Raw genomic sequence first — 72,089 nt, forward strand, 5'->3', positions numbered from 1 at the left:
CAGAGGGGAGGCATGATTGCCTGTCATTATACATGGGATGCTCCCCCTCATGAAATCCTTTCTCCATGCTGCTGTAATGTTCTCTCTAATCAGCAGCCTGACCCTCTCCTCTTTCTTATCTGGAATATCTCTACCTTGGAACATTAAACTGCCAGTCCTACCGCTCCGTCAACCATGTTTCCATGATTGCAATAATATCATGATTACAAGTGCTGATAAAGTGGCTGCTCTAAATTACAATTGCTCCAAGCACATCTGACAAATCCTTGCATTAGTCCTTGCATTAAAGTAAATGCAGTTGCGCCATCGAGCCCTCCCATGTCCCTTAACCTGCCTCTGGCTTCTCTCTTTCTGACTTGGTTGATTTATGCCCTTTCATTCAGGTCGATCTCTCCCCTTCCCCATGCTGCACAACAATTGTGTTTCCCACCCCTTGCCAAATTGGTTTAAACCTTGCTGAATAATATGCACAAATCTCTCTGCAAGGATATTGGTTCCACCTCCAGCCTGATGTAACTCATCCTTCTCATGCAGGTCCCATCTGCCCCAGAAATTGTGCCAATGATCCAAGTACTTGAACCTTTTCCCTGCACCAGATCCTCAGCCACAAGTTCATCTGTCCTGTCATTCTATTTTTATCCTCACTAAAACATGGCACACTAATTCAGAGATCACTGGAGTCCTGGTGTTGCCTTGTTATCCCCAGCAGATTCTTCCTTTTTCCACTCTGATCGGACTCCACTGTGCCCTGTGTAAGTGGAAATTGCAGGTGCAGTCCTGAGATGCGATTGATCTCATCGCTCTATAATCCCACGTCTAATTTATTCCTGGTGCTGGGGGGGGGTATGGATTGTTGTGGATGAGCCAGGGAACAAATGATCGTGGCTCTGAGTTGCCCCAGTGAAAATCAATGGGTCACAGAGCTGGGTAGGAAGGAACAGCAGACACCGGCTTATACCGAAGATAGACACAAAATGCTGGCGTAACTCAGCAGGTCAGGCAGCATCTCTGGAGAAAAGGACTTTTCGGGTTGGAAGAAGAATTCCGAATTGAAAGAACACCTATTCCTTTTCTCCAGAGATGCTGCCCGAACTGCTGGTACTTATCGTCAGGGGGTTCCAGACCTTTAACTTGGCTTTTGTTGCCTCCACTGATACTACCGTGAAGTCTCAAACGATACCACTGGGATTCTTCTACTCTACGGCAATGCTAATGATCACACTGATAGCTGATAGTTACTGATAGCTTTTGGATCTACCACAGACTAACCTTTACATGTTACAATAATCTGAAAATGGGCTTGTTTCATTAACACAAGAAATAGCGGGCGATAAAGTGGGAAAATATTCATAGGTTTAATACAGTAACAGGGGCAGAATGTGACCAAATGCCTTCTTAATAAATGAAAGGAGTTTGACCTGGTGCATTAATCTGTTGGCCAGGAAAATTATCTGGATTGTATTTAGCTGTTTGGTCGTGATGGTCACTAATGATGTTTACACACAATGGTCAGCAGGTTGTGGTATGCCCACTAATTACAATCAATTCATTGTGTGCATAGATGAGGAATAACCACCAACATTTTCTGAAAAAGTTACCATGTACCAGGATCTGGCAGTTCCTGAAACTAACCAAATCATTCAAAAAATGAATAAAGCACCATAAAATAAGGGTATAATAGAGTAATCCTTCAGTTTGTCACGCGTTTTAATTTCTTTCCTTGCTCAGCTTCCAAAAATCCAAACCAAGTTAATTTGAAAATCAGTAGTTCATTTTCGGTTGGATTTGCCTGACACTGAATAAATAGTTGGCGTTAAATACAGGGTATGTTTTGTTCTCTGTGGCTTAATTAAAAGTTGAGCAACACTGGAAACTGACCTTTTGTAAGAAAGGCATAAATCAGACTGAGCTTTAGAATACTGGAAGCCTTGGATCGCATTAGTTGAGGCCAACAATTTATACATGGACCAAACAATCAGGGCCAAGTTCTTGACTAATCTTCATCAGATTCACAACTGACCTTTTGGTAAGGAAGGCATAAATCAGACAGCTTTAGAATAGATCACAGTATTTCAAAAATGATGGGGAGATGGAAAGAACAAGGGGAGGTTTAAATTGGAGTGGGCAATTCACCGGTTGGTCTCCATCTTGGTCCTGTCAACTGCGATGTTAAATTTACATTTTCATTCTGCTGATTCTTAATAATTTAACGTTGGTTTTATGTGAGTATGGCTGCAGTCTGTAGCGGGTAGAAAGCTGAATGCCTGGAGAAGGACAACTCAAAGTACAGATGTACCCTCTGTAGGTCCAAGAGGCCAACTCCTGCTACTTCATGCCCTACATGAACTGTGTGGTCTTCCATACTAGGCATTCTCCAACTCACCACTTTCCCACTATCACTGTGGTCGAACCAGCTCGGCAGCCCAAGCAATGTGCTGGCCCTTCTGGAACTGCAAATGATCTACAAGATGGACATCTTGGTGGAGCACACGCCCTCTCACATCATTGACAAGACCAAGACCAAAGACCATTGAAAGTGGCAGCAGACATAAATCTGATGTTAAAGAAAGCATATGGGATTCTGGCACTTATTTGCCTGAGCATAGAATATAAGAGCAGGGAAGTTATGGCACAGCTTTGTACCATATTGGATGTGAGTTCACATCGAAATATTGTATGCAGTTTGGGTTGCTACACTTAATAAGTGAAAATAATTTGATTGCTCTGGAGAAGGTGCAGAGGAGAATCATCGGGATTTTGCTTCAGATAGAATGTCTCAGTTAGGTGAAGGTGGGCTTGTTTTTCTTGGAGCAGCGAAAGCTGAGAGGTGACCTGAAAGTGTTGTGATATTGCTGGGACTACTTTGTGTATCCAAGAACTACTTTGTATGGCTGTGTATATAAGTGATTGGGGTGATTAGGCGGTCACTCTGGATCCAGGCGGCCTTGGAATAAACAGCCTGGAGTTAAGCTCCGCCATGATAACATCTTAAACATGTGTACTCGTGGTCCTTCCAGAGTCACAACAAAGGTACAACAGGTACCGGACCACGAAGTACAACAGAAAGAACTGTACAAAATCATGAGGTGCATAGATAAGACAGAGAGAGCTCGATAGAGCTCTTAAGGATAGCGGAGGTATCAGGGGGTATGGGGAGAAGGCAGGAACAGGGTACTGATTGAGAATGATCAGCCATGATCACGTTGAATGGCAGTGCTGGCTCGAAGGGCCGAATGGCCTACACCTGCACCTATTGCCTATTGTCTATTGTCTATAAACCTTTCCTCAAAGCATAGGTGTCTGTGACAAGAAGGCATATGGTTAATTTACACTATTTGTCATTTCTCCACCCATGTTCCTAATTGATATGTCCTGATGCATCCTTTGACAATCTCTTCACAGTCCACAACTCTAACAATTTCTGCTATGAGTACCAACTTACTAATCAGACCACCCAGGCTTGCATGTATCACAAACAATGGGGATCCCAGTGCCGATCCTTGTGGAATACCACTGCTCACACACCTCCAGTCAGAAAAACATTCATCCACCACTACTCTCTGTCCACTGTGACCAAGCAAATTTTATACCCAGCTTACCGACTTACTCTGGATCTCATGTGATTTGTTCTTCTGGACCAGCCATCATGAGGGACTTAGTCAAATGATTTACTTAGTCCATGTAGACAGTAGCCACTGCCCTGCCCTCATCAAGAGTCTTGGATTCTAACCTGGATACCAAAATGCATCAACTCATAGGGAAGTCCTGATTTAGGACATCATCTCCCTGGGTCCCACTCATTTAGGTCAGTAGCTTTGTTTAAGAAAGATGGAAGATATTTTCCAATAAATATCCTAACTTCTGTAGATATTTCAAATTTGGGGCAGCGTCTTCACCTTCTGAAGTTGCCATGAGGTAGTTTGTTGAACGCAGTAGTCAGGCTACTGCGGTGCGATGGGGGACATTGACTTTTATTATCTTAACTTGTCTCCCAAGCATGACTGTGAAATATTGTCCACTACCCCATTTTTCTCACTACTGGAATTGTTTAGTTTAGTTTAGTTTTCGAGACACAGCAAGGAAACAGGCAATTCAGGCCCACCAATTCCCACTGACCCATTCACACTAGTTCTATGTTATCCCACGTTCTCAACCACTCCCTACATACAGTGACAGATTAGCCTACGAATCCACACGATTTGGAGTTATAGATTTTTTTAGAGATGCAGCGCGGAAAACAGGCCCATCGGCCCACCGGGTCCGCGCCGCCCAGCGATCCCCGCACATTAACGCTATCCTACACACACTTGGGACAATTTTTACATTTACCCATTCAATTAACCGACACACCTGTACGTCTTTGGAGTGTGGGAGGAAACCGAAGATCTCGGAGAAAACCCACGCAGGTCACGGGGAGAACGTACAAACTCCGGGAAACGAGCACCCAGATTAAACCCATGCGGTCACAGGGAGCACATGCAAGCTCCACATAGACATCACCCGAGGTCAGGATCAAATTTGGGTCTCTAGTGTTGTGTGGCAGCATCTCTACCAGCTATGCCACTGTGCTGCCCATTCTTGGGTTCCCTGTGTAACTGTACTACAGAGGATGCCCCATTTGGTTTTGCCAATAAATATGTACTTGGCAGAGGTCAGCGATTCATCTTGAAGTAATGCTAGTCCATATTTTAGATTTAGATTTAGAGATACAGCGCAGAAACAGGCCCTTCGGCCCACCGGGTCTGCGCCGCCCAGCAATCCTCGCACATTAACACTATCCTACACCCACCAGGGACAATTTTTACATTTGCCCAGCCAATTAACCTACAAACCTGTACGTCTTTGGAGTGTGGGAGGAAACCGAAGATCTCGGAGAAAAACCCACGCAGTTCACGGGGAGAACGTACAAACTCCGTACAGTACAGCACCCGTAGTCAGGATCGAACCTGAGTCTCCGGCGCTGCTTTCGCTGTAAGGCAGCAACTCTACCGCTGCGCTACCGTGCCGCCATATATGGCCAGACCATTCAATGGCAACTCAGCTTACCAGTCAAATGCCTTTCGAGCTCATCACGGGGCACATTCCTCCAAAGGGAAGCCAACCCCAAGTTGAGGAGTGAGGTCCTGCAGAATGCAGGGCCTTTCTAAACGAAAGTGGCCATCTCCCACCTAAACGTCAAGATGGTTAATGTTGGCTAACAAAATGGTCAAATAATCATTGGTTCAAATGTTGCTGTGTTTTATCATAAACAATGATAGTTTCTCGTCCAAACTTTCTTTGCTGTTTACTCTGTTGTTGAAATCCATCCTGTCATTAGTTCATTTTATCTTGACATATTCCTCAGCTTATGGTTTCTGTTCAAGTAATTCCCAATGACCCTTATGAAATTGTTGCTTTGGGACCAAAATAATATTCCCATTGAATTCTTGCAGACGGGAACTGTCCTGGAATGGTGACAAGGGCAGAAACGTGTCAGCAAATGAATTTCTTCTTGACCTTCCCAAACTAGCATTGGATGAGGCCAAGTTGGTTAAGCTTTGTATTATCTGCTGCACAAGAAATTCATTGCAATTGCACAACATTCATTGCATCCAACTCTTGTTTCATTTACAAGAGATTCTTTCTTTTTGAAATGCTGTTTGTTCAAAATTTTCAAAATAAAATCGGAGACGTTAAGAACAAAGACTGTGTTTCTGGTCAATTCAACCCACATTCCGAACATGGAGTTATTTAATTATCAAAAGAGTTCCATTAAATAATGGTACTGAAACAAATAATTGGTTTGATGTGGTTAGAATCATAGAGTTGTACAGCATAGAAATGGCCCCTTTTAGCCCGGCTTGCCCATGCCAACGGTGATACCTATCTACGCTAATCACATTAGCTTGCACTGTCGATACCTTTACCTCTATACCTCGATACCTTTCTTGCGCAAGTGCCTGTCCAAATGCCTCTTACAAGATGTCATTGCAGATGCCTGAGCCACCTCCTCAGGTACCTCATCACAGATACCCACCATCCTCATATTCTCTTTAAATTTCTTTCCTCCCAGCTTAAACCTGCTATCTAGTTCTAGACCCCATACCCTGGAAAAAAAAGTACTTTAGATTTAGAGATACAGAGATACAGCGCAGAAACAGGCCCTTCGGCCCACCGGGTCTGCGCCGCCCAGCGATCCCCGTACTATCCTATACCCTATTAACACTATCCTACACCCACTACGGACAATTTTTACATTTGCCCAGCCAATGAACCTACGTACCTGTACGTCTTTGGAGTGTGGGATGAAACCGAAGATCTCGGAGAAAACCCACGCAGGTCACGGGGAGAACGTACAAACTCCGAACAAACGGCGCCCGTTAGTCAGGATCGAACCTGAGTCTCTGGTGCTGCATTCGCTGGAAGGCAGCAACTCTACCGCTGCGCCACCGTGCCGCCTATACTCTCACAGTATTTCCTACCAATGCCCCTCCTATTTTTATAAGGTCACCCCTTAGCTTCCTACGTTCCAGTGAGCATAGCCTTTCCAATCTCTCCTTATAAATGAAGCCCTTCATTTTATGCCAACAGCCTGGTGAATCTGTTCTCCATTCTCTCAATTGCTATCGCATCCTCCATGTAGTGTGGTGACCACACTTATACTCCTTGAACCAGTGTGTCCGTAGAATTATGGAAGCTGGTGGCACAATAGGGATATTGCAGCCAGCAGGACTCATACCCTGAAGATGTTGGAGAATTTCTCCAACAAGAAACTTCCTTCCAGCTCATCCTAACTATGATGCCCAAATCTGAACCCTGCATTAATTCTAATTCCTCATTAAATTTGATGAACCCCTAGTGCTCCAGTGCCTTAGGTTCAAAATTCTTGTGTTTCTATATGACTCCTTCCATTGCTCATGATATCCTATTCCAACGAACTCTACACCAACCTCTCTACGCTTCATGGTACACCTCTGCCAAGTTAGCCTTCCTTTATCTTATTGCTCCATTACCTGGAGCTTCCACAATTCCTTTAGGCTTGTCGCTTTATGCCCTTTATGCCCACTTTAAGTCTGGTCAGGCTTTTGATCATCCTTGCTATTCTAACTCGACATCTGGGTTTTTTTTTGTGTGTTGCAACATAGTGTGTTGCAACTCTATCAAGTGCTTTGCTAAGATTGCAACATATAAATCAGACTATTTTTATATTATGATTGATTAAGATTAACTTCGTTTTTATGTAATATACAGGAATTTGGATAAACGTTCTTGCGAGAAGAGATTATTTTCTTTCCTCTTTGGCTACTTTAGGATGTAAAATGAATGGTTTGTTGATGCTTTCTGGCCACAAGAGGTTTGGCCCCCTTGCACTTTATCACACTCTGCCAAAATCCTGATACTTTGCAAACATTTTGTGACATGTTTTGCTTTTGATAACTTTCAGCTGCAAATGATTACCATGTTGTGCTGTGTGTAGATCTTTGTACCAAAGCAAATGGTGGAAGTTTTTTGATGGCATCGAGTGACCATCCTTTACTCCCAGAGTTAGAGCAAAGAACAGGTCCTTCAGTCCACTGCATTTATATCAGCCAACATGCCGATCTATACTAATCCTATATGCCTACATTAATTCTCTATCCCTCTACACCCTCGTCATTCTAGGATCTCACTTGCTGCTTCTTAAATGTTGTTACTATTCCTGCCCCCATCGCCTCATTCCAGTTTGTGTCTTTGTTTGAACAATGTACCCCTTAGATCCCCTTTAACCCGGCTCCCTCTCGCCTGAAACCAATGCTATCTAGTTTTAGACATTCCAGTCATTAGAAATAAACTGATAGAAATAGGCCAGCTATCCACCCTACCTACTGTATGCCTGTCATCATTTCATACACTTCATCATGTCAACTCTCAGCTTCCTCCGCTCCAGGGAGAACCAACCCAGCCTAAATCATAGTTATACTGCACAGACACCAGCTCTTTGGCCCGGCTTGTCCATGCTGTCCAAGTTACCCATCTGTTACACTTCAAAAGCGTGCAGGTTTATAGGTTAATTGTGTCGGTAAAATTGTCCCTAGTGTGTGTGGGATGGTGTTAATGTGAGGGGGTCGCTGGTCGGCACGGACTCGGTGGGTCAAAGGGCCTGTTTCTGCGCTGTATCTCTAAACTAAACTAAATTAAAAGTCCTAGGGGCCAAATACAGGCAAATGGGACTAGCCAGAGAGCCAACTTGGTCACCATGGACAAAATGGGTCGAAGGGCTTGCTTCCGTGCTGCACAGTTCTATAACTCCGTGTCTCAATTACATAGATGACTACTTCTTACTTTCAGGGGACCTATTCTCTCACGAGTTTTACTACTGCTACATTGATAGAATCGCTTAAGATTCTGCTTTACCTTATCTTGCTAAACAATTTCACATCCACCTTTTATGCTTCTAACTTCCCTCTGAAGTGAACAATCCTTGTGCTCTTCAAAGGATTCTCTTGACGCCAGCTGTCTATGCTTAACTAATGCCTCCTTCTTGTTCCTTGTCAGTGCCTCATAATCACTACATGAACTTCTGTTCCCTATCCAATGTCTCCTAATAACTCAAGCCTCCAATCCAGTCAACATCCTTGTTACTGGATTGCACCCTCTCAAATTTATTGCACCCTCTCAAAATCAATCACATCGTTCCTGTACTTAGAAAGCAAGAAATGGTAATAGACTCATGGAAATGTGTTGCAATGCAGAATGAAGTACCAATGCTAGTCAACATGTGTAAAGTTGGAGTTTCAGACTTCAAACTGTACATCAGATGCTTTGCTTTCAGCTGCACGACTCGAACTCCTTACACACATGCACACACGCACCCACGCACATGCACACACGCATACATGCACACGCATATGAACACGCACACACAACACACACATACACGCAGAACATTCAGAAACATGCACATGAATACACAGACACAAATGCAAACACACAAACATACACACACCTGCACTCAGAGCAAACATACACAGAAACATGCACTAGCGAATACATGGCGACGCACATACACACATGTGAACACAGGCACAAATACCCAGAAATGTACATGAGAGAGCAATATTATTTCAAGTTAACATCAATACATTTAATGCAGGTGTATGGAACACATTTTTAATGCAGGGAGCGATGGGTGCCTGAAACATGCTGTCAGGGGTGGTGGTGGAGGCATTTACAACAGTGGTATTTGAGACTTTTAGATAGGCACATGGATCTGCAGAGAATAGAGGGAAATGGATCACTTGTGGGCAGAGGGGATTACTTTAATTTGGCATCATGTTTGGCACGGTCATCATGGGCCAAATGGCCTGATGTTGTGCTGCACTGTTCCATGTTCTAGAGTCCCTTCAGCCCAACTTGCCCTATCCTTGGCCTCGACCTAAGCTGGCAGATGCCCCAAGTCACGTCAATGGACAGGTTATTCCGAGATACCGTGTTTCAACACAAGCCTCAACTCTGTGACCTCCCTCCTTAATCTCTAGCAGCCTCTGTGCAAGGAATTACGATCAAAACTGATTGTTTTCAGTGAGCTGTGATTGAACTGCTTGGCATAGTTTCTCTGCCCCAATTATTTTTATGCAGAGGAATGCACCAAAATCATCTTGTGAGATGGAACGGGTGGGCATTGCAGGACACCTTTGGAATTCTTACCTACATCTCTCGTCACCTTCCAGTGAGGAACCTCTGTACATTATTCATGTAGAAAACAAGACAGCCAGATAGATGTAGAGTGCAAATCTTCATTTTACTCACACTGTACACACAATATTTATTGCCCAACCCCATTTCACTTCCCATTTAAGAGGCATCGATATTACGGCTCCATCTACAGTCACATATTACGCCGGGTAGGTTTTTTATAACAAGTTTCTGAATTCATGTTCAAGATTACTCATGTGATTAAAAAAAATTGATTGAATTCATTACTTGATTTAAAATTTCACAGCTTTAGTGGAGAAATTTGAACTCTCACTCCTCCAGGAGCCTGTTTACCAGCTCAATCTCCACACTCTAATCCACACAAACAGCAAAGCTTCTCCCCTTGTTATAGGGCACGGGTAAATTGAAAGTGTCAGGTGATCATTTATTCATGGGGTGGGCATTGGTGGTGAGGCCAGCTTTAACTACTCGTCTCTAATTGCCCTTTCGAGAAGCTGACGATGAATTGTTTTCTCGAACTGTTGGTGGTCTTTTGCTAAAGGTGCTTTTTCACCTGAATTGATTGAACTGATTGATTGAAAGATAGAGCATGGAAACTGACCCTTTGACCCACCGAGCACACACACACACCAAGCACCGCTCTCCCGTTCACACCAGTTCTTTGCTATCTTACTCTCCCACCCACTCTCTGCACGTTAGGAGCGATTTACAGAGGCCTATTAACTTGCTAACCTGAATGTCTTTGGGATATGGGAAGAAACCGGAGCACCCGGAAGAAACCCACACAGTCACAGGCAAAACGTGCAAACTCCACACAGACGGGACCTGAGGTCAGGATTGAACCCGAGTCTCTGGCACTGTGAGGCAGCATCTCTACCAGCAGCACGACCATGTTGTCCTAACCGTGCTGGTCTCGTAACAGTAAAGTTGCAAGAGGGGAGACAGCAGATGCTATTGCTCTCAGATAGCTGCTGCCCTTCTCATTCTTGGTGGTAAGGTTTGTCAGTTTGTGAAGTGCACTTGAAGTAGCATTGGGCAGTTAACGGTGATGGTACAAAATGTGGATTACTGGGAGCGATTAAGTTCGTTTACTGTAGAGACACAGCGTGGAAACAGGCCCTTCAGCTGACAGAGTCCACACAGACCAGCAAACACCCCCCCCCCTCCCTACTCTACTTCTATCCTACACACTGGAGACAATTTACAGAAATCAATTAACCTACAATCCCACACGTCTTTGGTGTGTGGGAGAGAACCCAGAGCACCCGGAGAAAGCACACACCGTCACAGAGAGAACATACAAATTCCGTACAGACAGCACTCGTAGTCAGGATCAAACCCGGGTCTCTGGTGCTGTAAGGCAGCAGCTCTACCTCTGTGCCACTACTGTGAAGTAGAGTGTATTGGTTGAAATCCTACTCAAATAGCTTGTTTTGCTCTGGTTGATGACAAACTGTTGGAGTTTCACCCATCCTGGTAAGTGGAGCGAATAAAACCACTGGCCAAGATGCCTTTAATTGGTGGACATTGGCATCTACGCTTGCCAGAGACACTGGAGTTAAATCTCACCTTAGGCTATGAAGTCTAACCCCACCAAAGATACTGGTGTTTGCCCCCATCAGAGACACTACTGACTCCCACCACCAAAGTCACTGGAGATTCACCCTACCTGAGACACTTGTGTCCACCCCCACATAAGACACTTGAGTCTAACCCCACTAACACTGGTCCTTCATTGGACACATGGACGTTCACCTCCACTGGAGGCAGTGAAGTCTCCCACCACCAAGGACACTGGTGAGTCCCCCAACCAGTTGGGCAACATGGTGGTGCAACAGTAGAGTTGTTGCCGTACAACGCCAGGGACCTAGGTTCGATCCTGACTACGAGTGCTGTCTGTATGGAGTTTGTACGTCCTCCCCGTGACCTCGTGGGTTTTCTCCAGGTGCTCCGGTTTCCTCCCACATGCAAAGACGTACAGATTTTGTAGGTTAATTGGCTTCGGTAAGAAGTGTAAATTGTCCCTAGTCTGTGTAGGTTAGCGATAGTGTACGGACGATGCTGATCGGCGGGGACCCGATGAGCCGAAGGGCCTGTTTCCGCGCTGTATCTCTAAACTAAACCAAACCAAACAGAGACACTTGAGTCTACCCCACCAGAGTGGACATTCAGCCCACCTGAGACACTTGAGTCTCCATCCACCAGGGGCTCTGGGCAAGGTGCCTGATTCCCTTGCAATGTTACCCATTAAGAGGGAACCTGCTGCTGTGGGTGGGGGGGGGGGGGGGGGAGGGGGGGTGGGGGGGGGGAGAAGAATCATTAAATCCCTCTGGTTCTATTTCTTGGGAAGTAACTTCAAATTCTTTTTTTTTTTCTCTCGTGCAGAATAACTTCAAGAGCGAAGTGCAGATAAAGTTTTGACGGGGAATTGAAACTTGGCAGTGATGCTGGTTGAACTCAGACTCTCATTTGAAAGGCTTTATATCTGCCAGATCCTTTCATGCAAGCAGCCCAAGCCTTCCCTGCTCAGTGCTCCAAGTCTTCGGAAACTATATTTTAGATACTCCATTGGATTCATTTCCTCAGAAAACTTTCTGCCTTCAGACAGTATTCAAGGTAGGTTCTAGCAAGTACCAATTGTTCAATCTTCAACTCTTTTGTGTTTAAACCTCTGTGTTGAAAGACTAATCAGTAAACCCAGGGTTAACTCTTTACTTGGTGCCAAATTTGGAGACAGTTAGTTTTATTGATGAAGTACTTTTGATTCAGGGTTTTGCTCACAATTTTGTATTAAGGAATCGTTGGCATTTTGTAGAGAGAATGTACCCTTAAAATCAAGCTGAAATAAAATTTAAAAATAAAATCTTTATAGTCTGTAATAATGCAAATGCATCTGTTCCTTATTCGGAAGTAACTGATTGGACATTATTTTCCTTTATAGTATTCCTATTACAATGTAGGGGCAGGAATGGTTGGTGTCTTTTGTACAGTCTGCTTCCACAGGCAACAGAGCTTTGAGCAATTGCGATTATTCATTAACGTGCTTTCAACACAAATAGGCTGTTTGAATGTGAAAGTTAGTGGTGCCTGATCCTGACCGATTATTTACATATTCTGTTACTGACCATTGATTGGTATTGTGTTAGACAGCATAGTCCTTTCAGTTCAACTTGACCATGCTGACAAAGTTGCCCACTTGAGCTAGTCCCATTTGACTTAATTTGGACTGTATGCCTCTAAACCTTTCTTATCCATGTACTTGTCCACATTATGTTTGAACATTGTAATTGTACCCATTTCTGCCACACCCTTGGGCAGCTTGTTTCTCAAGCCCGACACATTCTGTGTGCAAAATGTTACCTCTCAGGTCCCTCTTGAAGACTCCCTCTCTCATCTTAAGCTACATCCTCTAGTATAAGGGAAATCAAGAAACTGCCGATGCTAGACCCTTGAGCAAAAAACAAGGATGCTAGACCCTTGAGCAAAAAAACAGGCAGCATCTGCGGAAAAAAATGGACAGATGACCTTTTGTGTCAGAACCCTTCTTCACCAGACTGACCTAAAATGTGTCCACTCGCTCCACAAATGCTGCCTGGCTCAATGGGTTCCTCCAGCACATTGTTTTTTTTCCCCTCTAGAAACATAGAAAATAGGTGCAGGAGTAGGCCATTCGGCCCTTCGAGCCTGCACCGCCATTCAATATGATCATGGCTGATCATCCAACTCAGTATCCCGTACCTGCCTTCTCTCCATACCCCCTGATCCCTTTAGCCACAAGGGCCACATCTAACTCCCTCTTAAATATAGCCAATGAACTAGTTATAGACTTCCCTCTCATGTGAAAAAGATGTGAACTTAACTAATTCTCTCATGATTTTATCTACCTTAATAAGGCCACCCCTCAACCTCCTAAGGTATGGGGGAAAAAATCCCAACCTATCAAGTCCCTTATAACTCACACCCTCCTGTCTCAGTGGCATGTGCATCTTTCCTGCACCATTTCCAGCCTAATGACATTCTTCCTGTGGCTGATCTGGGGTCCATCTATGTCTAGCAAAGAGTCACAAGCTGAGTTGCACACTGAACTGCACTCAATACTCCAAGGGTGGTCTGGACAATAGCTTGTACAGTTGTATCATACGTCCAATCTCTTGTACCTCAATGCCCTGGGCGATAAAGAAAGGCATGGCGAACACCATCTTCACCACCCTATTTACATGTGTGGCCACTTTGAGAGACTTTTTATTATCAATCACTCTGTGCTACAATACTTTCCAAAGCCTTATTGTTTGGTTTGCAAGTCCCACCATGTTCTTACTTCTCACAATTCAACACTTTGCGCTTGTTCGAGATGAATTCCATCTGCAATTCCTTGGATCAACTTCCCAGAAGATCTCGATTCAGCAGAGATCTTAGATAACCATCTTCGCTGTTCACTATTCAAACAATGTTGGTGTCATGCAAACTTACCATCTGTGCCATCTATATTCATATTGAAATCGTTAAAAGAGATGACAGACAATAGTGGACCCAGAACAGATCCCTGTGGCACATCGCTGGACACAGGCATCCAATCTGAATAACAACCTTCCACCACCATCCTCTGATTCCGAACACTGAGCTTGCTTTATTTCCAACTGGCGAGCTCACCCTGTATCCCATAGATCTACCCCTCCAGCACATGCATGTCTTAGTCAAAGGCCTTGCTGTTTTGAGCAGGAGGGAACAGTCCTACTTTGAATTGAACTGTGTTCCGAATGGGAGGCAGCAGAGTTAAGAGAAGAGGCAATAAGGTTAGTTCATCTTGTCCCTCTGGGCAAAGTCTGGTGCCAGATCCTTGGACCGATTGAAAGATCCAGAAGAGGCCCAGTCTGTAAATACCATGTGGTTTCCGTGTAGGCCAGGAATTTGTCTGGCCATCCATCTATGTAGCAGACCATCTAGTGGTGGCTGGAAAGGGACCAGCACTTCACCTGCCATGACTTATTTGTGTGTTCCTCTCACCTGATAACTGGGTGAGCTATTAACAAAACCTTGTTATAGTCATCTTTATGCATTCCTAGGATTAAAAGAACTGCCTCTGCCCATGTCACGTACTGAACTTTAATAACCTTGTCCAATGGCATTGCCTTCCAAGTGGGAATTACTGGGAAAAGATCTACTACATAGGATGGAGTACATAGAAATGAGCATATCCCAGTGGACAACCCATTAACAGGCATGGCAAGTGCAAGCAGGGTTTTCCAACACTCCTTGAAGAGTGATCTCTGTGGATGGGAGCTGTTTATGGGGTATCATATCATATCATATATATACAGCCGGAAACAGGCCTTTTCGGCCCACCAAGTCCGTGCTGCCCAGCGATCCCCGCACATTAACACTATCCTACACCCACTAGGGACAATTTTTACATTTACCCAGCCAATTAACCTACATACCTGTACGTCTTTGGAGTGTGGGAGGAAACCGAAGATCTCGGAGAAAACCCACGCAGGTCACGGGGAGAACGTACAAACTCCTTACAGTGCAGCACCCGTAGTCAGGATCGAACCTGAGTCTCCGGCGCTGCATTCGCTGTAAAGCAGCAACTCTACCGCTGCGCCACCGTGCCGTGCTGGAACACTGGTGATGTGAGTGAGTCACTCATGGTTCATGTCTTCTCTATTTTCTCATATTTATCCACAAACAGTTTGCAAGCATCTTAGTTTCTTGAGGATGGTACCACTTTAAATGCAAATTGTTTTGTTAGAATTATGTTCACACACTAATCTCAATCTTTGAGGATTTATAGTTAATCATCTAAATGCTTTGGCAAATTATCTCCAATACCTATCTTCATATCCCTCTCCAGAAGGAATCCAAGATGTTGGAAGTCCCAATAGACAATAGACAATAGGTGCAGGAGGAGGCCATTCAGCCCTTCGAGCCAGCACCGCCATTCAATGTGATCATGGCTGATCATCCTCAATCAGTACCCCGTTCCTGCCTTCTCCCCATACCCCCTGACTCCGCTATCCTTAAGAGCTCTATCTAGCTCTCTCTTGAATGCATTCAGAGAATTGGCCTCCACTGCCTTCTGAGGTAGAGAATTCCACAGATTCACAACTCTCTGACTGAAAAGGTTTTTCCTCATCTCAGTTCTAAATGGCCTACCTCTTATTCTTAAACTGTGGCCCCTTGTTCTGGACTCCCCCAACATTCGGAACATGTTTCCTGCCTCTAACGTGTCCAACCCCTTAATAATCTTATACGTTTCGATAAGATCTCCGCTCATCCTTCTAAATTCCAGTGTATACAAGCCTAGTCACTCCAGTCTTTCAACATATGACAGTCCCGCCATCCCAGGAATTAACCTAGTAAACCTACGCTGCACGACCTCAATAGCAATAGACAATATTGAAATGAAATGAAGTAGTGCTCATGTTTACATTGTCCACATTCATCCCAATTACAACATATCTGGGACACATTTCTGGCAGAATATACAGGGTAAGATGACATGTTTGTTTTAGACTCCAAAATGATTTTGCTCCACTGTCATAACTATTTTATTTTTACAGTGCTGTCAGATATGAAAATGCCACATCGCATACATCACCTGGGATTGGTTCTGCTGTTGTTCCTGATGGGCGCGTCAGCTCAAGACACTTGCCCAGCCTCCCCAATCCATGGGAGTCCCGGGCACCCTGGATTACCTGGACTTCCTGGGAAAAATGGTTTGGATGGGCTACAAGGGGTGAAAGGAACTTCAGGTAAATCACTGATGTCCAGGTTTCTAGATCTCCTTTAATGATAATACTGCCGAATCTAATTCACCATTCCACCAGGAATGTGTGATCTCAGAAAATTGTCTGAACTCAGAGTCATTGAGTGATACAGAGTGGAAACAGACCCTTCAGCCCAACTTGCCCACACCAGCCAACATGTCCCAGCTACACTAGTCCCACCTGCCTTCGATTGGTCCATATCCCTCCAAACCTGTCCTATCCATGTTCTTGTCTAACTGTTTCTTAAATGTTGGGATAGTCCCTGCCTCAACTATCTCCTCTGGCAGCTTGTCCCATACACCCACCACCCCTTGTGTGGAAAAAGGTACCCCTCAGATTCTATTGAATCTATTCCCCTTCATCTTAAACCTATGTCCTCTTGTCCTCAGTTCAACTACTCTGGCCAAGAGATTCTATGCATCTACACAATCTATTCCTCTCTTGATTTTATATACCTCTATAAGATCACAACTCATCCTCCTGCACTGCAAGTAATAGAATCCCTGCCTACTCAACTTCCCCCTATAGCTCAAACCCTCTAATCCTGCAAAATCCTCATAAATCTTCTCTGTACCCATTCCAGCATGACAACACCTTTCCTCTAACATGGTGCCCAGAACAGAACACAATACTCTTGTTAAGATCTGATTTTTAAAAAAACGAGGAATGCAATTTCCACTCCCATACAGTGGAATTCTCAGCATCAAAAGCCAGTGAAGGCCAATTCTCTGGATGCTTTCAAGAGAGAGTTAGATAGAGCTCTTAAAGATAGCGGAGTCAAGGGATATGGGGAGAAGGCAGGAGCAGGGTACTGATTGAGGATGATCAGCCATGATCACATGATTTGGCGCAAGGGGCCCAATGGCCTACTCCTGCACCTTTTGTCTATTGTCTATTGTCTATTGTCTATAATTTGATTAAGACAGTTCATGATTTTGTCCTCCTTTTTAACAGGTCCTTCTGGATCGTTTGCATTGGGTGGCGGTAATGGAGAGAAGGGTGAGCAAGGCATCGAAGGTTTCACCGGAAAGGTTGGACCTGATGGTGAAAGAGGAGAAAAGGGAGAAAGGGGTGCACTGGGGGAGAAAGGTGTACAAGGAGAAGTTGGAGACCACACAAGCTCCCTGAAGTCTGCCTTCTCCATGGCACGAAGCACGGACATCAAGCCAAGACCACGCCTCACAATAGTTTTTGGAAAGGAGATCAGCAATGACCTACGTCATTTCCATGTTAGGTCTGGAAAATTCCAATGTAATATAACAGGCCTCTATTACTTCACCTACCATGCAACTTCCAAGGGGCCACTTTGTGTAGACATTATGAAGAACGGACAAAAAATAGTCGGTTTCTGTGATGAGGTTGTCTCCTTTTTCCAAGTCAGTTCAGGGGGAGTAGTCCTCAAAGTGGATCAAGGTGATGAAGTCTATCTCCGGGCTACCATTTCCAACTCAATGCGAGGCACGGAAGGAGCTGACAGTGTGTTCAGTGGGTTCCTCATATTTCCCGATTAAAAGGTTTACTGGCTGTTTGATCAGAGTTATATCAGTGGAAAACAAATAAAACATTTTACCTAATAAAAAGCAAAGATTTTGAAACAACAGCAGTAAACGATTAATGCCTGTGCCAGAGATTTCTCTGCTTAATACAAATGAGGATATTTGACATGTTTAAGACGGAAAAGTTGGTTTTCTTTGGTGACAAGATTTCAGACACTGATGTGATAGGATTGCTGTCCAATCCTATTGCTCTGTTTAAAGACCTCAATAATTTCACTGCAGCAATTGTCCTTTATTTGATCACTTAAGCTTACATCAGTTTTGATTTTTGTTATAAATCTGATTGATCTTGTTTTGAATTGGAGATTCGATGTCAATCATACCCAAATTTTGTTTGTATGGGCCTGTGAAATGGAGTCAGAATATTAAAGTTGCAGATCTCCGTTTTCCTTGACTCTCATTGCAATAATTCCATGTGAACATTGAGTAAAAATCATCATTTCCACTGTGTAAATTAGTAACCTTGACCTCATATTCAGTATCCAACATCTATCTGTGTAAACAAGCAATTTATACCATTTGCTACAGAGGCAGAAGTTACAATGTAAGCAAGGGCTTCTGAATGTATACATTAAAAATTGAATAAATCTAATCATTTCATTCAATGTTGAATTGTAAAGAAAGTAAATGGTTCAAATAAAATGCCACCTATACATTCCATGTAGTGCTGTTGGCTATGTGCAGTTTCTTTGTAGGCAAAAAGGTGTCAGTTTGCATATCAATTCATAACGAGAGGATTTCAGTATAGCAGTAAAGAGGTTCTTCTGCAGTTGTATAGGGCCCTGGTAAGACCACATCTGGAGTATTGTGTACAGTTTTGGTCTCCTAATTTGAGGAAGGACATCCTTGTAATTGAGCCAGTGCAGCGTAGGATCACGAGATCGATCCCTGGGATGGCGGGACTGTCATATGAGGATAGATTGAAAAGACTAGGCTTGTATTCACTGGAGTTTGGAAGGATGAGAGGGGATCTTATAGAGACATATAAAATTATAAAAGGACTGGACAAGCTAGATGCAGGAAAAATGGTCCCAATGTCGGGCGAGTACAGAACCAAGGGCCACAGTCTTAGAATAAAGGGGAGGCCATTTAAAACTAAGGTGAGAAGGAACTTTTTCACTGGATGAATTGAAGAGAGAGTTAGATAGAGCTTTGGGGGCTAGTGGAATCAAGGGATATGGGGAGAAGTTGGGCACAGGTTACTGATTGTGGATGATCAGCCATGATCACAATGAATGGCGGTGCTGGCTCGAAGGGCCAAAGGGCCTCCTCCTGCACCTATTTTCTATGTTTCTAATTAAAAATTAAGCTACATTTATCAACAATTTTGTTTCCATCACTAAACCCTTCTCTTCCTTTTTGATATTGTAACCAATCAACTTCTAATTTTAAAATAAACGAATTACTGCAAAGTATAAACTCAACACATATTAAAAATAATATTAAAATAATATAAACTAAAACAATTGCCAAACCAAGTCTTTGAGATAGAAGATTCCAAATTTTGTCCAAATCGTCAAAAGCAATCTCCCAATTTCGTTCCTTGCTGTTGGAGGTTACGGGGGATTGCGCTTCTACCAGCTATTAATATTGTTTAAGGGCCTAACTTAATTAATACATTTTATTTCTTAAACTTAAGCAATATTTTGTAACAAAACTGATAATCTAGATTTAACTTCTCTAGAGGTGCCAGTACATTGTATTGGTGCATACAGTACCATCACAAAAGAAGCACTGGGTAGTTTAGAGATACAGCATAGAAATAGGCCCTTCGGCCCACCGCGTCTGCACCAACCAGCGATCCCGCACATTAACACTGCCCGACACACACTATTTACACTTATACCAAGTTAGCGGTATGATGAAGTCGGCGGGGGCTTCAATGTCGGGAGCCCCGACTGCCCTAACGTGACAACTTCAACTGCCTGACCGCGGGAGATGACGGCAGGGAAGAGAAAGGCATTCTGGCCTTCCATTACAGTGAGGGGGTGACTGGAGGAGACTCACTGTGATGGACTTTTTTGTTTTATGTTGGTTTTGTGATTGTGTGTTTTATTATTTTCTTTTTATTGCTTCTTATTGTTGACGGTGGATAACGTAATTTTGTCCAAAAACATCTTTTTGGATGACAATAAAGACTATTCTATTCTATTCTATTCTATTCTATTAACTTACAAACTTGTATGTCTTTGGAGCGTGGGAGGAAACCAAAGATCTCGGGGAAAACCCACACGGTCACAGGGAGAACGTGCAAACTCCATACAAACAGCACCCATAGTCGGGATTGAACCGGGGTCTCCGGCGCCGCAAGACAACAACTCTACCACTGCGCCATTGTGCCGCCCCATGTAACAGAAGACACACATAATGGCCTTCAAGAATCATACTGGTATCACAAGGCACCAGACATAACGAGAAGTTTTTATGTCTGGGAAAGGTGATTAATCTAGACCAGGTCCAGAAACGATTCACAAGGGGATGCCGGACTGGAGGGTTTGAGTCATAAGAGACTGGATGGTCTGTGACTTATTCCCCGAAGAGAAGAGACTTTGTATTGCTTTGTAAAATGATGAAGTCCATAGATATGGTTACAGTCCTTTCCCTGCGGTAGGGAATTCTAAAACCACATATATATAAGTGGGTGTTGGTGTGGCTCTGGGTGGTGGGTGTATGGAACGAGCTGCCAGAGAAGTTGATTGAGGCATTTGAGCACTTCACAACGGCATTTAAAAGACACTTGGACAGGTACATGGATACGAGAGATGGAGAGTGGTGTAGGCCAAACGTGGGCAAATGGGATTAGATGGGGCAAATTGGTTAGCAAGGATGAGTTGGGCCCGGTGGGCTCTTTCCGTGCTATGCCTCTATGACTCTAAGTGATTGGTCGAACCGAATTGGGGAGTGTGTGGTATATGATGGGCAAATAGAGCCAGGGGGAGGTGGGGTAGGGCCATTATTCAGACAAAGGCCAGTAAGCGAGAGGTTGAAACAGAAGTCAATTCAAATCAAGTCAAGTTTATTGTCTTAAGCACAAGCACAGTGAGGTACAAGTACAATGAAAAATCTTGCATGCAGTAGCATCACTGATACATTGACCCAATCAACACACAAAACATAAATTAAATATACTTAACACATAGGATTTCTGAAAGGAAGAAGACTGTGGAAAAAAACCGAGACGTAAGACATTGGTGCAAAAACGAAAAGAAAGAAAGAAAGGGTAGGTGGAGCTGGGTGGGGATTGGAGGGGAAATGGCAGTGACAATGGGAAGATGAGGTATTGTTCTTCTAGCTTGTGTTTGGCCTCACCCTGCAGGTGCCTTTGGTTGCAACAGGAGGGAAGTCGTGTTTTCTGAATACGAGGGGCAGTTCAGAAGTCCTCAAATGGCCAACCACTTCTTGAGAACAGATGCAGCAGAAATAGAGAAACCGAGAGACGAGGATGGTGTCCTCTGAAGAGACGGGATGGGAGGAGGTGTAGTCGGGGTAGCTGCGGGAATCCATAGGTTTGTCGAAGATTTGGTGGAAAGTTTGTCTCCTGAGGTAGAGACAGAGAGATCTAGAAAAGGAAGAGAAATGTCTGAAATAGTCCAGGTGAATTTGAGGCTATGGTGACAAAGGTGATTAAATTATGACTTCTTTCTTTTCAAATCTTTTTACTAAATTTCAAAAAATAAGAAGCATAACAGAGATATTGATACATAGGGATCAGGATTACATTAACAACAAATGTAGCCTTAATATAAATCCAGTTTCAAAATACATATAGGCTACAGACCTCCCAGTCTCTATGTAATTATAGATAAAAGGTTAAAAGAGAACTTATATATATATTTTAGAAACATAGAAACATAGAAAATAGGTGCAGGAGTAGGCCATTCGGCCCTTCGAGCCTGCACCGCCATTCAATATGATCACGGCTGATCATCCAGCTCAGTATCCCGTACCTGCCTTCTCTCCATACCCCCTGATCCCTTTAAGGGCCACATCCAACTCCCTCTTAAATATAGCCAATGAACTGGTCTCAACTACCTTCTGTGGCAGAGAATTCCACAGATTCACCACTCTCTGTGTGAAGAAATGTTTTCTCATCTTACATTAAAAAAAAAAAAATTAAAAAAATTATGACTTCTGGATGAATGAGGGAATCAGCACCGATGCATTTGTTCAAGGTGCAGAGGAAGAGTTGGGAAGGAGTGCCAGAGTGGGAACGGAAACTGTTCTAAAGAGCCAACAAAAATACAACCATAGTTGGGGCCCAAGTGACTGTCCATGTTTACACCTTTGATTTGAAGTGGGCAGAATATAAATACAATTTGTTCAGAATATGAACATGTTCTGCCAGACAGATGAATGTGTTGGTGGAAGGTAACTGTTCTCCACTGCCCTGATGAGGCCAAACGCTGAAGATCATCATCCCATATTCCACTTGGGTAGACTACAGCGCAATAGCATGGACATTTAATGATCTAATTTCCCACTCCTCCTTTGTCCCCTTCTCAATCCCACCAGTTGTCTCACCCTTTTTTTCATCTTTTCCATTTGTTCCCCCCTCATTACCAAGAATCTTCCCCCACCTGGTCCCGTCTGCTCCTCATCCCCATATCAAGAGTGATCATCAGGTATGAGGAGATGAGCTGGCTGATGATGGCCCTCCCACTCCTATAATGCCTCAGCACAGATGCTGCCCAAACCCCCTCCATACCCAGTGGCCACAGACTCCTGCCACCTATGTCACTTCCCCCCCTCCATAATCTGGAACTTTGCTGCCTGTATCCGAACTCACAATGGGCTGCATTCACCTTGTACCTTTAGATTTAGAGATACAGCGCGGAAACAGGCCCTTCGGCCCACCGAGTCCGCGCCGCCCAGCGATCCCTGCACATTAACACTATCCTACACCCACTAGGGACAATTTTTACATTTACCCAGTCAATTAACCTACATACCTGCACGTCTTTGGAGTGTGGGAGGAAACCGAAGATCTCGGAGAAAACCCACGCAGGTCACGGGGAGAACGTACAAACTCCGTACAGACGGCGCCCGTAGTCAGGATCGAACCTGAGTCCCCGGCGCTGCATTCACTGTAAGGCAGCAACTCTACCGCTGCGCTACCGTGCCGCCCCGTTAAGCTGTGTTATCCTTAAGCTGCCCAGTGTTATTTTCCAGTCCACCAACCTCAATCTGTAACTGCTGTCTTGAAGCCATTCATAGTTTGGTGACTTGATCCATCCAGCTCGTACTCTGTGAACAAAGGTGAAAAGGTCCCCCTCTCAGATCACTTTACATCTCTTACTATTTACTGTAAATCTATGCCCTCTTGTTTTATCTACCTCTGATATCTGGAAACATTAATCTAGTCTTCCATATCTACCCTGCAAGGTATACCCATCATCATGTTCTATACCTCTCTCATGACCTCTTAACCTCCTCCTCTCCAGAGAGAGTAGATCCCGTCCTCTCCTCATAATTGAAATACTCCATTAATTGAACCATCCTGGTGAATCTCTCCTCTGTACCATCTCCAACACCATCACATCTATAATGTTGTTACCAGAACTCCAGTTGAGGTCTGACCAATGTTTAGTAAAGTTAATGGATCCTCTTGTTGCTGTGACTAATGAAGGCCAGAATCCAATAAGTCATCTTAATCATGTTATCTAATCCATTACCGATTGGACTTGCACACTAAAGTCCTGCTGTTCATCAATACTTCGAACATCTCTGCTATTCATGTTGTATGTCCTAGCCTCATTAGAACTCTAAAAATACATGACCTTAAATTTATTGAATTTTAACTCCATCTGCAATTTCTCAGCCCATTTCACCAACACATTAATATCACCCTGTGGCCTTTGACTACCCTTCACTCTGTCTCCAACTCCACAGTATTTAATGTCTTCTGAGAACTTACTGATCATGCCACCTACATCCATATACAAATCATTCAACTATATTACAAACACCAAAGGTCCCAGCAACGATCCCTGTGGAACATCACTCGACACAGGAACAGAAGCATGGAAACAACCCTCTACCATCACTCTCTGTCTCCCATTGCCAAGCTAACTTTGGATACACTTTACCAAAATACCTCCACTCCGATGGCAGAAAATCACCATAAATGCGTTGGGCAATGCTCAGTTGGGGCCACCAAGATTATGGACCATTTACATCAGTGTGATCCAAACTCCTTAACAAAATTGCGAAACAGGATATCGTTATTTCTCGGCACCATTAGAAATTCTGCAAATACTTCAGAAACATCAGATGTTGTTAATTAAAACTGTCAACCTCTATATTTTGCGAATCAATCAATGTTCTGTTTGCATATTTGTTTCTGTTTTATACACAGTGAACACCATGAATTAAAGAGATTGGCTTGAACTCAACATGCTTTTCTCATCCTAATCTTACATTAGACAATAAATGTTTCACAAACAACTTCAGTGCCAGTAATAAAAAGGGAACTGAAAGTTGGCATTCGTATTCAGACTGAGGCATCAGTTTGAGCACCAGAGCTTGTAGATCAAACTTCCAGACCCTCCCTCTCTCCCACTTTCCCTCCCTCCCTCTCAAAAAGCTACATGTTCATCTAAAAAGTTCATGATTGTGCAAACCAACTCCGCTTCTCAGTATTCTCTTTGCAAAGCTTCCATTGACATAAGGTAAGAATTCAAATCTTTGCATAAAATTCCAAAGAATAGATCTGTTTCAAATATTTTATTAACTTGTTATATTAAAATGATTCATTTATAAAAGTTGGGAAAAAAATTAACCCCTTCAACACCAACCAATTCTATGAAGGCTTTGCTTTGATATGCAAAACGGTGTTAAACATGAAAGAGACCCTTTCATTGTTTTATTTATTTTTTAATTTAATTTTATATTAAATGTGGAGTGAGTTGAACCAACCTTATCAGCTTATGTTATATGATTTTGCATTGAAAGATGATTGTTGAAAGATAAATGACAACATTAAACCATTGTCTTGAAGCCTTTTTAAGAGACCTACAGTCAACATGTATATGATCTCGGACTTGATAGGAAGGAGAAGATAATCCTTTACCTGTGTGAAGATTGCACAAGCTTATTACTATCAGCAGAGTGGAGGTTAGAAAATGATATGTGTTGCTAAGCAATAGCGGAAAGAAGCTGAGCATTAAATATTGCAGTATGTAATAGTTAATGTTAACACAACCTCTGGTTTCTCACACCGTTAGTCAGGATTTATACTCACAGTTGGGTTGTAATCTCCATTCTTAAGTGACAAGAGTCTGAGCTGTAATGCACCCTTGGAAACACAAAAAAATAGGAGCAGAAGTGAGCCAAGGGCTGTTTGGTTCTGTCCCGCCGTTCAATATGATCATGGCTGATCGTTAACCAGTACATGCCCCTTACAATATCCCCCATCACTACCTTTCACCAAGCTTTCCAGTCACAGCCATTGCACCTGTTGTTTCTTCAGGTGTCATCATGTGGACCTTCCACTTGCAACCTCCATGGTCTAGACTCTAGAGGTATGATCATGCCGGCCACTCGTAAACCCTCCTCCACTTGTGAACCTTTCACCCATGATTGCTCCCCGTACCAAAGCTCCGCATGTGATCACCCATCCAGCCTCACTCCACCATTGGTCACTCCATCTGTGAGCTCTCCAACTTTAGTTTTAGTTCTGGAGATACAGCATAGTAACGGGCCCTTCGATCATCCGTACACTAGTTCTACCCTGCACCCTAGGGAACAATGTACAGAGACCAATTAGCCTACAAACTTGCACGTCTTTGGAATGTGGGAGGAAAACCGGAGCACCTGGAGAAAAACCATGTGGTCGCAGGGAGAACGTACGAACACCTACAGACAGCACCCCAGTAGTTAGGATCAAATCTGGGCATCTGGCACTGAACGGCAGCAACTCGACCATTACACCTCTGTGCCACCCTATCTGACAACTGTTGTCAGATACAACACCCCGATTCAGTGGAGATACAATAAACTGCAGATGCTGGAGTCTTGAGCAAAACGCAAAGTGCTGGAGGAAATTAGCTGGTCAGGCAGCTTCTTGGAGGGAACCTGTTGTCAGGAGTTCTGTGATACCTCTCTCACTGATATTGTAGATCTTCTCCCAAATAAGGTAATTCAATAATTTCCTCCCACCAACTTAAGCATCACCAGCCTGTAGGGTCCTAATTTGTTCTTATTGCCTTATTGCACGGTAGCGCAGCGGTAGAGTTGCTGCTTTACAGCGAATGCAGCGCCGGAGACTCAGGTTCGATCCTGACTACGGGTGCTGCACTGTAAGGAGTTTGTACGTTCTCCCCGTGATCTGCGTGGGTTTTCTCCGAGATCTTCGGTTTCCTCCCACACTCCAAAGACGTACAGGTATGTAGGTTAATTGGCTGGGTAAATGTAAAAATTGTCCCTAGTGGGTATAGGATAGTGTTAATGTACAGGGATCGCTGGGCGGCACGGACTTGGAGGGCCGAAAAGGCCTGTTTCCGGCTGTATATATATGATATGATATGATTAAACAAAGGAACAGCATTCTCTAGTTCTCTGTAACCTTGTCTGTAGCTAAAGAGGATGCCAAGATCATTGGCATGACCCCGGATTTTTCCTCTCTCGCCTCTCTCCATAACCTAGGATAGATCCCATCAGGTTCTGGGGACTTTTGCGGATTAATGCTCTTTAAATGTCTCAACTTCTCTTCCTTTCCCATGGTCACCGTATCCATGATCTCCCTCTCTATGATCTCTCCACCCGTAATCTCTCCATCCGTGATCTTTCCACCCAATATCACTCTATCCATGACCACTCCAGCTGTGATAATTCCACCCATGGTCACTCTATCCATGATCACTCTACCCATGATCACTCTATCCATGATCATTCTACCCATGATCACTCTACCCATGATCACTCTACCCATGATCACTCTACCCATGATCACTCTACCCATGATCACTCTATCCATGATCACTCTACCCATGATTACTCTACCCATGATCACTCTACCCATGATCACATTACCCATGACCACTCTATCCATGGCCACATCACTCGTGATAATTCCACCCATGGTCACTCCTATCCATGATTCACCCATGATCACTTTACCCATGATCACACCACCCATGACCACTCTATCCATGGCCACATCACTCATGATAATTCCACCCATGGTCACTCTATCCATGATCTCCCCATTAAACCTCTGCTCCCTGGTTTTTGACAAGAGAAACAGATCCTCTCTATTTACTCCACCCAGGTCCGTCATAAATGTATGTACTTCAATTAAATTAGTTCAATCTCCTTTATTCCAAAGGAAACAACCTCAGCTGATCGTTTTTTGTATCTTCGTAACTCTTTGCCATCTTCTCTCCGGTGCACAGATCTGTCAGAGGAACGTAGAAGGCATTCATCATTAATGCTCAGTCGTGCTATGAAACCCGTGCTTCTGCTTTGTTGCCCAAAGTCCTGTCCCCACTTTGAGTAACAACTGGGGCTCAGGGTACCTCAGAGGTTCATTGCCTAAAGTTAGCTTTAGATACGTGAGGCGTGAGTTCGGCAGCCAGGGGAACAAAGGTGCAGCAAAACAGAGAGCAAGAAAAGCTGAATTCTGGCTGATACGTTAGTAGTTCCTCATTTCCTCTACAGCAGAGTTAAAGATTGATTCTTGCAAAGTTCATCAGATTTCACTTTCCTGATGTAGAGCAGCCCAACGCTTTGCTTTGTTAACTAAGTGATGCGTAAGTGCTTTTTGCCTTCTTCATTCCTTTAGGTTTTCGGACTCTGCAGACTTGGTCAAACAAACCATGGAACCCAATTGTATTTCTCTGATGCTGCTGCTAACAGTGCTGGGTGCATTGGTATCAGGATTAGAAACGGCCTCTGGAATTCCTGGGATACCTGGGAGTCATGGAATACCAGGAATGCCTGGCAAAGATGGCCGAGATGGCCCAAAAGGAGCAAAAGGAGATCAAGGTAAAACATGCAGCCACAATAAATCCACTCCAGCTCAGGGGCATCACACTTCCAATTCAGTTATTCCACTCATAAAGCACAGGCCCAAAAAAGAGCAAGTGAAATGGCCCCTATTCTACATGCTGTGGAGGCCTACAAACAGACAGAGAATGAGTCTGAAGAAGGGTCTCGACCCAAAACGTCACCTCATCCTTTTCTCCAGAGGTGCTGTCTGACCCGCTGAGTTACCCCAGCTTTTTGTGTCGATCTTCACATTTCTCATCAAATTCTTTGCTAATATAGCCGACAATTAATCTCGTTCTCGGTGACTGCAGCAGAAACTCCATACAACAAAACTCCTCACACCAAAAGCTTTTCACTGTACCTCGGTACACGCGACAATAAACTAAACTGATAATCTCTCCTGCCTTAGTCATTCAGTGATTCCACAGGTGTGGATGGAGATGGGGGAAGGGAGTGAGCAGGAGAACATGGTCAGAGGCTAGAAGAGGTTAGTGGACTGATGTATCACTGACCAATTGTCACTGGGATCAACCCATCTGAGACTATCACCCATTGTTCAGATCCACCCACCTAGAAATCATCCTCAAAACTCACAGCTCACCCCTCACACTCACTCACATCTCACACCCTTAAACACGTTGCCCAGGCAGTGTTCACACACACGCACACCCTCACCCTCACACTCACAACATCACCCTCACCTTCACACCCACACACACTCACCTCACACCCTTACCTTGCACCTCACCCCCTAACCCCTCACATGCACTGACACCACACACACACACACACACACACACACACACACACACACACACACACACACACACACACACACACACACACACCTGACACACAACCTCTCACCTCCAATCTCACACGTACTTGCACCTTCACACATTTATACTCTGAAACCTTCACACACACCGCAAATACATCGGAGGATGGAAGAGATTAACTTGGGTCAACACTTTGCTGTATCACAGCCCATCTGTCACTGGGACCAGCCCATCTGAGACGATCGCCCCAGTTTCAGATTCACCCGCCCCGAGATCATCCTCACAACTCACACCCAACAACTTACCCCTCAGACCTCAGACCTCACACGCACTCACACCCTTACCCTCACATTCACACTCCACATCTCACAAAGGGCCGCACAATGGCGCAGTGGTAGAGTTGCTGCCTCACAGTGCCAGAGACCCGGGTTTGATCCTGACCACGGGTGCTGTCTGCGTGGAGTTTTTGTGTGGAGTTTGTATGTTCTCCCTGTGACCGCATGGGTTTTCTCTGGGTGTTTCGGGTTCCTCCCACATTCCAAAGACGTGCAGGTTTGTAGGTTAATTGGCTTCCGTAAATTGTCCCTAGTGTGTAGGATAGAACATAGTGCATGTGTGATTGTTGGTCGGCACGGACTCGGTGGGCCGAAGGGTCTGTTTCCACACTGTATCTCCAAACTAAACTCTGAAACGTTCAGTGCAGGCACATTTTGCTGTGGTCACTCCAACACTGTGCCCTGATGCCTCCCTTTGACTTAGGGGGCTAATCACAGCTCCCCTCCTCATGACTTTATCTAATCCTTAAGGCTTAAGGACTGATGTCTCGATGGTCAACCCCTGCCTCCCCCTTAGACAGAGACGCACAGCTGGCCTGAAGTCCTTTGTAAGGCAGGTGAGGCAGATTGTGTGATGGAAAGGCCTTTGATCATCGGCCACTGAGTAAATTTCACAGAGGCCAACTCTCGTACAGAATCCTAACTGCCCATGCACACACCGAGCACGATGTTACCAATGCCATTCGATTGCTGGGTAAGTCTATGGTGGTCAGAAGAAAGTGTGCACTGACACAACGTCTCACCGCGCACCGTAAAACCGTCTCTTGTGGTCTGTCGTAGAATGAAAGAGGACTGACTGCATTTCCAAAAAAAAAGTGAACGTGTTATATGTTTTCTGAAAAGGGCCCCTTGTTTCGGTTGGTGGTCTGGGGGAAAGCGGTGACAAGGGCGATCCAGGAATCAAAGGCCCGACCGGGAAAACTGGACGCAGAGGACCACTGGGATTCAAAGGAGACTCAGGTATCGAAGGAGTGGTAGGGGAGAAGGGAAAATCAGGAGACTACAAGAGCGCTTTGAAATCTGCCTTTTCTGCAAAAAAGGCGGTGTATGAATACCCACAACGAGACACCCCCATCAAATTCACAAAAATCCTATCCAATGACCAGCACCACTATAACAGTCGTACAGGAAAGTTCACCTGCAAGATATCTGGCTACTATTACTTTGTGTACCACGCTACCTCGGATAATAACCTGTGTGTTAATATGAATATGAATGGAGTGACGATAACTAGCTTCTGTAGTCATGGGGAGTTCGAACAGGTCAGTTCAGGAGCCCTTGTGCTCCATTTGCAGGTCAATGACAAGGTTTGGCTTGCAGCAACTGTGTACAACGCCTTAATGGGAAAAGAAAATCATGACAGTGTCTTTAGTGGGTTTCTCCTCTTTCCAGACTAAGAATTGAAATATTGAGGAAAAATCTATGACCAAACCCTCTGTTGGAAATTATACACCATTTGCCGATTTAAGCCTGAATAATATAAGCTCCCTTCTCTAGTTCATGCCTTCTCAGTCAAAGACAAGGTCTGAAGAAGGGTCTCGTCCCAAAACGTCACCCATTCCTTCCCTCCAGAGCTGCTGCCTGACCCGCTGAGCCACTCCATCATTTTGCGTCTACACCAATACCATAGGTCACTGTAAGATGTAGCTATGTGAAGCATAAGCCTTGGGGCACTGCTGCTTGAGAAGCTGAACTTTGTGTCTTGTTAAGTCCTCACCACAGGCCATAGTTTACTGCAGTGAAGTTAAACTTACTTCACCGAGACGGCTGCTGAGCCAACACCAGAGTGTGGACAGCTCAGGTTCCCTTCCCCACACTCACTAAATTAAGTCTCGATTTAAGATCTCGCAGGCCTGATAAGATCACTCCAGCCCAGCCCAAACACCAGCGCCAAACACAACCACCACCCCAATCAGTCCCTGCCCCAGCCCCAACCCTAGACCCATCCCCATCCCCAGCCACATCCCCGGTCCCTACTCCAGCCCAGCTCCAACCCTCACTCCAGCCCAACTCCGACCACAACCACAACCCCATTCAGCCCCAACACCAGCCCCAACCACAGTCCACAGCCCCATCCCCATCCACATCCCTAGTCCAATCTTAATTCCTTCCCCAGCTCCAGTCCCACCCCCAGAACTACCCCAGGCCAACCTTAACCCCCGAACCCAATGTGAAATTTGGATATTATGCTTCAGAATATGTTCAATGCGATATACCACTGTCTTTATCACGGCAGTTGCCACCTATTTGGCTGTTAAAAGCAAATTACGTCCCTCAAACATATTGGCAATGTCTCAATTTACAAAATCTTTGTTGTGCTTCAGTGCAAAAACTGACAATTATATTTTTCAAAAATCATATCATACACACAATATAAATAGTGTGGTAGAAGAATGTACTACCTGCAAGTATAAATACATTGTAATGTTTTGTTAACTTCGTAAATATCTGATTATTTCAAGATGAATTTCAAAGGATCAACATATATCTGAAAGTCTAGTTCACAGGAATAGTTGTTGTCACTCCTCACTGTGGAAATTCATACTCTATTAATGTGGGAAATGAGTAGAAGATAAATAATTTTTGTCATTTATTATTATTTTTTCAATGCTTTCTTCCAAAAATCTATTTCCACATATGAAATGTACGTGAAGATATTACTGAACTATTAGAGAAAATGTTCAATAAAAATTTCTTAGATTGAGAATTTTGTTCACTGCCTGATGTTTCTGGTTTCAATCCCCAGCCACTACATTGCTGCCAAATTCAATCCATAAGTTAATGAAGATAGACCATACAATGCAAAACAGTTTCCAGGTAGTACCAACTGGAGTTTCAAAGTACAAATCAGGAACATTATGTATATTTGATTCTCAGGTTTCACTCTTAAAATAAATAAGCATTTAATATTCAGTGAAAACATTATAGAATCATAGAGTCATGGAGTCATACAGTGTGGAAACAGGCCCTTCGGCCTAACTTGCCCACACCGGCCAACATGTCCCAACTACACTAGTCCCACCTGCCCGCGTTTGGTCCATATCCCTCCAAACCTGTCCTATCCAACTACCTGTCCAACTGTTTCTTAAATGTTGGGATAGTCCCTGCCTCAACTACCTCTTCTGGCAGCTTGTTCCATACATCCACCAACCTTGGTGTGAAAAAGTTACCCCTCAGATTCCTATTAAAACTTTGCCCCTTCACCTTAAATCTACGTCCTCTGGTCCTCGATTCACCTATTCTGGGCAAGAGACTCTGTGCATCTACCCGATCTAATCCTCTCATGATTTTGTACACGAGTGTAATAAGCATAATAATTAGTGCAAACATTTTTCAGTGTGTATCGTATTGCTGTTCACCATAAAGAACGCAGCCACAGCCTGATACGGCAAAAGAAGTGAACATTCTCAGAACTGAAGAGACGCTCCCAAAGGAAATCAGCAATTCGCTTTAAAAAAAACAACATCGCCACATTTCTTCCACTACCAAGTATCAGAGAACTGAGCACGAGAGGAAACTTGGATTCCGCAGTGCCCACTGCAGCTGAAGTTGTCAAGGTCAAGAAGCATTTTGGCATTCAAAACGTTTCCTCTGATACTCTTGCTCCAAGGTCAGGCCAGGACATTAGAGATATGTGGCCATTAGTGCAGGATGGTTGGGGCAAGAAACTTAGACTGGGGCTTTTAGTGACATTTGAGTTGGGGTAGCAGATTGGCGTGAGGGGGGTTGTTGGGGGCAACTTTCATGGGGAGTTGTGGCAATAGCAGACATTAATCTAAACAAGAACAACTCTTCAAACCAATGTAGGGACAGCTGCATAAATAACCACCATTGAGAAGACACTAGGCTACTAGCTCACAATTGGAAGCTCCTTAAATGATTTGCTTTTGAAACTAACATGACAGCATTGCCCATTTTATGGACAATAGGGCTTTCTGAATTAGTGTACATCAAAACAGGCATCACACGCCCTCAGTTAGGATATACTTCATCATTGTGACAGAGATCAAGTGACGTTCCACTTCTTGACCACAGCTTCAGTTTGGCTGGCCCAGGACAAATTGTTTGTGATATTTACACCAAGGAACTTGAAGCATTCAACCATCTCCACTTTGTCAACATTGATGCTTCTGTGGTATGTACCTCATCTCGCTTCCTGAAGGTGGTGACCAGCTCTTTTGCTTTGCTGACATTGAGGAAGAGGTTGTTGTTTTGACACCGTGTTACTAAGCTTTCAATCTCCTTCATGAACTCTGTCTTGTCATCGTTCAATATCCGCCGCACTACAGTGGTGTCATCTGCAAACTTATAGTTAGAGTAGGAGCAAAATTTGGCTGTGCAGTAATGAGTGTACAGGGAGCATAGTAAAGGATTGGGAACACGTCCTCGTGGACCACTGGTGTTGAGGATTATCGTGGAGGATATTTTGCCACCTATCCTCGTTGATTGTAGTTTATGGGTAAGGAGGTTGAGGCCCAGTTGCAGACAGGGATTCCAACTCCTAGGTCCAGGAGTTTGGAGATGAGTTTTGCTATGATTCAGGTGTGAAGCAGGAACTATAATCAACACATTTTCTCAATGGTTTGAAGAAGGGTCCCGATCCACATCATCAGGCTGAAGAATGATCCCAACCCTAAATGTCAGCTATCCATGTTCTCCAGGGATGCTTCCTGACCCGCTGGGTACTTTGTTTTTGTAAACCAGGCTAATGGATACGCAGGCACTTTGTGTTTTATTTTGTTAAACCAAAATCTGCAGTTCATTGTTTTCCCAAGGTGGTTTTCTTGGTAAGTTTGCTGATGCAACTAAAATTGGTGGAGTTACAGATTGTCAAGAAGGTTGTCAAAGGATACACTGTGATATATATCAGTTGGAAATTTGGCAAGAGAAATAGCTGTTGTGTTTAATCCAGAGAAGTGTGAGGTGATGCATTTTAGAAGGTCAAATGTCGGAGGAAAGTATACAATAAATAGTAGAGCCCTTTGGAACTTTAGTGAAGAGAGGGCACTTAGGTGCAAGTCCATAGCTACCTGAAAGTGGTGACACAAGTGGACAGAGTGGTAAGTAAGTTGTGCGGTATGTTTCCCTCCATCGGTCGGGGCATTGAGTATAAAAGTTGGGCAGTCATGTTGAACTGTACATAAATTTGGTTGGATCACGTTTGGAGAATTACATGCAGTTCTGGTCAGCATATTGTAGAAAGGATGTGGAGATTTAGGAAATGATTTAGTCAGAGGGTAGTTAATCTGTGGAACTCATTGCCACAGAAGACTGTGGAGGCCATGTCAGTGGATATTTTTAAGGCAGAGATAGACAAATTCTTGAGTAGAATGGGTGTCAAGGGTTAAGGGGAGAAGGCAGAAAAATGGGATTAGGAGGCAGAGATCAGCCATGATTGAGTGGCGGAGTGGACTCGATGGGCCAAATGGCCTAATTCTACTCCTATCACTCGTGAACTTGTGAAATAGTGCAGAATGCAGAAGAGGTTCACCAAGATGTCACCTAGATTGAGCTGGTGCATTGATTGCTGACTGCAGATTGGTGGTCTATTAATCATCTGCTCAAATTAAGAACGATCAAGTCACAGTGCGAAAGGCTGAAAGGAGAGTTTGATAAACTTGTTTTTTGGATATTGAGGGAATGACCTGATATAAAATATGGGAGGCACAGAGAGGATAGATAGTTAAAGTCTTTTCCCCAGAATGGAAATGTCAAATGTCCAAGGGGGAGGAGGGGGGTGGGGGGGAATTTTAATGTGAAAAGGAAGAGGTTTAAAGGGCATTTGTGGGGCTACATTGAGGCACTTTGGAAAGACGAATGTAAGAGGAGAGTGCCCAGTTCATGACTCGACCCTCAACAGCACGGATGTGGACTGATGTACAGAGTAATCTAGGGATCCAAGTCCATAGCCTCCTGAAAGTAGTCACACAATTAAATACAGTGGTAAAGAAGGCATATGGTATGCCTGTCCTCATTGGTCAGGGTATTAAATATAATGATCAGGAAGGCATGTTGCAGACATATAAAACTCTGGTGAAGCTGCGTTTGGTTCTGGCCGCCCCATCATGTGAAGGACTTTGGAGAGGGTGCAGAAGAGGTTTACACAAAGCTGGCTGGATTAGAGGGTACTTGAATGGTTGGGCAATCTTGGATTGTTCTCCCTGAAGCACCGGAAGTGGCGGGGAGACCTGACAGTCTGTATATAAAATTATGAGAGGCATAGATAGGATAGACAGTGAGAACATGTTTCCCAGGACAGAAATGTCAGAAAGACCAGAGGGCAAAGATTTGAGATTAGAGAGGAAAATTTTAAAGTAGACATGTGGGGTACACAGAAAGGGGTGGGTGCTTGAAATGCACTGCCAGGGGTGGTCGTAGAGGTAGATATGATAGTGGTGCTTAAGAGGCTTTTAGATAGGCAGATGTACTGGCAGGGAAAGGATCGCGTGCAGGCAGGGGAAATGGCTTTGACACCATATTCAGGGCTGAAAGGCCTGTTCCTGTGCTGTGCTGTTCTATGTTCTACATTCTATCATTCAAGTTATTTTTATAAAGACAGCTGTGGGTGCCTGGAATGCATGGGTTGGGGAGGTGGTTGAAGCAGATACAATAGCAGTGTTTAGGAGGAATTTAGGCAGAGAGTGGCAATAGAGGGATAGGGACCATGTGCAGGCAGATGGGACTACTTTAGAATGGTATCATGGTCAGTGCAGACATGGTGGGCTGTTGCTATGTTCAGTGTCCTACGTAAAAGATTAGGCTGCATGAAACCACGATGTTGATTTCAGCAGTGATTCCTAAACAAGAAAGAACGCTGCATTTTCCACTTTTGCTAGTAGAAACATAGAAACATAGAAACATAGAAAATAGGTGCAGGAGTAGGCCATTCGGCCCTTCGAGCCTGCACCGCCATTCAATATGATCATGGCTGATCATTCAGCTCAGTAGCCTGTACCTGCCTTCTCTCCATACCCCCTGATCCCTTTAGCAAAAAGGGCCACATCTAACTCCCTCTTAAATATAGCCAATGAACTGGCCTCAACTACCTTCTGTGGCAGAGAATTCCACAGACTCACCACTCTCTGTGTGAAGAAATGTTTTCTCATCTCGGTCCTAAAAGACTTCCCCCTTATCCTTAAGTAACATTACCTTAACCTTAACACTTTGACGACATTGACGATCTTTTTTTTTGAAGGTTTGCTGTAACAAATCCATGAATAAAAATCCAGCGTCGAGTCCATCGATATTTTAATGGAGGGAGAATCCAAAAAACACCAAGCCACGATGCGAAAGATAGACACAAAATGCTGCAGTAGCTCAATGGGTCAGGCAGCATCTCTGGAGAAATCTCAAGCCATGATGCCAGATTGGTTCTAGCTTTAATACTGTACGTTTAGTTTCTTGAGGGGGAGTGTAAGCTCAATGGCACGGTCCCTTAGAAGCAAAGGGGAGGGTGGGGGTGTGTGATGGTGAGCAGGAGCCCGGAGTGCAGGCAGGTCAACCACACTCATTACTTTGGCCTTCCTCTCGATCCCTGGAGGGACTGAGATGCCTGAGGACGGACCTGCCGGGCAGTGCATGTTTCTCAGCAACTAAAGAGCATCGCATGGCCGAATTAAAATCACGAATAGAGATCAGCCAAAATGCTCTGTTCTGCAGCGTAAAAATATCACACTCTTCATCAGAGGAGGACTAGGGTCGCTTCAACACAGTGGTGGGGCTGCCGCATTGATCACTGACTGCAGATTGGTGAGCTTAACCCCCCAGCTCCCATCAAGAACAATCAGCTGGTTAAGTCCTCCCACCTTTAATTGCAAATATATACACTCCCTTGACATCCTTGAATCCGCTCTCCCTCTTCACTCCCACGTCCAGCCCTTTCAGTGCACCACGTCTTTTTTTTGTGTGTGTGTAATAAGCTGCTTGCGGTTTTAGAATTGCCTGCGAATGACATGGCAGCATTGTGGCATTCAGAGCAACACTGCCGCCGGTTAATAACGCTGCCACTCACACTGATTCGCTCTGAACTTCAAAGCTTTCGCTGTAGGAGCACTGAGAAGTGCAGGGAACAGTAGGCACGTCTATCTTTAAATGCAAGCAGCCCAGCACACATTCAAGGGGGGGGGGAATGCGAAGTGCGAACTTGTTATGCCAATCAGGTCCTCCAACAGTATAGAAAAACCCTATTCCCAGCTGGCAGCTGGGCCCCAGTGCGTTCACCAGCCCCTCTCTCATTGTCTCGGCAGGTCAAAAGGACTCATCTGTGGCAAACGATTTATTTCATGTCAGTGCTCTGCAGACCAGAGCCATCTGCCTTCCTTGCATGATAGACACAAGATGGAAAGCAGTCCCTGTGATTATTTGCATGCATGTTGACAGCCAAGTGGGGAAACACAATGACTTACCAGCAGTTTTTGGGGGCAACTATCAAGTCTGCTGACATTTGGAAGCTTGTGTGCTTTCAGTTAAAGAAACAATTCTGCAAACTCAGCAAATGGCCGTCAAAAGATTTTGCCTTCGCCTCATTTGGAAGAATGTCCACCAGACGTGGCACAGAATAAAGGCGTGCCACTGGGAGTGAGTTTCTGAGATGTCCATTGCAAATGGGAGAGAGCCACGTTGGTCAGCACAGTGGAGCAGTGGTAGAGTTGCTGCCTCGCAGCGTCAGAGACCAGGGTTCGATCCTGACAGCGGGTGCTGCCTGTACGGTGTTTGTACGTTCTCCCTGTGACTGCGCGGGTTTTCTCCGGGTGCTCCGGTTTCCGCCCACACTCCCCAACGACGTACAAGTTTGTAGGTTGATTGGCTTCTGTAAATTATAAAATTGTCCCTAGTGTGTGGTGCTCGTGTATGGGATGATCGCCTGTTGGCGCCGACTCGGTGGGCTAAGAGGGCCTGTTTCCACACTGTATCTCTAAAGTTTAGTTTCTTGAGGGGGGGGTGTAAATTCAATGGCACGGTCCCTTAGAAGCAAAGGGGGATGTGATGGTGAGCAGGAGTCCGGAGTGGAGGCAGGTCAACCTCACTCATTACTTTGATCCCTGGAGGAACTGAGATGCCTGCGCACGGCCCAAGTCACACAGCCCCTTGAAGGGCTTCATGCCTGGTCTGATCCTTGCTTGGATTCACTTTCACAACGGCCTGGATTTTTCTCTGTCAAAATTCACGCTTTCAGCCTTGAATATAAATATAGTGACAGAGGAATTCCAAGGATCTTAAGCTCTCTGAGGGATTCCTTATCCCATCGGAGAGGAGTAAACCAGTTCTGTAGGAGCGGCAGGGGCGACACAGTAGAGCAACTGCCTTAGAGCGCCAGAGATCCGCATGGCATCCTCACTATGGGCGCTGGTCTGCACGGAGTCTGTACTCTCTCCCCGCGACCTGTGAGGTTTTCTCCGACATCTTCGGTCCCCCTCCCCCACACTGCAAAGACGTACAGGATTGTAGATTAATTAGCTTGGCGCAAATGAAAAATTGTCCCTAGTGTGTGTAGGGTAGTGTTAATGTGTGGGTCGGTGCAGACTCGTTGGGCTGAAGGGCCTGTTTCCGCATGGTATCATTAAACTAAACATTAGGTGAGTCCATATCTGATATGCGGGAGTGGTTGCAGTGGGAAAAACAGCAGCATTGGATACCGAGGGTGGGGGATTGAGGACCAGGCCTAGAAGGCAGAGGCGTGAGTTTGAAATGCCATTGGAAAGGAGGGCTGGAGAAGGGAGTTCAGCAGAACGTACTCATGCACAGATTCAAGGAAGTAAAAGCAATAGGTTGATGGTAGCGAAAGATATCTGAGCGCACCTGGAGTACTGTGTGCAGTTTTGGTCTCCAAATGTGAGGAAGGATATTCTTGCTATTGAGGGCGTGCAGCGTAGGTTTATGAGGTTAATTCCCGGAATGGGGGGACTGTCATATGTTGAAAGACTGGAGCGACTAGGCTTGTATACACTGGAATTTAGAAGGATGAGAGGAGATCTTATCGAAACGTATAAGATTATTAAGGGATTGGACACGTTAGAGGCAGGAAACATGTTCCCAATGTTGCGGGAGAACAAGGGGCCACAGTTTAAGATTAAGGGGTAGGCCATTTAGAACTGAGATGAGGAAAAACATTTTCAGTCAGAGAGTTATGAATCTGTGGAATTCTCTGCCTCAGAAGGCAGTGGAGGCCAATTCTCTGAATGCATTCAAGAGAGAGCTAGATAGAGCTCTTAAGGATAGCGGAGTCAGGGGGTATGGGGAGAAGGCAGGAATGGGGTACTGATTGAGAATGATCAGCCATGATCACATTGAATGGTGGTGCTGGCTCGAAGGGCCGAATGGCCTCCTCCTGCACCTATTGTCTATTGTCTATTGCATGAATGCCGCCATTACTGAAACATATCTGGAAGATGGGCAGGATTGGCAGCTCAGCACCTCCTGCTTGTAGGGTTTGCAGACAACATGGACAGGGATAAGATTGAAGGCAGCAACCAAAAATAATTTGGCGGAACTCAGCCGGTTGGGTAGCATCTATGGAGGCAAAAGCATGGTTGATGATTTGGGTGGGGACTCCACATCAGGACTGAGAATGTATAGGGGATAGCTATAAAGATCACAATCACAATCACAATAAAACTTTATTAGCCAAGTATGTTTTGCAACATACGAGGAACTTCATTTGCCATACAGTCATAACAATAAAAACAATAAAGATATGAGAGGTGTCATAGAAACATAGAAACATAGAAAATAGGTGCAGGAGTAGGCCATTCGGCCCTTCGAGCCTGCACCGCCATTCAATATGATCATGGCTGATCATCCAGCTCAGTAACCTGTACCTGCCTTCTCTCCATACCCCCTGATCCCTTTAGCAAAAAGGGCCACATCTAACTCCCTCTTAAATATAGCCAATGAACTGGCCTCAACTACCTTCTGTGGCAGAGAATTCCACAGACTCACCACTCTCTGTGTGAAGAAATGTTTTCTCATCTCGGTCCTAAAAGACTTCCCCCTTATCCTTAAGCTGTGACCCCTGGTTCTGGACTCCCCCAACATTGGGAACAATCTTCCCGCATCTAGCCTCTCCAACCCCTTAAGAATTTTATATGTTTCTATAAGATCCCCCCTCAGTCTTCTAAATTCCAGCGAGTACAAGCCCAGTCTATCCAGTCTAGCCCAGTCCATCCAATCCCGGCTATCTCTCCTCCACACACTCCCCATACTGCTGGGGGGTCTCAACTCAAACTGCCAACCATCCCTCTATCTCCACAGATGCTGCTCGACCCACTGAGTTCCTCCAGCAGTTTCTTAGCTCCAGATTTCAGCATCTGCAGGCTCTTGTGTCTATAATAGGAGGCACACTGGCAACATTTGGAACAATTGAGAGGTTGATGAAGGATGGTATGCAGGAAAGATTAACAGACAAAACCACATGGATTGAATTTAGGTTAAAAGGGATGGCCAACCAGAGAGCTGGGTGTGTGTAATACTGGCTGGTGAGTCTGATCCAAGGACAAACGCGGAAAATCTGTAACGTGCAAAACTAACAAGGCAGTGATAGTTGGGGATTTCAACTCTGTTGACGTTAACTGGGACGGAACTAACATGAAGACAACTGGAGAAGCAACATGTCTGAAGTACGTTCAGGAGAAATGTAATCAACTGAGATGGCACTGGCTGGCTGTGGAGGATGAACTACAGCATCTGCTAAGGGCGAAAGTGCAGGGACACATTGGGGCAAGAATCACACCGCAGTCAGATTCAGATAATCATGAAAAGGCAAAGGGAGACCAGGAGAGAGACCGGGCGGCACGGTAGCGCAGCGGTAGAGTTGCTGCTTTACAGCGAATGCAGCGCCGGAGACTCAGGTTCGATCCTGACTACGGGTGCTGCACTGTAAGGAGTTTGTACGTTCTCCCCGTGACCTGCGTGGGTTTTCTCCGAGATCTTCGGTTTCCTCCCACACTCCAAAGACGTACAGGTATGTAGGTTAATTGGCTGGGTAAATGTAAAAATTGTCCCTAGTGGGTGTAGGATAGTGTTAATGTGCGGGGATCGCTGGGCGGCACGGACTTGGTGGGCCGAAAAGGCCTGTTTCCGGCTGTATATATATGATATGATATGATATGATAATGTCCAGTAGACTGCCCCGCCATTCCTTCATGGCTGATTTATTTTTCCTTCACAACCCCGTTCTACTGCCTTCTACCCATGACCTTTTTTCACCCGTAGAACACATTATTCTGCGCTTTAAAATATGTTCAGAGAGGATTGTGACTGAACCTTACAGTTATAGAATCAAACAGCATGGAAACAGGCCATTTGGCCCAACTTCTCCATGCTGACCAGTCGACACCTTTCTGCATTCTACATTAATCCCATCACCTAGTATTTGCTATCATTATTTCAGTCATTCATTTGGACACTTCTAAATTCTCTCAGCAACCCACCATCAACCATTCTCTCAGTCAGTGCATTCCAGATATATTACCACTCTCTGGGGGGAAAAACACCTTCCTCGTAACCATACTGAATCTCTTTGTCCTTATTCTCGTGTATGTTGTCTGACTAATGTACCATGGATATCCACTTCTATAGCTTCCTTAGCGCACATAGTACTGGAGTAACTCAATGGGTCAGGCGGCAACTTTGAAGGACAGGGATGGGTAACATTTTGGGTCTGTATCTATCTGTATCTTGACATATAATCATTATCACTGATTGTCGCATACCTTAGGAGGGTCATGAGCCAAGTCGCAATTAAATATTAAATTGGGCCTTAAAGGCCAACATCATAATATCGATTGTTTCCAACTTGGTCTTGAAAGTCTTAACGTCGGGTGCAGTGCGAATGTCATGGTGGAGATGATTCCATTCGCGGATTGTCTTTGGGTCAGAGCCCTTCTTCAGCCCAACCCAAAGCACCACCCATGCACGTCCTCCAGAGATGCTGCCTGACCCGCTAAGTTACTCCAGCACTTCGTGTTCTTTTGCAAGATTCCAACATCTGCTTCCAAATTTGTGTCTCCTTACGTCTCTCAAGCTTCCTCTGACAACTCACGCCAGACACAGAAAGCCCTCTGATTGAAATGATTGCTCTTTTGACTTCACATATAGAACATCGACCACAGTGATAGGCTTTTCTATTATATACTCTGGTTTTCTCTGAGAGGTCCAGTTTAAATCCAAATTATGAGCGGCTTTATCACAAGCTTTACTAAAATCCATGCAGACAGCATCCACTGCATGACCCTCATTGATCACATTTGGTACCACCTCAGAATACTCAATCAATTTCGGAAGACATGACCTGCTGCAGACAAAGCCATGCTAACTTCCTTCATTCACAAATTCCATTCCAAATGGGAGTAAATTGGACACTTGGTTCGGAAAAAGAGGGAGATATACAATAAATATAAGCGGCAGGGAGTAAATGAGGTTTTTGAGGAATATAAAGAATGTAAAAGGAATCTTAAAAAGGAAATTAGAAAAGCGAAAAAAAGATATGAGGCTGCTTTGGCAAGTAATGTAAAAGTAAACCCCAAGGGGTTCTACAGATATGTCAATAGCAAAAGGATAGTGAGGGATAAAATTGGTCCATTAGAGAGTCAGAGTGGACAGCTATGTGCTGAGCCAGAAGAAATGGGGGAGATATTAAACAATTTCTTTTCTTCGGTATTTACCGAGGAGAAGGATATTGAATTATGTGAGGTAAGCGAAACAAGTAGAGTAGTGATGGAAATTAGGAGGATTAAAGAAGAGGAGGTACGGACACTTTTGAAGAATATAAAAGTGGATAAGTCTCCAGGTCCTGATAGGATATTCCCTAGAACATTGAGGGAAGTTAGTGCAGAAATAGCAGGGGCTATGACGGAAATATTTCAAACGTCATTAGAAACAGGGATGGTGCCGGAAGATTGGCGCATTGCGCATGTTGTGCCTTTGTTTAAAAAAGGTTCTAAAAGTAAACCTAGCAATTATAGACCTATTAGTTTGACGTCTGTGGTGGGAAAATTAATGGAAAAGATACTTAGGGACAATATATATAATTATTTGGATAATCAAGGCCTGATTAGAAACAGTCAACATGGATTTGTGCCTGGAAGGTCATGTTTGACTAATCTTCTTGAATTTTTTGAAGAGGTTACCAGGGAAATTGATAAGGGCAAGGCTGTGGATGTTGTCTATATGGACTTCAGTAAGGCATTTGACAAGGTTCCACATGGAAGGTTGATTAAGAAGGTTAAATCGTTGGGTATTAATAGTGAGGTTGCAAGATGGATTCAACAATGGCTGAATGGGAGATACCAGAGGGTAACGGTTGACAATTGTATGTCAGGTTGGAGGCCAGTGTCTAGTGGAGTGCCCCAAGGATCTGTGTTGGGTCCACTGTTGTTTGTCATTTACATTAATGATCTGGATGATGGTGTGGCAAATTGGATTAGTAAATATGCAGATGATACTAAGATAGGTGGAGTAGTTGATAGTGAGGTAGATTTTCAAAGTCTACAGAGAGACTTGGGCCTTTTGGAAGGGTGGGCTGAAAGATGGCAGATGGAGTTTAATGCTGATAAGTGTGAGGTGCTGCATTTTGGTAGGACAAATCAAAATAGGACGTACAGGGTAAATGGTAGGGAATTGAGGAATGCAGTGGAACAGAGGGATCTGGGAATAACTGTGCATTGTTCCCTGAAGGTGGAATCTCATGTGGATAGGGTGGTGAAGAAGGCGTTTGGTATGCTTGCCTTTATAAATCAGAGCATCGAGTATAGAAGTTGGGATGTAATGTTGAAATTGTACAGGGCATTGGTGAGGCCGAATCTGGAGTATGGTGTGCAGTTCTGGTCGCCAAATTATAGGAAGGATGTCGACAAAATGGAGAGGGTACAGAGGAGATTTACTAGAATGTTGCCTGGGTTTCAGCACTTAGGCTACAGAGAGAGGTTGAACAGGATGGGTCTTTATTCTTTGGAGCGTAGAAGGTTGAGGGGGGACTTGATAGAGGTTTTTAAAATTTTGAGAGGGACGGACAGAGTTGACGTGGGTAGGCTTTTCCCTTTGAGAGTGGGGAAGATTCCAACAAGGGGACATAGCTTCAGAATTGAGGGACAAAGGTTTAGGGGTAACATGAGGGGGAACTTCTTTACTCAGAGGGTTGTGGCTGTATGGAATGGGCTTCCGGTGGAAGTGGTGGAGGCTGGCTCGATTTTATTGTTTAAGAGTAAATTGGATAGGTATATGGATAGGAGGGGATTGGAGGGTTATGGTCTGAGTGCAGGTAGATGAGACTAGGTCAGGGAGAATGGTCGGCGTGGACTGGTAGGGCCGGACAGGCCTGTTTCCATGCTGTAGTTGTTATATGTTATATGTTATATGTTATATGTTATATGTTATATGTTATATGTTATATGTTATATGTTATATGTTATATGTTATATGTTATATGTTATATGTTATATGTTATATGTTAAGTACCGTACCACTCTTTCTACTCACAGTTGAAGTCACTTTCTCTGTTTCCGGTGTGCCTTACACTCGTTATATTGAGAGGGCTGTAGGGACATACGGGTTGGCCAGGTAGTCTAGAACCCTCGGATTGGTTTACGGATCACGTGGTGCGGGAGCGCGAGGTATTTGAGTGTCTGGCGCCAAACTCGGGTTAGAGATTAGATTAGCGAGCGAAGTTAGTGTGTGTCCAAAAGTAAGTGCGTTGCGTTTGTCACGGGTTTTATCGACAATAAAGTCTTTGGATAATATCGCTCGTTTGGACTCACTACATTGGTGACCTCGAACGTAGGAATTGAAGCAGCAGCATGTCGCAGGCGGGAGCGAGCGCGGGCGAGATTCATCCACCGCCGTTCTGGGCCCATCAGCCGCATCTGTGGTTTGTGCAGGCGGAATCTCAGTTCCATCTTAAAAGGGTGGAGAAAGACCAGGAGAAGTTCCACCACCTGGTGAGCTGTCTGCAGTCGGAGGTGGCTGCGCGGGTGGGTCAGTACCTGACCAGTCCACCCCAAACGCAGCAGTACGTGGGGCTCAAGATGCTCCTACTGAGGACTTTTGGCTGGAGCCAGAACCAGCGGGCTCTGAAGCTCCTCCATTTACCAGAGCTGGGGCAGCGGCTACAGTCGGAGTTGATGACCGAGATGCTGACCTTGGTGGGCGACCATCAGCCGTGCATGGTTTTCGAAGCGGCTTTTCGGGAGAAACTACCCCGGGACGTCAGGCTAGTTTTGGCCGACGTCTCGTTTGAAGATCCGGTACCGTTCGCCGAGAAAGCCGACGCGCGAGCGACACACCTGAGACGACTTGGTTAATCGGGTCTCGAGGCCCAGCGGCAGTCGGCGGAGCGGCCGAGAGAGCGACGCATCGGCCGCTATTTCGCAGTCAGTCCGCCAAGAAGGGGCTGCGGAACATGTTTATTGGTCGCGGGCTCGAGCAACAGGGCCTAATAGGTGCGGCTGGTGTTTCTTCCATCGGCGGTGGGGCAGTGAGGCTCGAAGCTGCAGAGCCCCGTGTTCGTTTCCGGGAAATGCCCGGGCCGATCGAATGTAGAGGCAGTTTCGATTAGCCGTAATTGCCGCCTCAATGCGACGGACCAAGGTACCGGGATCGTTTTTCTAGTGGATACGGGAGTGGTTGTGAGTATTGTGCCTCCCTATGACTGCGAAGTTCAAGCGGGGGGGAAGGGCCCGCCCCTCATTGCGGTGAACGGTAGCCCCATCCGCACTTACGGTAAAAGGGCTATGTCCCTGTCCTTCGAGTCCAGGACCTACCGTTGGGATTTCATCGTTGCGGATGTGGGCCAGGCCATTTTGGGTGCAGATTTCCTATGGGTGTTTTCGTTGGTCGTAGACGTCCGCGGGAGGGGCCTGCAACCCTCGTCTAGCGTACGGCCCCGAGGTACGTGGCCTGCGGCCCCTCCAAGCGCCGCCCCACCCAGTTCAGCGATCCAGGCCATTACCACAGCCTCCGGTCAGTTCGATGCGGTCCTAGCGGACTTCCCGCAGCTCCTCGTTCAGCTGTTCGATGCACCTCCCGAGAAGCATGGGGTCGTGCATTTCATTCCGACCGAGGGGCCGCCAGTTTTTGCCCGGGCACGGCGCCTCTCACCCGACAAGCTGGCCATGGCTCGAGAGGAGTTCCTGAACTTGGAGAGGCTGGGAATTGTGCGGCCTTTGAGTAGTCCGTGGGCCTCCCCCTTGCATATGGTTTCCAAAGCATCTGGGGTGTGGAGACCATGTGGGGATTTCCGACGACTTAACGCGGCAACACGGCCGGACCGCTACCCGATTCCGCACATACAGGACTTCTCAGCCAGCCTGGAGGGGGCTACAATTTTTTCTAAGATCGATTTGGTGCGGGGATATCATCAGATCCTGGTCCACCCGCCGGACATTCCAAAGACGGCTACCATTACTCCGTTCGGGTTGTTTGAGTGGTTGCGCATGCCTTTCGACCTTAAAAACGCAGCTCAGGCATTCCAGCGTCTGGTGGACCGTGTGGGTCGAGGTTTGCCTTTCGTGTTTATTTACCTCGATGATATTTTGATTGCCAGCCGTTCGGTCCAGGAGCACTTAGTCCACCTCCGCACTGTATTCCAGAGGCTGCAAGACCACGGCCTGATTCCCCATCCGTCCAAATGCTAATTCGGCCTGTCGGCAGTAGATTTTTTGGGTCACCGGGTTACACCGGCCGGTGCCACTCCTTTGCCGACTAAGGTGGACGCGGTCCGCTCTTTCCCTCGCCCGACTACCATCAAGGGCCTGCAGGAATTCGTGGGCATGGTGAACTTTTATCACCGGTTCGTGCCTGCAGCAGCTCGGGTCATGCGCCCCCTTTTTCAATGCCTCGCGGGTAACCCCGCTGAGTTGGTATGGTCCGCAGCTGCAAACAGAGACGGCTTTTGTCGCTGTCAAACAGGCCCTCGCCAATGCCACCATGCTGGTGCACCCGCACTCCTCCGCCCCCACGGCTCTGACGGTGGACGCCTCAGACGTGGCGGTGGGTGGGGTTTTGGAGCAGCAGGTCGAAGGTCGCTGGCAGCCCCTGGCGTTTTTCAGCCGGCAGCTCTCGCGAGCCGAGCTCAAATATAGTGCGTTTGATAGGGAGCTCCTGGCCCTCTATTTAGCAGTCCGCCACTTCCGTTATTTTTTGGAAGGCCGCTCTTTTGTGGCCTACACGGATCACAAACCTCTGAAATTCGCTTTTGCTAAGGTTTCTGATCCGTGGTCGGCTTACCACCGATGTCCGTCATATTGCGGGTAGGCTTAATGCTGTTGCTGATGCCCTGTCCCGGCCGGCCATTCCCTCCATAGCCGTGGTAGGCGGACAGGTGGATTTCCAGGAGCTAGCGGAGGCTCAGCGCCTGGAAGGAACTGCCGCGGTGTACGCCTCCACAGCCTCGGGACTGCGTTTGGAACAGGTGGCGTGTGGCCCCACAAGTACCAAGTTGTGGTGTGATGTTTCCCTTCCACGCCCTCACCCAGTGGTGCCTGCCGCCCTGCGGCGTAAGGTTTTTGAGGCCATTCATGGCCTGGCACATCCGTCCATCAGGGCGACTTCAGCCATGGTGGCCGCCCGGTTTGTCTGGCATGGCCTGCGGAAGCAGGTGGCAGCCTGGGCACGTGCCTGCATTCCGTGCCAGACCTCCAAAGTTCATCGCCATGTCCAGCCCCCATACCAGAGATTCGAGGTTCCCCCCGTCCGTTTTTTCCACATCCATGTGGATTTGGTGGGTCCATTGCCTTATTCCAGGGGTTATACTCATCTGGTGACGGTGGTTGATCGGTTTACATGTTGGCCGGAGACTCTCCTGTTGTCGGACACCTCGGCGGTCTCCTGTGCACGGGCCCTGGCGTTGCATTGGGTGGCCCGTTTCGGCGTCCCGGCTATCATCACCACGGATCGGGGGGCCCAGTTCACCTCGTCCCTCTGGGCCGCGCTGGCACAGTTGTATGGTTCTCGCTTACAGCAGACCACCGCCTATCATCCCCAGGCCAACTGGATGGTTGAGCGTTTCCATCGGCAGCTGAAGGCGTCCCTCTGTGCTCGCCTGACCGGCCACGATTGGGCTGACCAGCTGCCTTGGGTCCTCCTCGGCATTCGTACGGCCCCAAAGGCTGAGATAGGCACATCCTCGGCCGAGCTCGTCTACGGTTCGCCCCTGCGGGTGCCGGGTGATATTCTCCCTTCCACTCCCGCCTTGCCGCCATCCGTCACGTCAGTCTTGGGCTCCCACCAGGCACGGGTGGGTTCTCTGACTCCAGTCCCGCCCTGCAGGCATGGAAGCACGGCAGTCCACGTCCCGTCGGACTTGCGGGACTGCGATTATGTGTTCCTTCGGAAAGATTCCCACCGCCCCCCTCTTCGGCCGGTTTACCAGGGCCCGTTCCAGGTGCTTAAAAGAGGGGCTGTCACCTTCACCTTGCAGGTGGGAAATCGCCAGGAGCTCGTTTCGGTATCCCGGCTCAAGCCGGCCCATTTGGACCAGGACCTCCCCGTGTCGGTGGCTCAGCCTCCGCGCCGGGGCCAGCCTGTGGCCGCCCCACTGGTCCCGCCTGCGGCGCCCTGTTTGCCACCTCTCGGCCCCCTGCTGCCTATGGTTGGGCCCGGGCTGCCGTTGCCGATCAAGCGCTCTCCGTCACCTACACCCTCCGCTCCCGTGGCCCCTCCATCGCCTCTAGCGGCGGCGCCCTCCCCGCCTCCTGTCACGTTGGCGGTGTCGGTTTCCCCCCTCCGTACGCGTTCCGGGAGGGAGGTCCGGGCGCCCGTGAGGTATGGTTTCGAGGGTTCTGGGGGGGATCATGTAGGGACATACGGATTGGCCAGGTAGTCTAGAACCCTCGGATTGGTTTACAGATCACGTGGTGCGGGAGCGCGAGGTATTTGAGTGTCTGGCGCCAAACTCGGGTTAGAGATTAGATTAGCGAGCGAAGTTAGTGTGTGTCCAAAAGTAAGAGCGTTGCGTTTGTCACGGGTTTTATCGACAATAAAGTCTTTGGATAATATCGCTTGTTTGGATTCACTACAGGGCCCTGATTTCACAATTTGCTGAGAGCATCCAAGCCAAGTTCATTTTTCTTAAGAATCATAGGTTTTCTCTAGGTGAGCATTCCAACCCTCACACTAATACCATCCTACAGTTTCAGCCATCTGCTGGGGAATTAAGGCTTATACCCTTGCTCTATCTACTAATAGTGATCTACAACCATGCTCCACTGAGAGTTTGCAAATGATCACCTTGAGGATTATGTCCCACCCAGCCCCTTGACCTGCTCATGATGCTCCAAACATAGACTCACACTGCACTGTCAGCTGTCCACCTTGAGACCATAAGACCTTCAGAGCAGAATTAGGCCATTCGGCCCATTGAGTCTGCTCCACCATTTGATCCTGGCTGATCTATATTTGCCTCTCAACCCCATTCTCCTGCCTGCTCCCCATAACTTTTGCGACCCTTACTAAATAGGAACCTATCAACCTGTACTTTAAAAATACCCAAAGACTTGGTCACAGCCACCAGTGGCAATAAATTCCATAGATTCACCACCCTCTGGCTAAGGAAATTCCTCCTCGATTCCATTCTTTTCTTCTGAAGCTGTGCCCTCTGGTCTTGGACGCTTGCACTGCTGGAAACATCCTCTCCACGTCCACTCTATCTAAACCTTTCATTATTAGTTCATCTTGGTTGCACGAAGAACGGAGATTTTTTGCACAAATATTGTTGTTTTAAATTTATTGCATTTGTTTCTGTTTGTTTATTATGTTATCTGTGAGTACTATGTTTGCAGGCCTGGTATGTCGATGCTTGTAAGAATGTAATTCAATTCTTACTTGCAACAGCATAAGAGGCCTGTAAACATGACAATTAAACACATTTGACTCTTGACCTAAACTTGAAATGAAGAAAGTAATCAATGCAAACAATTATATCTGTTTAGTTTAGTTTAGATTAGTTTAGTTTAGAAATACAGCGTGGAAACAGGCCCTTCAGCCCACTGAGTCTGCACCGACCAGCGATCCTGCGTGCTAACACTATCTTACGCACACCAGGGACGATTTACATTTATTCAAAGCCAATTAACCTACAAACCAGTACATCTTTGGAGTGGCAGAGGAAAACCCATGCGGTCACGGGGGAGAAAGTACAAACGTACAAACTCCGTACAGACAAGCACCCGTGGTCAGGATCGAACCCGGGACTTTGGAGCAGTAAGGCAGTAGCTCTTCCGCCACACAGCCTTTATTTCAACTTAAAGCAACTTTATTTCCCATGTGGTGTTGATAACTGTGGACTTTGATTCTAAACTACACGACTGATGCAGAAATCATACTTGTTTGCTAATCTGTTTTGTTCCACGAATCCCAGTGAACTTAACATCACTTCAGTTCCAATGTGGAGGGAGAATATCCGTGTAGCAGAGGTCAGATCTGAAGCGTCGCCCATTCCTCCTCCCCGGAGATGCTGCCCGTCCCGCTGAGTTACTCCAGCATTTTGTGTCTATCTTCGAGAACATCAGTGGGGTTGAGATTCTGATTACTGGGCTCTTGTGTAGAACACTAGAGGGCAGCATCAGCACAATCAATGGGAAGTCCCAGCTGAGGATGGATGGAGGGGGTGCAATGAATGATCATGTTCTGCCCCTGTGCATCAGACAAATTGTAACTCTGGCATTCACAAAGCAATTCTCCAACAACTCCAGCAGTTTGCTCCCAGTCAAACCTTCAAACCAATACGCTATTCATTAAATTTTCATCCTAAAGTTTCACACTAACTGGCACATTGGTGTTGTGAGGGATCTGATCAGATTTCATTTTTAAATTAAGAAGCCGGGATGTGCTTTTAGTATGCAAGCCGTGTGATGGTACTCACGTTAGGTGTGTGAAAAAAGTGTTTTAAAATTGACAATCGGCACAACTGCTTTGCAAAATACGTTCTGGTCTGCGGACCTGTACCGATAGGGAGAGGAGGAATTATCAGTGTTACTCATCATCTTGTGCCCTGGGTTTAGAACTTGACAGTTTTATTCTGAATTTTTTTAACGTCTTGGATCACGAAGAAAGACATTTTTCATTTAACAACACATTTCAGATTCCAAATCCTCCAGTGAAGCAATAACATGGATAATAAAAATGGATTAAAATTCACAGGCCGGCAGTTTCACTCTGAGCAGCTCAAAGTTATTACCTTACTGATGAATTTATGAGAGTAAATGTCCTTGCTGAATACCAAATGTTTTGGTGGATGCACAGACCTAAAAGAAGTTTCAAAAAATGAACAAGAATTTACAGGGCTTTTTTTATGTCAAAGATTTCTATGTTACAGGTGTTAATTAACTCAGATATGATTAACGTTGAGACAATAATGTTGAGAAGTTCAGACGGTCTCATAAATTGCGATTGCCTTTCTATCAATGGAGTTGCAAAGTGAAGTGCATCATTAAGCATCCGTCTGTGTGGATCAAGAAAGAAAACAAGAACAAATTCCAAGTAGCGCCATGCACCCATTGAATGTAATACGTGTTTGGATTGCTTGAAAGCTAATCTAACATCTCGTGAATTCCAACCCAACAATCACATCAGGTTGAAGCTTTATCTTGTACACCAGTACACAGATCTCCTGTGGTTCCAGGTGAGTAGGGAGGTGTATGGTTAGGGTGGATGACTCAGCAACAATCCAGTGAGTTGTCTTGTTCTTGAATGAGTATCAACTTCTTGACGTCAGTCAGCCTCTGCAGAGGGTAGAGACTTCCTAATAAGGCGACTAGAACCTCCTCTCAGCTGGTGGAGACTATCTATCACCTTCTTTATTGTGTCACATAGATGATGTTGAGATGAATTTTGTGGAGTTTGGGGATTCAGGAGGTGAGTCGCCTACCACATTATCCCCAAGGCTGTTCCTGTAAGTAGTGCATATGTGGCGGGTCTAGTTTTGGTGGGATTGACCGGGATATTTGTGAGGAACTGAATGGTGGAGCAGTAAAGAGGACCCAAATGACCTGCTGCTACCTCTATTTCATATAATAATAATAATAATAATGCATTACATTTATATAGCGCTTTTCATACACTCAAAGACGCTTTACAGGGATTTAGAGAACATAGGGAAGTGAATAAATAGATAAATAAGTAAACGAACAGAGAAAGGAGACAGAAGGTGAGGTGACCTTCAGTGGTTGAAGGCAGTACTGAACAGGTGAGACTTCAGTGATGTTTTGAATGTGGTGAGTGAGGAGGAGTCTCTGACGGTTTGGGGTAGTGAGTTCCATAGGGTGGGAGCAGCGATGGAGAAAGCCCTGTCCCCCCAGGATCTGAGTTTGGTCCGGATGTGGGGGGATAGGAGATTGGCAGCAGCAGAGCGGAGGGTGCAGGTGGGAGTGTGCCTGTGGAGGAGGTCGGTCAGGTAGGATGGGGCCAGGTTATGGAGGGCTTTGTAGGTCATGAGGAGGATTTTGTACTGGATTCTCTGGGGGATTATACAAGACATATGTCTTGTATAACCTGGTGATTGTCCAAGACCAGACTCATGTGCAGCACTATTTTATTTTGCTGTTTAATAGCCCTATATGTGAATGTTGTTCATGTCTAAAGGGTCTACAAAAGAGCCAATCTCAGATAGACTAGTATCCAGCACAGTTTAGTTTAGTTTGGACATGCAGCACGGAAACAGGCCCTTCGGCCCACCGTGTCCGCACCGACCAGCGATCCCTGCACATTAACACCACCCTACACACACGAGGGGCAATTTTACATTTATACATTTATACCAAGCTAATTAACCTCTAACCTGTACGTCTTTGGAGTGTGGGGGGAAACCGAAGATCTCGGAGAAAACCCAACACAGTTCACGAGGAGAACGTACAAACTATGTACAGAGAGCCCCCTTAGTCACGGTTGAACCCGGGTCTCTGGCGCTGTAAGGCAGAAGCTCTACCACTGCACCACCATGCCATGCTGGTTGTATCCTCTCCATTCTGAGGAAGCGTCGCTGACTGAAACTGTGACTGGCTTCTCTTTCCACGGATGCAGCTTGCCTGCCTAGGTTCTTCCAGCATTTTTGTTTCTGTTTAAAATTCCAGCATCCCCATTTTTATTTGCTTTTCATCTCCCAACACATTTTTTTTCTATCTTTCTCACCCTATGGCAACTCCTCACCTTCAACTGGAGGAGAACTAATTTGCAGATCATTTTGCAAATGTCCGTTTACACATTTTGGGGCCAAGCTCTCAGTCATCATTGATTCATTGCTTCAGGCAATAATAGGAGGGTCCTTACGCTCAACATCTGCAGGACAAAAGTTGTACACCAACCTATTCCCACTGCATAACGCCACCCTCCAATAATAAATGTAAGGTCCTCAGCAAGAACCTGGAGTATGTGGACCATTTCCAAATCTTCAATGATGAAATCCACCATCACCTTCAATGTGCCAGAACTTCGGTCGATAGCAAAGTTTAGGACTTCAAACTTGGCACCAAACCCTTGGTCCACTAGGCTGTAGTGATCCCTGTTATCCGACATGATTCTGGACCACCTACAACAGGCATGTCAATGCACTGGTTTGAAAACACCAGTGCTGTCTCTGCAAAATCATTCAAATCCACTGTAAGGATGAGTGAACAAACATCAGAGGTCAATATTCTCAGCTTTCAGATCCCAGTTGGACTCAGTCAGTTTCATGGGCAGGTCCTACTTTTCACACGCCCAGTGTCATACTCCAGAAATAGACAAACTGTTCTGCACACCGGAATTGGGAGAGAATATTAGGTGGCCGGAGGAAAGCATTGTGTTCAAAGCCTCTTTGAGTAAAATGCAACATTTCCACTGTCTCCTGGGTATATCTGGCCCATGAGCACACAAAGTGGAGAAGGGAGACTTGGTACAGTGTTGTGAACCTCGAGGAAAGCCATCGGGAGCATCCAGAGATTAGCACAAATGGTAGAAGGAGCACAACACCTGGAATACCCAGCTTTGCCATCAAGTACCTCCTGCTTCAATCTTAGATTCATACAGTACAGAAATAGGCCCTTTGGCCTAACTCATCCCTGCTTACCAAGATGTCCCATTTAAGCTAGTTCCATTTGTCCCCATTTGGCCCATGTCCCTTTTTCTCAGCATGTACCTGTTCAAGTGTCTATTAAATCTTGTTATCGTACCTGCCTCAACTATCTCCTCTGGCAGTTTGTTCCAGCATACTCTGACTGAAACAGTTGCCTCTCAGGTTCCTATTAAATCTTTCCCTTCTCACCTATGCCTTTTGGTTCTTGATTCCCTTTTTCTGTATAAAAAAAACCTGTGCATTCACCCTATGTATTTCCTTCATGCTTTTATACACCTCCATAGCATCAACACTCAGCCTCCTGCGTTCCAAGGAATATATTACAAGCCGGCCCAAATTCTCCCTATAGCTCGGGCCCTCGAGTCCTGGCAACATCCGAGTAAATTATCTCTTCACTCTATCCAGCTCTATCCCACATTGACCCCATCAGCCACTTCAGAGAGGGAGTAAGACATCTTCAATCCTAAAGGACTAGGAGGGTTAAGGAGACTGCTTGCCTACACAATCTGCTCATTGCCCGAGGAATAAACTAACTATAAATAAGAAAAGCCAGAAAATCACAGTTGATAGCATCAATTAAAAAGGTGAAGTCAGGATCACGGGGTGGTTATTGTTTGTTGGCGTCTGGATTCTGTTCCACTGAGTTTTGACAGTATTTTTCTGCTTTTCATTCAGACTTCCTGAATTTGTTCGTTTGCGCAGAATTATTGAGTTGCTGTGCTGAAGATTCAATAGCATTGTGAACATGCTGTAGCAGATGGATGTCAGTCATTGACAGTAATCCGACTCCAGCCTTCAACCACGATCCGTCCTGACGGGTTCTCACATCAACAGGATCCTTTCATCGACTAAAATGTCTTGTAATTCCTTACCTATTCCTTTTCTCCAGAGATGCTGCCTGACCTGCTGAGTTGCTCCAGCATTTTGTGTCTATCTTAAAATTCCGGCAACCTACTCACCTCCCTACACCATATTTACTACACCACATACAGAGAACATCGTAGCACACCACACCAGTGCATCATATCATTAGTTTCTGTATTTGTGTGCACTTGAGACAAACCTACTTTTAAACCTTTACATTTTCCAGAATGAGTGAATTAATTCACAGTTAGAACAGTGCGAATGGAACTTGTGTGTGCTAGGCTAATTGAATATTTCACCGTGATGGTGAGAATTAGATAATCTGCAATATTTTCAGGAATATTTAAGGTAATTATTGGATTTTAAGAAACTGTAATCGGGCATTTCTGGGAATTTGTGATGCAGCTTTCTTCTTTTATAGTTTAGTTTAGAGATACAGCGCGGAAACAGGCCCTTCTGCCCACCATGTCCGCACCGACCAGCGATCCCCACCCATTAACACCATCCTACACACATTTGTGGATAATTTACACTTGTACCAAGCCAACTTACCTGCAAACCTGCACGTCTTTGGAGCGTGGGAGGAAACTTATGCGGTTACAGGGAGAACGCACAAACACCGTCCAGGCAGCACCCGTGGTCGGGTTCGAACCCGGGTCTCGATCGCTGCAAGCGATGTAAGACAACAACTCTGCCGCTGCGCTACCATGCTGCCCATTGAAGGTATTTTTTATCCGTTTTTCTCACCAGAGGTGACAACACGTAGGGAAGCATTGATTAACTGTCAAAACCCATAATACATTCCCATTAACTGAATACCAGTTTCCATACAATGGATACAGTATTCACTGCAGGTGCCAGGGAAATAACCCAACATGCCTCCTTTCATACTGGATAAGATCTCTATTTGACAAGACAAACAGCAGCCAACAATGTAATTGATATTTAGCTTTTGTGATGAATTGGAAATGAGGACAAATCGATACTTCTTCAGGCACTCTGCAATGGTATAAGGCATCAACAGCATTAAACCATGACAATAAAAACAGAGTGGTTTCCACAACGGGTAAACAAATTACTCTTAGATTACTACCCAGACAAGGAAAATGGGAATGTTTTGATTAATGCTCCATTACACCATTTTTAAAGGCAACCCTTCCTTTCTTCTGCATTTTTCTTTGTTCTGCCCAATGCTCCTCCTCACCACCTTTGCTACACAAATCACATTTTTTGTCCTTTTTTTTTTTAACAGGAGAGGGTCTTCAATTTGAATCAGGCCGCATGTAAACCTCCCCCATCTCACCTTAAACCTATACTTTCAGGGTATAGACACATCTACCACTGGAAATAGACACTGGATATCTACTCCATCAGTTTCGCCCGTGATTTTACATATGTTCTCTTGTCACCTCTCCGTCTCCTTTGCTCCAAGGAAATCAGATCCAGCCTATCCATTCTCTCCTCACAACTCAAGACCTCCAATCCAGGCAACATTCTTGCACAACCTTTCTGCGACATAATAATGTAATTGCCTCTCCAGCTTAATAACATCTTTCCTGCAGGGTGATGACCAGAACAGTACACAAACTACTCCAAGTTTCACCTCACCAATGTTTTGCACAACTGAAACATGCCATCCCTACTCTTGTACTCAGTATCTTGGTGAATGAAGGCTGGTGTGCCAAATGCCTTCTTCACCACCCTGTCCTATTGTCCACACTCAGTGAACTGTGTACTTGTACCCAAGGTCTTTCTGTTGTACAACACTCCCCAGGGCCTTGTTATTCTCTGTGTATATACTGCCCCTTGGACTAGATAAGGCAGATAGTTTAAACAACGCATATTTTAAAGCAGGTAACCTGACCGGTAAGACTGATCAACCTAGACCATCGATGAGCACAGGGAAATATGATCTTATTGCACCCACAGAATCATGTTTGAAGGGACCTCAGTGTATCAGGATATGGAAGACTCAGGTGTCAGTGGTGGCGACAGATAAAGAGGAGGAGGCAGGACAACACTGACTTGAACATGCAGCATAGAACATGGAACACTACAGCATAGGAACAAGCCTTTGGCGCTCAATGTCTGTGCTGAACATGATTTATAAATCTCCACTGCACCCTCTCCAAAGCAATTCGGCACTCTCTTCTACATCCTTATTGTAATGCAGCAAATGTGGGCCGAAGGGCCTGTTTCTGTGCTGTCCATTTCCATGAACTCAATGGTGCTGTGACCATGTCATTTTATGGACTGATAGTTCGCCTTCCAATAATTGTTAGCACAGTTAAATTCAGACCGATGATTGGTCTCGACCCGAAACGTCACCCATTCCTTCTCTCCTGAGATGCTGCCTGACCTGCTGAGTTACTCCAGCATTTTGTGAAATAAATACCTTCAATTTGTACCAGCATCTGCAGTTATTTTCTTACACTACATTGAATTTTACCAAGTGTCGTGGTGACTGTGGGAGAAGATATAAAAGGGAAGTTACGATTAATTCAGCAATAGGTTAGTGAACTTTGGCACCTCCTTCTGGTGCAATGCTGAAGTATTCAGCTGCAAGGCTACTCACTCGTTTCAGATATTTAAGCCCCTGCGGATCCTCCATTTTGCCCATCAATCTCAGCCCAGGCAGATCTCCTGGGATTGCCAGCTCCCACCCTATTGTTGGTCTAGTGTGGAGACTTGGCAGGTCATCCTCAGATTAATTGGACATCAGCTTCTCCTGCAGTATTCTGGAAGAAAGAAGAAAGAGAGAGGCATTACCAAGTTACCAGAGGTTGCACCTGAACAGCTGATGAACCTGAGCTGCCACTTTGTGCAACTTGTTGAATGCTTACTGGAATAAATTTCAGTTTGGTTTAGTTTCGAAATGCAGCGCAGAAACAGGCCCTTCGGCCCACCGAGTCCGCACCGACCGGCGATCCCTGCACATTAACACTACCCTACACACGCAATGACCACTTTATAATTTTACCAAACCAATTAACCTACAAACCTGTACGTCCTTGGAGTGTGGGAGGAAACTAGAGCTCCCGGGGAAAACACACGCAGGTCACGGGGAGAACGTATAAACTCCATACAGACAGCACCCGTAGTCAGGATCGAACCCGGTCCCTGGTGCTTTAAGGCAACAACTCTACCGCTGCGCCACCGTGCTGCCCTAAATGAAGTACATCAGATAATATATGATGCAGCAGCTTAGTTAGGCTCCAAGGCTTATTTACTTCGAGTATGTCCTGCCCTCCAATCCTCAGAGTATTACTGGCTTTAATCACAGGTCTGGTCCCCACCCAACCAACCCACTCACCTCACCCAATTCATGCCACCCTGATGTTATCTTTATCGAACAGAGAACGAGGATGGAAAGTGCAATAGCTTGTGAAAGGATGTGGAGTTGGTGGGTCTGTGGATGTAGTTAGGTCTGTAGATGTAGAGGGTGTTGAGAGTGGGAACTGGCCTTGGAGGAGCCCTAACGAGGCAGATTTAAGTGGGGAGAGAATGCATGATCTTTCACACGGGCAGCCAAGCCAGAGTGTGAGGGAGCTGTGGGAACTACCAGTTGCTGGATGGAGATAGGCTGTGAAATTCAGCTTCTTACCACAGTCTTTTCAGTGTCACACCTGCCCATTTGCTCAACATTTCATTTGTGAATCACAGATGAATGTTTCCAACACAATCTGTGCTATTTAGCAAATTAGGTCGTACCTCGAGTACAGATTACATATCAGGCAGAGTCATTTGGTAGCACTGGCTTCAAATGCAGAGTTGAAGCCAGGCGTTGAAACACATTGAGATAACTATGTTCAAAGACCAAGCTCACAGTCTACTGACCACAGATACCCCAGCCCTCCGTAAACCTTCAGGGTCGTGAAATGAAGTAATACCAACGTACTGAAATAGTACTAACACGATCTCCAAAGTTCATAAGTTCACAAGTAATATGAGCAGAATGAGGCCATTCAGCCCATCAAGTCTACTCCGCCATTCAATCATGGCTGATCTATCTTTCCCTCAACCCAATTCTCCTGCCTTCTCCCCATAACCCCTGACACCCATACTAATCAAGAATCTATCTGTCTCAGCCATAAAAATAACCATTGACAGCCTCCTCAGTCTCCTGTGGCAATGAATTCCACAGATTTACCACCCTTGGACTAAATAATTAATCAACCCCATTGGTCGTGCAAGCAACACCACCATCAGCATTGTTCCCTATCCCAAAGCCTCAACACAGAGGCTTGATAACATCACCAAGCACCAGTGCACACTGTGCTTTCACAAGCCTGGAGCAAGGTTCCTGGAACAAGCACTTCACCCCAAGTTCCATTGTGGCAGGGGGTTCCAGAGGGATTAAGAAAATGTTTTCAGACAGAGGACTGAAATCTGAACTAATAATCTGAAAAGGGTCCCAACACGAAACGTCACCTATCCATCCACTCCAGAGATGCTGCCCGACCCGTTGAGTTGCTCCTCAGTTGTCCTTTTGTGTAAACCAGCATCTGCAGTTCCTTGTTTCTGCCTGCAATGGAACTATTCTTTACATGGCTTTCTACAATTTACAAGCTTGCCACATCTTGTAAGTATCTAATCTTACACAGCCAGTTGAGAATTATTGCTTTACTAATCTTGAATGGAAGTGTTAAAACCGCTCAGATCAGCAAAACCACTGAAACCATTGGGTTTTGCACCTTTTAACGGTGTCATCCTGATGTTGCAGCTTATATTTCGTCTCCCAATAAAGACCTCAAGTCAATAGCAGTCGATGAACCGACATGTTGCCCAGAGTAGAGTGAAATATGATCAGGTTGTCAGATCTCACTCTAAAATGGATGGAAGTTCGGAGAATCCATCTAACCTCTTCACTAACCCATGTTGGATATATATCAATGGTGCTGATGGATTAGTGCCAGTGGATGGAGCCTCAGCAGATTGACAGACCACAGGAACTCTCCAAGTGTAAGGTGAGTTAAAGAAAGGAAAATTAAACTGAAGTAAATTCCCTGCAGACAGCATCTCTGGAGAACATGGATAGGTGATGTTATAGGTTAGGATACTTCATCAGACCCGAAATATCACCTGTCCAGGTTCTCCAGAAATGCTGTCTGACCTGCTGAGTTACTCCAGCATTTGGTATCTTTTTTTGTAAATCAGTATGTGCAGTTCCTTGTGTCTAGAAAATCTGCATTACCACTTTGCAGGTTCCCAAATATTCCAAATCACACTAGGTGGCTTTAGCCACAGTCAACAGAGGCCCTGATTCCCTTCAACAGAGAGGCAAACACCCAGAGCATAGATTCAGTCCAACTGATGAAGACTTTAGAAGGGATTGATAAAGGAAATAATGTTTAGTGCAAGATAAAGTCCAGTAAAGTCCGATGGTCTTTAGATAGTCTGAGAGTCTGTAATGAGGTAGATAGTAGCTACTAGTTGTTGATAGGGTGTTTCAGTTGCCTGACAACAGCGAGGAAGAAACTGTCCCTGAATCTGAAGGTATGCTTCTTTCACACTTCTGTACCATTTGCCTGATGGGAGAGGGAAGAAGAGGGAGTGACCAGGGTGAGACTGGTCCTTGATTATGCTGGCGGCCTTGCCGAGGCAGAGTAAAGTGTAGATGGAGTCAATGGACAGGAGATAGGTTTGTGCGATGGTCTGGGCTGCATCCACAATTCTCTGCAATTTCTTGCCTTCCTGGATGGAGCTGTTCCCAAACCATGCTGTGATGCATCCTGGTAAGATGCTTTCATTCAGTATAGGTCGTTGAGAGTTGTTGGGGACATGCTGAACTTCCTAAATCTTCTCAGGAAGTAGCAGACTAGACGGGCTATAAAACTGTAGGGCAATTGAGGAAGATCTGGGAAGAGAGATTAATTGAACATTGCATTTTTGGCTACCACTGTCTTGATGGGTTGAATGTAATCCTGCACCAGAAATGTATCAGATTCTGGGATTAACTCAGGTGGTGTTGCCATTATGTTCAAAACAGTATTGCAAATCTTGAGAAGCAGGAATAAGCTTCTTCACTGTGTACGTTTTAAATGCTCCTTAAGAACATGGCTGGTACATGGTACAGCCAGCTGCTTCATAGCACCAGAGACATGAGTTCAATCCTGACTTCCGGTGCTATACATGTAGAGTTCTCCCGATGATCCTTGGGATTTCTCTGGGTGCTCTGGTTTCGCTCTCACATTCCAAAGATGTGCCGGTTTGTAGATTATTTGGCCACTCTAAATTGCATCTAGGTGAGCAGTAGAATCTGGGGGGAGTTGATGAGAATGTGGGCAGAGTAAAGAATGGGATTAATGTAGGAGCCGTGTAAATGGCGAGGTTGGTGGTCAGCACAGATTCAATGGGCCGAAGGCCGTGCTTCCGTGCTGTATCTTTAGACTATCGAGGATGGCACGGTGGCACGGTGGCACAGCGGTAGAGTCGCTGCCTTACAACGCTTGCAACGCCGGAGACCCGGGTTCGATCCCGACTCTGGGTGCTGTCTGTACGGAGTTCTCCCCGTGACCGTATGTGTTTTCTCCGAGATCTTCAGTTTCGTCCCACACTCCAAAGACCTTCAGGTTTGTAGGTTAATTGGCTTGGTGTAAGTGTAAATTGTCCCCAGTGTGTGTGGGATAGTGTTGGTCGTTGGTCGGGGCCGAAGGGCCTGTTTCCACGCTGCATCTCTAAAAAAACTATAGACTTTGCAGAAACAGCTGGGAAACAGGTCCTTCAACCAAGTCCACGCCGTCCAGCGACCACTAGCACCATCCATCCTACACACTAGGGACAGTTTACAATTTTACTGAAGCCAATTAACCTACAAACCTGCACATCTTTAGCATGTGGGAGGAAACCGGAGCACCCGGAGAAAACCCAAATGGTCGCAGGAAGAATGTACTAACTCCGTAAGGACAGCACCCGTAGTCAGGATCCAGCCCTGGTCTCTGGCACTGTGAGGCAGCAGCTCGACCTCTCGGCCACTGTGCTGCTACCCTATCTGTCTTTAGTTAGTTCTATGACCTTAGTTAAATAATGGAGGATGCTTCTGAGAGCCAGGATATCACGCTATCCACAGGAAGTCTTTGTTCAGTGCCTTTGGCCCAGCATTCTCCTTCAGCTTCAATAAAATGGATATTGGCATTTAATAACCTGGCTTCAGTGGATCATGTGCAATCTGCTCACTGCCTTGAGTTTGTGCACAAGACTGAACGTGGTTGACCAGAATTTCCCCTTTGTTGAACAGTGCACCTCAGTGCAAATACACCTTTAATGCAACCCACACCTTTATTCGGGGATCAGATTGTAATTACGGTTCAGATTAATGATGGCAAGAACATCCAAAGAAGATTAAAACGCCAAGATGTATATAATGGACAAACTTTTGTAAAAGGGCAGTAATATTTTTGGAAAAAAATGAATGTAATTTTCTTATAAATACTTTATTTAAAAAATGATCGGGTGCTTAATAGCCAGCGGGCAAACCTAAGTGTCTGTATAAAACAAAAGACTTGACCTCGACCAACGTAAATGAGATATAATCAGGAATCTCACAGCCGGGCACACTCACTGTTGCGTGTGCAAGCTTCACAGGTTTGGGATTTTGTTTGTTTCAGCAATGCCGCACCTCCTGTCATTTGATCGCCTCTGTCGTTATCCACCGGCGTGGTGTAATTTGCAGAGAAGTGAAGGGTGGTCTTTCACCCGACACCAGCCTCAGCCTCGCTGCTGACATGCAGTGGGGCTGATGCGGCAGGGAGAAGACTAGTCATTCGAATAATTATTCATAGCCTTGGCCTTGCGGAGGGAGCGAGCTTAATCGGGATGCGAAAATGCAAGCCTTCGGTTCAGAATTAATAGGATATATGAGCTTAAAGTTAAATGGCTGCTTACGGGAAAATATTCCCTTAACAACTTGAATTTTAAGTACTTGTCAATTTTGAAGGCTGTGGGGGGAAGGGTGAGTCCTTGCGGTGGGAAAAATGCAATGAGAGACAAGCCAGTAAAAAGGCTGAGGGACTGTTGCTGCCTCTGCTGCTGCACCTCTTTCCAGAACAACCATGGGCACAGTATTCTTCAGTGGGGCATCCTTTACACCATTCAGACCACACTAAGAAGATTTACAAGGATGTTGCCAGGGCTAGAGGTGTATGAGCTATAAGGAGAGGTTGAATAGCCTGGGACTCTATTCCTTGGAGCGCAGGAGGATGATGGGCTAGGTTTCAGGTGAGAGATTACATTTTTAATAGGACATGAAGGGCAACATTTTCACAGAGAGATGTGTATATGGAACAGGTTTCTCCTGGAAGTGGCAGATACAACAACAACATTTAAAAGACGTTTGGTAGATACATGGTTAGGAAGGTTTAGAGGGTATGGACCAAATATGGGCAAAAGGGACATTTTAGTCGGCATGGATGAGTTGAGCTGAAGCACCTGTTTCCATGCTCTGTGAATCTATGACTCTATGGTGTCTGACATGAATGAATGAATGAATACGTTTATTGGCCAAGTATGTGCATATACAAGGAATGTTTCTTGGTGCTCCGCTCACAAACGACAACACAAACATACAGTTAACGATTAGGAATAAAGCATAACCACATCAAAACAATAAGGGTACGAGATTACGGTCTAAACATGTGGGTGAAAGTAAACCAGAGCAAAAAAAGAGACTACAGACTTTGGTCAGTGAGTAGAACTATCACTCGTGGGGAAAAAAAGCTGTTTTTATGTCTGGCTGTGGCTGCTTTGACAGTCCGGAGTCGCCTTCCAGAGGGAAGTGCTTCGAAGAGTTTGTGGCCAGGGTGAGAGGGGTCAGAGATGATCTTGCCCGCCCACTTCCTGGCCCTTGCAGTGTACATAAATCATGATCAAATGGCTAAAATGTATTTCAGCCTCTAGAAAGAAGCAATTGGTTCTGATGATAACGATGTTGAAGATAGACACAAAATGCTGGAATAACTCAGCAGGACAGGCAGCATCTCTGTATAGAGGAGTGGGTGACGTTTCGGGTCGAGACCCTTCTTCAGACTGAGCATCAGGCGAGAGGGAGTTACGGAGATAAGGAAGTGTAAGAGATCAAAATAAATGTAATGTTCCTTGGTACAGGAGGACTGGAGGTCTGCTGGGATGCAGTCGGCATGCTGCTTGACTGAAGTTCTATCAGCCTGTCGTTGCTGGTGGGCAATATGTTGGACCAGCATTACGAAGGGCACTGGTTAATCAAGCACATTCAGCACAGGCTTGTCAAGGAAAGGTCATGACTAATTTGCTTGAATGTTTTGTTGCAGGGTGTATTAGTGAATGCAGCAAAGTCAGTGCAAGGCATTTATATTAACAAGGAATTTGACAAAGACTCACTTGGCAGATTGACCAAGAATACAAAACCCCGTGGGATTCAATGGAAAGTTAGATTCAAAATCTGCTTTATTAGCAGAAAGCTATTTCCTATCATTTCCCTGCTGCATGACTCTATGACCCTAGGGGTAATTAATGCCTTTATTGGCCAAGGCACAGAATCCAAGAGCAAGAGGCACTTTGCTCAAACTGTATAAAACATTTGTTCTAGCACAGTGAAGATGTGATTTAGACTTTAGACTTTAGAGAGACAGCGAGGAAACAGGCCCTTGATCCCACCGAGTCCACGCTGACCAATGATTACCCTGTGCACTAGCACAATCCTACACACCAGGGACAATTTACATTTTTTACTGAAGCCAATTAACCTAAAAACCTGCGCGTCTTTGGAATGTGGGAGGAAATCGGAGCTCCCGGAGAAAGCTCACGTGGTCACAGGGAGAACATACAAGCTCCAAAGAGATAGGACCCATAGTCAGAATCGAACTCAGGTCTCTGGCGCTGCAAGGCAGCAACTCTACGGCCGTGCCACTGTGCCGCCCTGTGATGGCACTCAATGGGGTACAGAGGAGAGGTATAAAATTGTTGGCACATACAACAAGTTGTAATTATGAGGAGTGTCTCTCTTTGGAACAGATGGGAATTTAAAAGAGGCACACAGAGAATGAGAGGCCTGACGAGGAATGGAAATGACAACCTCCGTCGGTGGAGTGATGTGCCAATGGGGGTATTGATTTAATTATTCAGCGGATGTAATGGAGAGTAGTGGGAAAAATATTTTCCACTCAATGGAAGTATCCTATGCTGAAAGAGTGTTGAGGAAAAAACATTAATCACATTAACAATGATCTCACCAAACCCTTGCAGAAGCACCAAGCAGAGCACTTGGAATCAGGAAATGGGATCACCTAGACCATTGGTCATAGTGGATAGGATTGGTTGTGTTCCATTGGTTCAGTTCAGTTTATTGTCATGTGTACTGAGGTACAGTGAAACGCTTCCATAGGTTTCCATAACACAATGGTCCCTGCTTTTCAATTTAACCCGTCCAAAATGAATCCCAGTGAATTTACTTCAGCTTTGTACCGGCCTTACTAATTAGTACTCAATAATTTGATTGTGCCCCTAAATTAACCTATTCTTCCAACCCATTGGACATTTTTCCACAGGGCAAACTATTTCCAAGAAGTCTGTGGCCTCCTTAATTTTCAAAGCATGATGTACACATCGCCCTTCAATTAGACTGATGTTCATTTGCCTATTGTATGGGCTAATTGGTGTCTCCTTGTATTTTGTCAAGCTTGACTTTCACATTAACTACAGTCTCTGAAATGTCATATCCCTCGACAAACAATATGAGGTCCGTGGACACACAAAATATTCGATCTTGTTGTCTCGCGACAAAACTGAATTCATATCCGAAGAGCAACCTTTATTTTCTCCATTTCATGAATCTTTTCCCTTTTGTTTAGAGAGCGGTGGTCATGACCAGATCAGTACGAGCTCACAGATGCACTGGGCTCTGAATTAAAACAGACTTAACATGGCTGTCCTCAGAAGCATGGACTGGAAGGGCGGCACGGTGGTGCAGCGGTAGAGTTGCTGCCTTACAGTGAATGCAGCGCCGGAGGCTCAGGTTCGATCCTGACTACGGGCGCCGTCTGTACGGAGTTTGTACGTTCTCCCCGTGACCTGCGTGGGTTTACTCCGAGATCTTCGGTTACCTCCCACACTCCAAAGACGTACAGGTTTGTAGGTTAATTGACTGGGTAAATGTAAAAAAAAATTGTCCCTAGTGTGTGTAGGATAGTGTTAATGTGCGGGGATCGCTGGGCGGCGCGGACTCGGTGGGCCGAAGGGCCTGTTTCCGCGCTGTTTCTCTAAAACTGAAGGCTCATGAGTATGCCCTAGTTTTGATTGATTGCCCTTGGACATCAGTGAATATTTATAGGGGATGTTCAGCCCCGATAAACACTCAAGATTTCCACATACTGTGGTCTCTCAGTGAGTTGGTCAGCTTGGCAAACCAGCGCAACACTGAGCAAGTGCTGCAGTGTTGCAGATGTTGTCTTTCCAGGAAGGCAATAAACTGAGTATGTGCAGAAGGAACTGCAGGTGCTGATTTAAACCAAAGATGGACACAAGAAGCTGGAGTGACTCAGCAGGTCAGGCAGCATCTCTGGAGAAAAGGAATAGGTGACGTTTCGGGTCGAGACCTTTCTTCAGATATAATAAACTGAGTTGTCTGCTTCATTAATTGTCCCTCAGCAACCTCCCTCGGTAGATGACACGGGAACAGGCCTCTTGTTCCACAGTGTCCATGTCAAACATGATGTCAAAACAACTCACGTCTGACTGCACAAAATCCATAGCCTCTCATAATTGTATATACTTCTATCAAGTCTCCCCTCAACCTTTGGCATTAAAGGGAAAACAATCCAAGTCTGTCCAACTTATTCCTTGTAGCTAATGCTCTCTATTCTATGCATCATTCTGGTAAACACCCTCTGCACCCTTTCCAAAGCTCCACACCTTCTTGCATTGGGGGTAGCCAGGACTGCATGCAATACTCCAAATGTGCGCCAGCCAATGTTCTATAAAACTGTATCTTGACTTCCTGACTCTTATACCCAATGCCTTGATTAATTGAGGCAGATATACCATATGCCTGCTTTATTTCGCTCTATGTGGATTTAAAAGATCCCTAGGCACAATTTTGACAGGGGGATCTGGCCAATGATGGCCCTTCAGCTAACACCGGGAAATAAGAATATTGGGATCGTCATCAAATGTCATGTGAAGTCTTACACCACAACAACAGGGTCTTCAGCCCATCATGCTGGCCATCAATACTATACTAATCTAATTTACCAGCACTAGATCTGCACCCATCCATGCAGTGTCAATGTGAGTGCTCACCAAGATACTTGGATTCAGAGTTGACTCGTCTGACAAGGGCAGCATGGAAACAGGCCCTTCAACCCACCTTGACTGTGCTGACTATCACCACTAAAATCCTATTTGCCCACACTAGACCTGTCTCCCTCGAAGCCTTTCCTGTCCAATTACTCATCCAAACACCTTCCAAACATAGTCATCATAGTCTTCTGGCAGATGCTCCCATACGCCCACCTCGCTCAGGTGAAAGATCTACCTCTCAGTACTCCTGAAGAGGTAGATTTCAATATGTTCTCCCTTTCCAGAATGTAGAAACAAAGAACTGCAGATGCTGGTGAATACACAAAGGGACAAACAAAGTGCAGGAGTAATTCAGCAGGTCCGACAGCATCTCTGGAGAACATGGATCGATGACTTGTCAAGTCAAGACCCTTCTTTACATTCCCCTTTCATCTTAAACTGGGGATCTTATCGAAACGTCTAAGATTATTAAGGGGTTGGACACGTTAGAGGCAGGAAACATGTTCCCAATGTTGGGGGAGTCCAGAACCAGGGGCCACAGTTTAAGAATAAGGGGTAGGCCATTTAGAACTGAGATGAGGAAAAACTTTTTCAGTCAGAGAGTTGTGAATCTGTGTAATTCTCTGCCTCAGAAGGCAGTGGAGGCCAATTCTCTGAATGCATTCAAGAGAGAGCTAGATAGAGCTCTTAAGGATAGCGGAGTCAGGGGGTATGGGGAGAAGGCAGGAACGGGGTACTGCTTGAGAATGATCAGCCATGATCACATTGAATGTCGGTGCTGGCTCGAAGGGCCAAATGGCCTCCTCCTGCACCTAGTGACTATTGTCTATTGTCTATTGTAAACCTGTGCCCTCTAGTTTTAGGCTCCCTTAACCTGGGGGAAAAAACCTTACTATCTTCCTTTTCTATGCCCCGCATAGTTTATATCCAATCTCCATAAGGTTGTACTTCAGTTTTGATGCAATCATTGAGAAAGCTCATCAACACCTCTACTTTCTGAGAAGATTGAGGAGATTCAGTGAACTTTCTACGGAACCTCTGCAGGTATACGGCAGAGAGCAAGCTGGTTGAATCATGGCCTGGTTCGGTAAATCAAAAGGCCAGGAATGACAAAGATTACAGCGAGTGCAAGACATAAGTAATGGGAGCAGAATCAGGCCATTCGGCCCATCACATCTACTCCGCTATTCAATCATGGCTGATCTATCTCTCCCTCCTAACCCCATTCTCCTGCCTTCTCTCCATAACCCCTGACACCCATACTAATCAAGAATCTATCCATCTCTGCCTTAAAAATATCGACTGACTTGGCCCCCACAGCCTTCTGTGGCAAAGAATTCCACAGATTCACCACCCTCTGACTAGAGAAATTTCTCCTCATCTCTTTCCCCATGGAACATCCTTTAATTCTGAGGCTATGACCCGTAGTCCTAGACTCTCCCACTAGTGGAAACATCCTCTCCATAATCCACTCTATCCAAGCCTTTCACTATTCTGTACATTTCAATGAGGTGAACATTGCCTGATCCATCACAGTTATGGACTTCCCCGTCATTATCGAAGGGATCTATAGGAGGTGCTGCCTTAAAAAGGTTGCTAGTATTATCAGAAAGACCTACATCACCCTGGCCACAGTCTCATTTCGCTTCTACCATTGGGAAGAAGTCACAGAAGCTTGAAAACCGTGACCAACAGGTTCAAGTACAGCTTATCATATATATACAGCCGGAAACAGGCCTTTTCGGCCCACCAAGTCCGTGCCGCCCAGCGATCCCCGTACATTAACACTATCCTACACCCACTAGGGACAATTTTTACATTTACCCAGCCAATTAACCTACATACCTGTACGTCTTTGGAGTGTGGGAGGAAACCGAAGATCTCGGAGAAAACCCACGCAGGTCACGGGGAGAACGTACAAACTCCTTACAGTGCAGCACCCGTAGTCAGGATCGAACCTGAGTCTCCGGCGCTGCATTCGCTGTAAAGCAGCAACTCTACCGCTGCGCTACCGTGCCGCCCTTCTTCCCAATAGCCATCAGGCTCTTGAATGCAACACGATACACCACTAATCTTCACAATAATGAACTTCCATGGATTTTTCTTGGTTGCACTGTCTTCGGTTTTTGCACTAAAATTAAGGTTATTACTTTGTAGAATTTTTAGATTATTATAGATTATATGGGCTTCTTCTTCTTGAGTTTGAGGCAACAGAAGTTATAAAGCTGCTTCTGCTTCTGCTCTGTTTGTTGTCGTTCGCCTGACTGGGGTCAGTTGACAGGGCTCACCATGGGGAGGTCGACATTATATGGGCTTGTTAAGCTGCTACAACAAAGTATTTCATTGTTCCATTGTCAAGTCATCTGACAATTAAATGCTCTTGACTTTGACTTGATCACTGGGAAATAAGGCACCATGACAATGGTTACTTCTACAAATGTATAACTGCATCTTTAACTGTTTGAACTGATATTTTAATCATCTAATGTTGTCTTTTTTCACCGAGCCAGAAGGATAGTCTAAGTTTTGCAACAATGCCAGGTGCAACATATTGTAATCAGCAGTAAAAGGGCAATAACATTGATTCAGACAGGGCAATATACTGTAAACACATGAGACCAAAGCTTTGACTTCTGACACATTTTGCATTGGCCGCCATTGTAAATTGAAGATGAATCCCCTGTGTAATCTCTCCTTTGGCAATTGGTCATTCCAGGCAAATGCAGACAATTTGTCCTGTCTGATAAAAGCTGAACAATGGGTTCATGAATGCATCGGGAAATGAGGAATTCTTCCAAACCATTAGTCTAATTCTGCATCAATTCAAAATCAGACAGGAACAACGAATCTGAAAGAAAACATTTGTGTAACTCCCTTCACAAAATCACAAGGTATCACAAAATGTTTCATGGCCAAATAAGTATTTTTGAAGTGCCCTCAATGTTGGGCAGTCCATCAGGATTAAAGATGATTTAGTCATAGATTCAGACAGCTTGAAAACTTCAGCCAAGATCATCCAGGCTGACCAAGATGCCCAAGCTACACAAACTCCCATTTACCCATGTTTAGTCCAAATGCCTCTTAACCTTTCCTACACACATACCTGTCCAAATATCGTTGAACGACTTCTACTCCAATTCAGAGTTCCTGTTTGGGCGACGGGCAAGGCTAACAAGTTTAACAAACCGTGGTTGAAGAGAAGTGTTGAGGCTCTGCTCAGGAGAAAGAAGGAAGCATATGTCACGTTTTGGGCAGTTGGCATCAAGCAAATCGCTCCGCTATAACAGGAAGTATGGGAGCACACTTATGAAGGCAATCAGAAATGAAAAAGAAGGATATGAAATGGAGCTGGCAGGCAAGGCAAAGGAAAATCTTCTGACATTCCCCAAATATATTAAAAGTAAAAAGGTGGCTAGGGAAGAAATAGATCCTGTTGAAGATCAGCATGGCTTTGTTTAAAGTGACAAGATATGGGGAGAGATATTAAGTGAAGATTTTCTTCTCCTTCTTATGTTTGCATCATCATGTCACACCAATTGTTCTGAGGAAATGCGTCCAGGCTGCTACTCATCTCCTACTCCTGCTTCCACCAGGAGTGGGGCGTTTCTGGATTTAAAGAGGCACCTGCATCTCTTCCACTGCAGACCTACTCAGCATCATCCAGGATGCTGAGTGCATCAAAGGTAGGAGACTTAGTGAAGCGGCCACAGCTAACGTTTTGGCAGCAGATAGTTGCGTGACCACCAGGAAAGATAAAGAGAGTAGATAGGCATGTTGACTGGGTATCTCACATTCTGAAAAAGGGTCTCGACTCGAAACGTCGCCCATTCCTTCTCTCCAGAGATGCTGCCTGACCTGCTGAGTTACTCCAGCATTTTGTGAATAAATACCTTCGATTTGTACCAGCATCTGCAGTTATTTTCTTATATATATATCTCACATTACAAAGGGATTGTACGGGATGGAATTCATATCTTACTGACGCGATTTAATTTTTTTGAGGAGGTGAGGAAGGGAAGGAAAATGACTGACTGTTTTGCAGAAAACTGTGGAGACAGGCCAGAAGCCATCTACAAAGGGAGAAGATAACAAAGATAAGAGCCAAGACACGGGAGTGAAGTTGTTGTGTAGTCACGTGACTTCTTGTCCAAGTGCTCTGTGTGATGGAGCCCTCACGGTTCCACGGCTGCAGAACAAATTGCTGGAACTACATGGTTTCCAGAGCAGATGGCACTTCAGGCTGTGAAGTCTCAAGGTTGCCTGGGCCAGCTGAACTTGTGCTGCCTTATGGCTCTTGGACAGATCAGTGTGGTGAGCAATTGTTCCTGCTGCACCGGACAATGTCTCCAATCCCACCTCAATGGATAAGCAGAGGATATCTGCTTGATATCTGCTGGATAGCTGCTTGGATAGGCAGAGGTCATAGAGTCTTACAGCGTGGAAACAGGCCCTTTGGCCTAGCTTGCCCACACCGAGCATCATGTCGCATCTACACTAGTCCCATCTGCCTGCCTTTGGCCCATATCCCTCTAAACCTGTCCTATCCATGTGATGGCTTCAACAATGTCACATCTTATGCCTGACTTAAAACAGGTCACTAGCAACCTCAGCAGGACTGGCGTACATCGTTAGCCCAGAGTCTACTTGACAGCTGTGGAACCATTTGCTTTGGAGAAGCACAGTCTCATAGCTCAGTAGACAAATGTCACAGAGTCATAGAATCATACAGCACAAAGACAGGCCCTTCAGCCCTTCTTGCCCATGCCAGCCAAGATGTCCCATCTACACTAGTCCTGCCTGCCTACATTTGGCCCATA

General features: G+C 45.4%; 2 protein-coding genes across 2 annotated transcripts; both read left to right on the forward strand.

The window, feature by feature from the left end:
• Positions 1-12,108: 12,108 nt before the first annotated feature.
• Positions 12,109-18,656, forward strand: LOC144607947 (uncharacterized). Its single transcript, XM_078425104.1, has 3 exons — positions 12,109-12,291; positions 16,236-16,427; positions 17,397-18,656. The coding sequence occupies exons 1-3, from the start codon at positions 12,120-12,122 to the stop codon at positions 17,951-17,953; spliced, it is 921 nt and encodes a 306-aa protein (XP_078281230.1). The 5' UTR covers positions 12,109-12,119; the 3' UTR covers positions 17,954-18,656.
• A 5,904-nt stretch (positions 18,657-24,560) lies between these two features.
• Positions 24,561-31,768, forward strand: LOC144607946 (uncharacterized). The gene is made up of 3 exons (XM_078425103.1): positions 24,561-24,666; positions 27,780-27,982; positions 29,943-31,768. Exons 1-3 carry the CDS (start codon positions 24,605-24,607, stop codon positions 30,494-30,496), a joined length of 819 nt encoding a protein of 272 aa, XP_078281229.1. The 5' UTR covers positions 24,561-24,604; the 3' UTR covers positions 30,497-31,768.
• Positions 31,769-72,089: the final 40,321 nt, after the last annotated feature.

This window comes from Rhinoraja longicauda, chromosome 30, assembly GCF_053455715.1.
Source record: "Rhinoraja longicauda isolate Sanriku21f chromosome 30, sRhiLon1.1, whole genome shotgun sequence".
Classification (NCBI taxonomy): Eukaryota; Metazoa; Chordata; class Chondrichthyes; order Rajiformes; family Arhynchobatidae; genus Rhinoraja; species Rhinoraja longicauda.

Coding starts and splice junctions, on each gene's coding strand:
- LOC144607947 (XM_078425104.1), top strand. CDS start 12,120: ATGCTGGTTGAACTCAGACTCTCATTTGAAAGGCTTTATATCTGCCAG. Junction 12,292..16,235: donor GCCTTCAGACAGTATTCAAG/GTAGGTTCTAGC, acceptor TTATTTTTACAG/TGCTGTCAGATATGAAAATG. Junction 16,428..17,396: donor AGGGGTGAAAGGAACTTCAG/GTAAATCACTGA, acceptor CCTTTTTAACAG/GTCCTTCTGGATCGTTTGCA.
- LOC144607946 (XM_078425103.1), top strand. CDS start 24,605: ATGATTGTGCAAACCAACTCCGCTTCTCAGTATTCTCTTTGCAAAGCT. Junction 24,667..27,779: donor AAAGCTTCCATTGACATAAG/GTAAGAATTCAA, acceptor TCATTCCTTTAG/GTTTTCGGACTCTGCAGACT. Junction 27,983..29,942: donor AGGAGCAAAAGGAGATCAAG/GTAAAACATGCA, acceptor TTTTCTGAAAAG/GGCCCCTTGTTTCGGTTGGT.